At 47.9% G+C, this 72089-nt stretch overlaps 1 protein-coding gene across 2 annotated transcripts; it reads right to left on the bottom strand.

Moving 5' to 3' along the window:
- Positions 1-3879: 3879 nt before the first annotated feature.
- On the bottom strand, positions 3880-28370 carry lmo4 (LIM domain only 4). 2 transcript variants are annotated; one of them, XM_033029008.1, is made up of 5 exons: positions 27734-28370; positions 26368-26661; positions 17334-17430; positions 13083-13238; positions 3880-4132 (listed from the first exon to the last, which is right to left on the bottom strand). In XM_033029008.1, the coding sequence occupies exons 2-5, from the start codon at positions 26604-26606 to the stop codon at positions 4124-4126; spliced, it is 501 nt and encodes a 166-aa protein (XP_032884899.1). In that variant the 5' UTR covers positions 26607-26661; positions 27734-28370; the 3' UTR covers positions 3880-4123. The 2 variants fall into 2 exon arrangements, with proteins under 2 accessions (XP_032884899.1, XP_032884900.1); XM_033029009.1 differs by lacking the exon at positions 27734-28370 and adding an exon at positions 26927-27023.
- Positions 28371-72089: the final 43719 nt, after the last annotated feature.

Here is a 72089-nt window from a genome sequence, read left to right on the forward strand (position 1 = left end):
ACCTCACTGGAGACCCTCGGACTATCAGAAATCGGTCCTTACTGGACTTTATATTGCTCTAAATGTCATTCCCTTTATCCTGTACCTGTACAAGGCTTGATTGTAATCATGTATAGTCTTACCGCCGACTGGTTAGCACGCAACAAAAGCTTTTCACTGTACAGGACTAAATCTTCCACTAAAACGTAATTCCCTTTATCCTGTATCTGTACACCATGGACAGCTCGATTGTAATCATGTGTAGTCTTTCCGCTGACTGGTACAATAGACAATAGGTGCAGGAGTAGGCCATTCGGCCCTTCGAGCCAGCACCGCCATTCAATATGATCATGGCTGATCATCCACAATCACTACCCCGTTCCTGCCTTCTCCCCATAATCCCTTGATTCCGTTAGCCCCAAGAGCTAAATCTAACTCTCTCTTGAAAACTGGTTAGCATGCAACAAAAGATTTTTTCGCTGCGCTTTGGTACACGTGACAACAGACTGAACTAAACTCTGTAAACGGCAAATAATGCATGGAAACACATCAGTGGCTCTGAACACACTTTAAGCACAAGTCCGCCTTCAATTAAAAGTCCCCCCGCACTCCCAAAAGAGAATTTCCTGCTTTCCAGCTTTTATTCATTTTTCCCCAGGGAGCCGATTGTTCAGGCTGGGAGTGTGGGAGTCGAGTCAAAGTAAGGCAATACGCAGTTGAAATTTCTTTTCAATAGGAAACAAACCGCCATATATCCATTGTGTGCTTTTGAAGATTTATCTTCAATAAGATGGGGAGATGCCAATCCAGTTTCATTCATAGTTTTGGGCTTACAGCATGGGAAACAGGCCCTTCGGCCCGTCGAGTCCGCGCCGACCAGAGATCACCCTGTACAGTAGCACTATACTAGTAAATCAGTAAAATGCAATTCTGCAAAGAAATGCAACAAGAAGAAAAGTAGGCGTGATGACGTAATTTCAGTCAATTCCCGTGCTGAAGAACAATCTCGACCCGAAACGCCACCCGTTCCTTCTATCCAGAGATGCCGCCTGTCCCGCTGAATTACTCCAGCATTTTGTGTATCTTCTGTGCTACTTTAGTCGATTTTTAAACCCAGAGTCCGCTCTGCCCTGATTCAGAGAGCGGTGCGCTCCCTGTATCTAAACAAAGAACTGCAGATGTTGGTTTATACCGGAGATGATACGCAAAGTGCTGGAATAACTCTGCGGGTCTGGCAGTATCCCTGGAGTAAAAGGATGGGTGGCACTTTCAGTCTGAAGAAGCACCCCGACCCGAAACCTCACCCGTCTTTTTTTCACCAGAGATGCTGCCTGACCCGCTGAGTTACTCCAGCGCATTATGTGTAACGTTGTGGTCCCCTGCTTGTTGCTGGGGATGATCTCAGGCTAACATTGGGACGCACACGTTATTGTAGGAACGCAGATCCACACGCTGCATTAACGTTGACATGGACTCACACAGCATGGAAACAGGCTCTTCGGCCCAAAGATCCTATAGCGGAGCAAGATAGACCACTCCTTCTAAATGCAATGGGCTGACGTGTAGTACGCAACGGAGCGGAACGTGGGCCTTTTTATCATCCATTTCAGTAACCCGACCCGACCCGACTCGCAGTGTAATCATCATTACGGGGGAACAGTTTGTGTTAATAAATTATAATTCTGAAAATGAGAAGAAGATTTTTATCAAAGAACTTTTATTTTTACGAGGATGTTTCCGTAACCGGCTTCCGTCTCCGCACTAGTTATCTTTGGGATCTTTGGTGTGGAGACGGAAGCCGGTTACGGAAATGGGGCCGATAATTACCCATGAATCTGCCCATGACCGTACTACCTCTTTTTCGTCGCGTGATCTATCTTGCTCGCTGTAGGATCTTTGCTTCGGCCCAACTTGCCCACACCGACCAACATGCCCCATCTACCCCAGTCCCACCTCCCCGCAGTTTGGCCCATATCCCTCTAAACCTGTTCTATCCATGTACCTGTCTACGTGAGTCTTAAACATTGCGATAGTCCCTGCCTCAACTACATCCTCTTGCACGTCATTCCATATACCCACCAGCCCTTTTGTGTTTGTTTAGTTTAGAGATGCAGCGCGGAAACAGGCCCTTCGGCCCAATGAGTCCGCACCGACCAGTGATCCCAGCACACTAACACTATCCTAACACACACACTAGGGTTAATTTAATATTTTATACCAAGCCATTACCCATCAACAAACTTGTACTTCTTTGAAAAATTTACCCTTCAAGTTCCTACCAAATCTTTCTCCCTTCACCATTAACCTATGACCTCTGGTTCTTGATTCCCCAACTCTGAGGTTCTGTATATTTGTTTACCCAATCCATTCCTCTTTTTTTGGCGAGTGCCTGGAGGCAGATACGATTGTGGCATTTAAGAGATTTTTGGATGGGTACACGGATATGCAAGGAATGGAGGGATGCATGTGCAGGCAGATGAGAGTTGGTCTTGGCATCTCGTCCAGCACAAGACATGATGGGCCGAAGGGCCTGCTCCTGTGTTGCACTCGTCTATATTCTCTGTTTTACGCATTTTAGTTCTCCTGCACCCACGAGATGGGACACTTTGTGAAAATTGACACCAAAGTGAACTGGGCAGCACGGTGGCGCAGCAGTAGAGTTGCTGCCTTACAGCGAATGCAGCGCCGGAGACCCGGGTTCCATCCCGACTACGGGTGGGCGCTGTCTGTACGGAGTTTTTGCACATTCTCACCGTGACCTGCGTGGGTTTTCTCCGAGATCTTCCGTTTCCTCCCACACTCCAAAGACGTACAGGTTTGTAGGTTCATTGGCTTAGTATAAATGTAAATTATCCCGAGTGTGTGTGTGTGTGTGTGTAGGATAGTGTTAAGGGCCTGTCCCACTTTCACGACCTAATTCACGACCTCGTGGACATTTTTCATCAGGCTAGAAAAACGTCGCAACCTACTTGATGCCACGAGTACCTGGGACTAGCATCACGGCCCACATACGACCTCGTGACGACCATGCTGCGAGTACTAGTCAAGGGCAAACTCGGCAGAGGTCGTGAATTAGGTCATGAAAGTCTGGGATCGCTGGTCGGTTTGGCCTCAGTGGGCCGAAGGGCCTGTTTCCACGCTGTATCTCTAAACTAAACTAAACTCATTTCTAAGAAACAGCTTCACGCGAGTTTATTGTGCTTATCTAAATCTGTTAAGAAAACGCAAAAAAAACGTATTTCCCCATTTCAAGCTTTTTATTATTTAAATACACCATACTAGAGCAAATGTTTATTTTTGTTTGAAAATATTACAAATAAAATTTCCATTCTTAAAGTCCTACATAAGAGGTGGGAAAGCTAGGATGTTCCCTGATTGGGAGAAGGGGAGAGGCGGGTGGGGGTGGGGGTGGGGGGGGGGGGGAACGGGACGGGACAGGAGGAGAAGCAACATTTGACAAATCACATACATGCATGCATACATGTCCTTGTACAGAGAATCACTACAAGTGTTTATGATAGTGAACTACCACAAAAATCACTGGATTTTTTAAAATGTCTCTCCCATTGCTGCCTCTTTATTAATGATAGCAATAAACACGTCCTCTTTACAACACTTAGAAATACAAAGAGCCAACAACATTTTTTTTTTTTGCAAGGATGTTTTAAAGAAAAATAGAATACAAGAGAGGGAGGGGGGATCCCAAGGCTTGGTGCCCTGCTAATTATTAATGTAGGTACATAGCATGTTTCAAAAACCTCCAATAATGAGTTTTATTTATCGTTTTCCCAAATGTCCTTCGATGGCCATTTGATTGATTTTTTTTTTTTACCTTCCACCCCCCCCTCCCCAACCCCACACCTTCTGAACAGTTATTACCCCCCCCCCCCCCGCCCCCCCCCCCCCCCCCCCCCCCCCAGGAGTTCAGATTCCTTAGTCTGGTGTCCTCAAGTCATTTTGAATGCGAGAAGAGTTGGGTGAGATCGAACTAGCGAGGAGGGATACAAGAGTGCGATGTTGTCGTGTACCTGCCGTTTGAAACCAGCCAAAAAACATGACTGCCTACTGGAACGCAGTGGGGTCCACTTGCCATGAGCCAGATTGAATAGATGAAGGCACGCTTTCTGCTTTGCTTCCAGCCATCTCAGCAAACCTGGAGAGGGAAAAAAAAAAGAAAAACACAAACTCTTTTTAAAGTTTTTTTAAGTTTGGCTTCTTGAGTAGTACGGGTGTCAAGGGGTTATGGGGAGACGGCACAAAGGCCAGTGTGTTGTCACCTGTACCGATTAAGGTGCCGCGGAACTCGAATTACCATACAGCCATACTAAAACAAAAGCAACAAGTCACACAAGAGAAGGCAGGAGAATGGGTTTAGGAAGGAGAGATAGATCAGCCATGATTGAATGGCGGACGGAGTAGGCTCGATGGGACCGAATAATTCTACTCCTCTATCACGTTATGATCTTTAGAGATACAGCGCGGAAACAGGCCCTTCGGCCCGCCGAGTCCGCGCCGACCAACGATCCCCGCACATCAACACACACTTATAACCAAGCCAATAAACCTACAAACCTGTACGTCTTTGGGGTGTGGGAGGAAACCGGAGATCTTGGAAAAAAAACCCATGCAGGTCACGGGGAGAACGTACAAACTCCGTAAAGAAAGCACCCGTGGTCGGGATCGAACCCGGATCTCTGGCGCTGTAAGGCAGCAACTCTACCGCTGCGCCACCGTGCTGCCCAAGTGTGCGGAGATTGCTGGTCGGTGGGCCGAAGGGCCTGCCTCGTAGAAACATAGAAAATGGGTGCAGGAGTAGGCCATTCGGCCCTTCGAGCCAGCACCGTTATTTAATATGATCATGGCTGATCACCCAAAATTCAGTACCCCGTTCCTGCTTTTTCCCCCCGTATCCCTTGATTCCTTTGGCCCCAAGAGCTAAATCTAACTCTCTCTTGAAATCATCTCAGCCACGTATGCCTGAACTCTACTAAACCAAACACGGTGACTGACCCAGCACTAAAGGTTGCAGCAGAGACACTTGTTTCCTCTTTCCTGTTCACCTACAAGTGCCTCTGGCAGTTTCTGTGTGAGTTTAATTTTTTGCCTTTACATTCGTCACAGCTCCCCTGCTCGAGCCAGGGGCAACCAAGATGACCGATTTGACTCCGACAAAGCGCAGCACTACAGAGATGAGCTGCCTATCGAAGTCAGCATCTCCATTACATTAATCCAATACATTCAAATAGATTTCAGGAGTTGTGGCCAGAACTCAGCATTCCGCCCCGTAACATTTATTCAGGGCAGCTGTCAGCTTCTGACTAAGTGGATTTAAATTCCGCATTACTTGAAAATCATTCTGTTTTGAAAATCAGCTGATGTGATCCAAATAAAATGGAAAGCTTTTGATTTCCCCCCCCCCCCCGCTACCCAATGTCAGATCAAGGTACCAACCCAATGATAACCACAAAATGGAGATCTTGATTTGATTTTGCAGGCAAGCAGAAGGGGACTCGGCAGACTGCATTTGAAGCGCTGCACTATCACAGGCTTCAAACACTTAGCGTGCAAAGATGACCCACAAACAAAGGCGGCACGGTGGCGCAGCGGTAGAGCTGCTGCCTCCCAGCGCCAGAGATCCGGGTTCGATCCTGACCGCGGGCGCTGTCTGTACGGTGTTTGTACCTTCTCCCCGTGACCCACGTGGGTTCTCTCCGCGTGCTCCGGTTTCCTCCCACACTCCACAAAGACACGCGGGCTTGCGGGTTAACTGGCTTCAGCAAAAATGGTAAGCTGTCCCTAATGTGTAAATGAATGGTCTCGACCCGAAACCTCACCCATTCCTTCTCTCTTATAGAAACTTACAAAATTCTTAAGGGGTTGGACAGGCTAGATGCAGGAAGATTATTCCCGATGTTGGGGAAGTCCAGAACTAGGGGGGTCACAGTTTAAGGATAAGAGGGAAGTCTTTTAGGACCGAGATGAGAAAATCATTTTTTACACAGAGAGTGGTGAATCTGTGGAATTCTCTACCACAGAAGGTAGTTGAGGCCAGTTCATTGGCTATATTTAAGAGGGAGTTAGATGTGGCCCTTGTGGCTAAAGGGATCAGGGGGTATGGAGAGAAGGCAGGTATGGGATACTGAGTTGGATGATCAGCCATGATCATATTGAATGGCGGTGCAGGCTCGAAGGGCCGAATGGCCTCCTCCTGCACCTATTTTCTATGTCTATGTCTATGCTACCTGTCCCCGCTGAGTTACTCCAGCTTTGTGTCCATCTTCGATTTAAACCAGCCTCTGCAGTTCCTTCCTACACATGACTAATAGGATCGATGGTAGGCGCGCAACTCATTGGGCCGAAGGGATTGTTTCCGCACTGTGTGTCTAAACTCAACTAAAGTCTAATATGGCAAGGAAATTGCGGCATGCTGCGAAATCCTTCTCCCCGTAAAAAACAGGAGCGAAATTCTGTCACGATTAACAAAAACACTGTCCCCCTTAACCCTTACAAAACAATATTGTATATTTGTTATCCAAATCATGTCAAGAGCATTTAATTGTCGTACAGACCGGAAACGGAACCATGACATTCTTACTTATAGCAGCAGAGCACGCCTGTAAACACAGCACTCGTAGATACCGCAATAGACAGAATTCTACCTAACCAGGAGCCACCAAAGAGTTAACTGAACGCCCAATTAATTAAACAAAAATAAAGTCCTACCTAACTTTTAACAGTTTAGTGCAATTCTCTGCTTTCATCAAACCACTAAAAGCCCGAGGTGCATTAGTAATTTGCAACCCCCCACTCTCAGGCTAATTAAACTAGCTGAGGCATTCAGCTTTAATTCCCCAGAGTTTGACCACAATGTGAGAAAGGTAATTTGTCTGTCTTGAACAAAGACATTAGGGAGCAGCCTAGCGCCTATTTAATAAATGAACATCAAATGTCGTCCACTATCGACAGCGACAACACCAATTATGCCGTTTGAACGGAAATGTTTTGCTTATTTTTTTATTAAAAAAACGCAAACTTGTAGCACAGTCCTTGGCAATACTTGCCCCATTTGAACAAACACAGTCCTGTTCGTTTTGCAAAAATAAGTGTGCATGTTATGAGGTCAGTGAATGTATTTTAAACATTGAAACCAGTATCTGTTGGCTTTTTTCCCCATAAAACTCCACATAGCACGAAAGGCTAAAATTTAGGCCGCTGAGGAGGGGGACAAGGGCGTTAAAATCCAAGTCTGCTTTCGCTGCGGAAATGGTGATGGTATTCTCCTTGTTTTAAAGAAAAGCCCCATCTGTTTCACACTTGTTAAAACGCCACACAATTAACCTCCCCAGCCATGTGATGAAATGTACCGGCCGCAATTGCTGGCTGCATGTGTGGCTGCATTTATTACTCCTGTGTACGGTTATGAAAGAAAGCAGGAGTTGGCAGGACATTCGGCCCCTCGTGGCTGTCCTGCCACCCCCAATAAGATCACGGCTACTCTTGTACCCCAGCACCACTTTCCCTGAAGTCTGAAGAAGGGTCTCGACCCCAAACGTCACCCATTCCTCCTCTCCAGAGATGCTGCCTGTCCCGCTGAGTTACTCCAGCTTTTTGTGCCATATCCTCGGTTTAAACCAGCATCCGCTGTTCCTTCCTGCACACTGCTTTCCTGGACTAATTCCACACATCCCTGGATTCACTCTGTTCCCAAAATCTCATCTGTTGTAGATATCAGCGCGGTGTTTGAAATCAGAGAACAAGAGTACATACGGGATCACTGACCAGTCTCCAACAACCCAATCTTATCTACCCAGCCACACAAGGCTGTGGAGGCCAAGTCAATGGATATTTTTAATTCTTGACTAGTACGGGTGTCAGGGGTTATGGGGGGGGGGGGGGGGAGAATGGGGTTCAGAAGGAACGATAGATCAGCCGTGATTGAATGGCGGAGTATTGATGGGCCGAATGGCCTAATTCTGCTCCTATCACTTATGAATTCATGACTACCCCTGATGAAACAACTCCGCACCGACTCTCCTTCTCCCTCCGATTCCCACTAGTGTGGAGTGCGCAATGAGCCAATGATGACTTCCGCGAGGGTGAAATAGTTAACCACCTCCGATGAAACTCATCAACTTGGGGAAAAAAGCCTATCGCTTGCTTTTGATCCTCAGCCGAGTACTAGAACTCTTCCACACCCCGCCTAGTAACGAGGGGAACATTGTGGATGAAGAAGCTGCAATAACCACACCATACCATGGGTGGTGCAGCTGGGAGCTGTTACCTCACAGTGCCTGAGACACAACTTCGATCCTGACCTTGGGTGTCGGCCGTGTGTAGTTTGCACGCTCTCCCTGTGACCACGTGGGTTTCCTACAGGTGCTCAAGTTTCTTCCCAAAGACTTGCAGGTTGGTTTGTAGGTTAATTGGCCCACTGTAAATTGCTGCTTGCGTGTAGGGAGTGGACGATAAAAGTGGGATAACATAGAACTAGTGTGAACGGGTGAATGGTCGGCGTGGACTTGGTCGGTCAAAGGGCCCGTTTCCATGCTGTATCTTTCGACAATATTAAATCCAAAACCAACACAACTCCAATGGCGAAGGCTCGATCCAATGTCTTCCTGTGTCACGTCAGGTTCAATCCAATCAACTTGACCCCATGTGGAGGAATTCGGGTTTGACAGAGGTACACACATCCACCGTTAACGCTGCGCTCGTGAGCTGCCGCCAAGGCCTGACGTGACACGTCGAGACTCTCGTTTGGAAAGAGAATCTGGGAGGTAGGTAGGTGGAGGTTTAGTTTGGTTATGAGATACAGCGCGGAAACAGGCCCTTCGGCCCACCGAGTCCGCGCCCGCCAGCGATCCCCGCACATTAACACCATCCTACACACACTAGGGACAATTGTACACATACACCAAGCCAATTAACTTACACACCTTACATTAACATTGGAGTGTGGGCGGAAACCAAAGATCTCGGAGAAAACCCTCGCAGGTCACGGTGGAGAACGTACAAACTCCGTACAGACATCACCCGTGGTCGGGATCGAACCCGGGTCTCCGTCGCTGCGAGCGCTCCAAGGCAGCAACTCTACCGCTGCGCCACCGGGCTGCCATAAGGTGTGGGACGAGATCTTGTGGTTCTATTTGCCCCACTCCACCGGTACTCCTGATCACTCTCTCTGTCCTTAACCACCTCCCTGGAATGACCAAGTGGACCCTACACCTTGGTCAACATTGCACCAGAGCAGACCAGGCTGATGGAGGTCAGTGGGATTGGGCCAGACACCACTATCATGCCGACAACAAACAGGTGACATGTGTAGCTTACACTACATCCGAGCTAGTTTTTACGGTCTTGATTTACTGCGGGGTTTCAGGTTATGGGGCATTTAGAAGGCATTTGGACAGGTACATGGATAGGAAAAGTTTAAAAGGATATACCAGTACATCCCTCTGAATACCAATACAACTTAAATCAGGAGTGGCACAGATCTTCCAAGAGAGCGCGGTACCTCTCCCAAATTTGGGGCGGCACGGTGCCTTACAGTTGGTGCCTTACAGCGCTTGCAGCGCCAGAGAACCCGGGTTCGATCCTGACTACGGGTGCTGTCTGTACGGAGTTTGTACATTCTCCCCGTGACCTGCCTGGGTTTTCTCCAGGAGCTCTGGTTTCCCTCCGGTTTCCTCCCACACTCCACAGACGTGCAGGCTTGTAGGTTAATCGGCTTCAGTGAACTTCTAAGCTGCCCGCAATGTGTAGGGTAGTGCTAGTGTACGGGATAGTCGCTGGTCAGCATGGACTCGGTGAGCCGGATGGCCTGTTTCCGCGCTGTATCTCTAAGGTCTAAAGTTTAAGTAAAGAGAGCAGATGACTAACTTAGGGGTTAATCATGGACTGCTAGGCATTGGCTATTTGACAGCCTGATACAAGGGGCACTGGGTTACGAGGACAAGATAGTCTGACCCGAACAAATGGCTGCTGTACGACAGTTTATTAAAGAAGCCTTACAGTTCCCTAAAATCATCCCATGATCATCAAGCACAGTTTAACAGCTTAACAGTCTACCCATTCATTTATCGTGGATTGTTGTTGTGACAGGCTGATATTTGCATATGCTCACTAGCAGTGACTGGGGAGGGATTATTTTAGGTATCTCATTTTTCTTTTATTGGTGTTGTCTTGTTATATGTTGGCATATGTTGTTTTTTATTTATTCTTTTCGTACACTCTCTCCGTTACAAATGGACAACTTTGCACTTTGTTATGTCCTGAAAACGAAATAAAAAAGATTTTGATTTTTAAAAAAATCATCCCATGCAGAGAAACTCCCCCTCCATTAATGAAAGAGAGAAAATGTGGAATGGCTGTAGTATCTGATAAGGAAAGGTCATTTTTTTTCCAGTCTGTGTGAGGTGCTAGGCAGATCGCAAAAGCAATGCAAATCAATAAGGAACAGGATGAGGCAGCGCTTTGCGTGACGCTGAGCCTGTAAGGTGCAGCTCCAGCTGCAAGTGTCTTGTCACAGAGCCACACAGCACGGAAACAGGCCCTTTGGCCTCACTTGCCCATACCGACCAAGATGTCCCACCTGCCTGCGTTTGGCCCACATCCCTCTAAACCTTTCCTATCCTGGGGGGGCAGCATGGTGGCGCAGCAGCAGAGTCGATGCCTTACGGTGCCAGAGAACCAGCTTCGATCCTGACTATGGGTGCTGTCTGTACGGAGTTTGCACGTTCTCCCCGTGGATTTTTCTCCGGGAACTCTGGTTTCCTCCCACACTCCAAAGACGTGCAGGTTTGTAGATTAATTGGCTTTGGTAAAAATTGTAAATTGTCCCTAGTGCGTAGGATAGTGTTAAGTGTACGATGACTGCTAGTCCGCGTGGGTGGTGGGCTGAAGGGCCTGTCTCTGTGCCGTATCTCCAAAATAAAACTAAAAAAGATTATCCATGTAGTTGTGCAAATGCCTTTTAAATGTTGTGATAGTACCCGCTTCCTCCGGCAGCTTGATCCATACACCCACTACCCTCTGTGTGAAAAAGCTTGTGTTGGAGTTAACATAGGAGGGACGGAATCCACTGCTAGGAACCATTTGCTACTTAACGTCCTGATCCCACACCACCGTTTCCTCGACTCTTGACTACTTTCAGAGCGTTAATACTTTCCACCAGTGTGATGAAATGTCTCGACCCAAAACCTCACCCATTCCTTCTCTCCAGAGATGCTGCCTGTCCCGCTGAGTTACTCCAGCATTTTGTGTCTATCTCAGTTTAAACCAGCATCTGCAGTTCCTTTCTAAACATTTTGTCTGATCCTCAGTGGAGATTTTAGACAATAAACAATAGACAATAGGTGCAGGAGTATTCCATTCGGCCCTTCGAGCCAGCACCGCCATTCAATGTGTTCATGGCTGATCATCCCCATTTTGAAAGATAACCTGAGCTAGTTGGAAAAATAACAAGCATGGAACTACCAAGTATTAAATGCTTAAAAGCACACATATACAGTATATATAAACTGTGACCGGCTTAAACATGTTAAATCCGCCAACCATCAGGGCAAAAGTGACTTGGGAAAGCCAAAAACAACTTTTATACATTGTTTTGGAAGAAAATAGCATGTTCAGTGCCAGCCTAAAGCCAGTCTTTTCACCAAAACTCCAAACTACAGCATTAAAAAGACTGGCACACAGCAGTATAAGCGAATTCTAGAATACAGTACTAATCCGACATTAAAATAATCTCATTGTACCTCCGTACAGGCGATAATAAAGAACGGTCGAACCATTGAGCCAAGTCGAGTCTATTAACAGAACACGCGTCTCTCTGTGTGGAAAGGAACTGCAGATGCTGGTTTACCCCGAAGATAAGACACAGAAAGTGCTGGAGTAACTCAGCAGGACAGGCAGCGTCTGAGGAGAGGAAGGATGGGCGACGTTTCGGGTCGGGGCCGTTCTTCAGATGAGTGAAGAAGGGCACTGACCCGAATCGCCATCCGTTCTTTCTCTCCAGAGATGCCGCATGCCAGACCCGCTGAGTTACTCCGGCACTTTGTGACGCTGCTGCGCCCTGTGCCATTTCCACAAACCTTGCAGCGACAGTCTGAACTCCATTCACCACCATTTTATCCTCTGCCTCATTTGCTACCACCTTTGAAATGCGATGTCTGTTTCCCCAGTGGCACAGCGAGTAGAGTTGCTGCCTCACAGCGCCAGAGTCCCGGGTTCCACCCTGACCACGTCTGTCGATTCTGTCTGTATGGAGTTTGTGCCGTTCTCCCCGTGACCTGCGTGGATTTTCTCCGGGAGCTCAGGTTTCCTCCCACACTCCGAAGACATACAGGTTTGTCGGCTAATAGGCTTGGTTAAAAATCCCCAGTGTGTAGGAGAGTGCTCACTGGTTTCTTGGTTCTTGGTTTCTTGGTCCTCCAAAATATTCCAAATGGAATTTAAACTGGAGGTGGTGGAGGGAGGGCTTAAGCCAGAAAGGGTTATTGGGAAGAAAGAGCTACTTTAAATTTAGTTGCATCCGGTTGGGTAACTATAGTTGGGTGGAGATTATTCCATACTTTAATTGTGCGGGGGAAGAACGAATTGCTGTATACATCTGTCTTTGTAGCTGGGATCACAAATTGGATCGAATGCCCTCGTCTGCTCCTAATTGGTTTGGGTTTGGTGTAGGTCTTGTAGTCTATGTCGAGCTAGCCATTTAACATTTTGTAAAAAACAGGTCAAACGGTGAGCTTCACGTCTGTCTTGGAGAGGGTTCCACCCCAGAGAATTCAGAAGTTTGGTGACACTCGCTTCTCTCTCATAGGTGTTAGTAACAAATCGAGCTGCCTGTCTTTGGACACGTTCGATGGGAGAAATGTTTTTATTTGTGTATGGGACCCAAGCTGCAACTGCAAATGAAGTCCAAATGGTCATACGATAACTGCACTATAACTCTAAAACCAAAAACTGAAACTCTATTTAACACGGCTGTATGCCCTAGTTGCATTCACAATAGCTACAAACAAAATTCAAAACGGCGGGACCGACGATTTTCCTTTGTGTGGAGAATGGGGAAAAAGGGGGGCAGTCCCAAAAGAAGCCTTGCTCACCTTCTGATCAGATAGTAGAGGATTGCTCTGCAGCGGATTCAAATGTCCATTGATAAGAGACGTTGGTCTGTCATGTTCACAAAACAAACTGCCGTTGATATAATGAAACCTGTCTCCGGGGACGAGACGATTTCGGCAGGTGGCACAGGTAAAGCACTGGAGAGAGAGAGGGAGAGAGAGAGAGAGAGAGAGAGAGAAAGAAGGAGGGGAAAGTTACACCAGTCATTAGGGAGCCCAAAACTACAGGGCAAAAACATCAGACACATGGGCTCATAACACACACAGAACATACAGCAAAACATCACAAGGACGGGCCCTTTTTGGCCCACAATAAGTCCGTAAGTGATAGGAGCAGAATTAGTCCATTTGGCACTAATGCACTTATCAAGAAAGCTCATCAGCGCCTCTACTTCCTGAGAAGATTACGGAGAGTCGGTTTGTCAATGAGGACTCTCTCTAACTTCTACAGGTGCACAGTAGAGAGCATGCTGACCGGTTGCATCGTGGCTTGGTTCGGCAACTTGAGCGCCCTGGAGAGGAAAAGACTGCAAAAAGTAGTAAACACTGCCCAGTCCATCATCGGCTCTGACCTTCCTTCCATCGAGGGGATTTATCGCAGTCGCTGCCTCAAAAAGGCTGGCAGTATCATCAAGGACCCACACCATCCTGGCCACACACTCATCTCCCTGCTACCTTCAGGTAGAAGATATAGGAGCCTAAAGGACTGCAACAACCAGGTTCAGGAATAACTACTTCCCCACAGCCATCAGGCTATTAAACCTGGCTCGGACAAAACTCTTGATTATTAATAACCCATTATCTGTTATTTGCACTTTATCAGTTTATTTATTCATGTGTGTATATATTTATATTATGGTATATGGACACACTGATCTGTTTTGTAGTCAATGCCTACTATGTTCTGTGTGCTGAAGCAAAGCAAGAATTTCATTGTCCTATCAGGGACACATGACAATAAACTCACTTGAACTTGACTTGAGGTACGAATTCTACGCCGCCATTCAATCATGGCTGATCTATCTTTCCCTCTCAACCCCATTCTCCTGCCTTCTCCCCATAACCCCTGACACCCGTAAGCAATCATGAAGTAAGTAACTAAGTAAGTTTATTGGCCAAGTATTCACATACAAGGAATTTGCCTTGGTGCTCCGCCCACAAGTAACAACATGACATACAGTGACAGTTACGAGTGACTCAGAAAACACTAAACATTAATAATAATAAAACATTCATGATAAAACACCATTGATCAAGCATGTGAACCAACAAAATACCAGATCAAAGGGAGGCTACAGATTTTTGGCTGTTGAGTAGAGCAACTACTCGTGGATAAAAACTGTTTTTATGTCTGGCTGTGGCAGCTTTGACAGTCCGGAGTCGCCTTCCAGAGGGAAGTGATTCAAAGAGTTTGTGGCCAGGGTGAGAGGGGTCAGAGATGATCTTGCCCGCTCGCTTCCTGGCCCTTGCAGTGTACAGTTCATCAATGGGGGGAAGGTTGCAGCCAATAACCTTCTCTGCTTGCAATGAATCTATTTACCTCTGCCTTAAAAATAAATGGCCATTGACTTGGCCTCCACAGCCATCTGTGGCAATGAATTCCACACATTCACCACCCTCTTGACTAAAGAAATTCCTCCTCATCTCCTTTCAGGGGTGATGAATTTCACAAATTCACTGCCCTCTGACTAAAGACAATGTCTGTGTCGATCATGATGCCACAACCAGTGCTTATCTGCCTGTGCATAATCCATATCCATCCATTCCCATATCCACGTGCTGATGCAAAAGTCTCTTAAATGTCACAACCATATCTTCCTCATCCAGGCAACACATTCCAAACGCTCACCACCCTCTGTGTAAAAAACTTCTCTTTTAAATCTTGCCCTTCTCACCTTAGAACTATCAATTTAGAGGGCTCTTTAACCAGCGAGTGTAGCTGGAATCTAATAGTTAGTCTAACTAAAATACCAAAGGGAGCATGATTTAATATAAAGGCAAGTACAATTGAAGGAAAAAAGCAATACTTATAACTCCAGTAATGTGGGATGAGGTAGCATTAAGTATGAACCCTTGCAATATAGAAACATAGAAACTAGGTGCAGGAGGAGGTCATTCGGCCCTTCGAGCCAGCACCGCCATTCATTGTGATCATGGCTGATCGTCCCCTATCAATAACCCGTGCCTGCCTCCTCCCCATATCCCTTGACTCCACTAGCCCCTAGAGCTCTATCTAACTCTCTCTTAAATACATCCAGCGACTTGGCCTCCACTGCCCTCTGTGGCAGGGAATTCCATAAATTCACAACTCTCTGGGTGAAAACGTTTTTTCTCACCTCAGTCTTAAATGACCTCCCCTTTGTTCTAAGACTGTGGCCCCTGGTTCTGGACTCGCCCAACTTTGGGAACATTTTTCCTGCATCTCGCTTGTCCAGTCCTTTTATAATTTTATATGTTTCTATAAGATCCCCCCCTCGTCCTTCTAAACTCCAGTGAATACAAGCCTAGTCTTTTCAATCTTTCCTCGTATGACAGCCCCGCCATCCCAGGGATCAATCTCGAGAATCCACGCTGCACTGCCTCAATCACGAGGATGTCCTTCCGCAAATTAGGAGACCAAAACTGTACACAATACTCCAGATGTGGTCTCACCAGAGCCCGATATGAACAACTCTGATAAAACAAGATACAGATGAAGGGTCCCAACCCGAAGCATCATCAGTCCATTCCCTCCACAGATGCCGCTTGACCCACTGAGTTACTCCAACTCTTTTTGTGTTTTACAATCAAATAAATGAGCTGGCCCCAATAGCCTCTCTCCGGCATTAATCAGAGCATTGGTTGGTTTGGTTTTGTGTACTTCTCTAACGACTGGTAAAATCACACTAAGGAGGTAAAGGTTGCAACAGTAGCACCATGCATTGATAAGAGAGGAGAGCTTTGCCTTTCTAATCAAGAGTCACAGTGATACAGTGTGGAAACAGGCCCTTAGGACCAACTTGCCCACACCAGCCAACAAGTCCCAGCTACACTAGTCCCACCTGCCAGCATTTGATCCGTATCCCTCCAAACCTGTCCTATCCATGTACCTGTCTACCTGTTTCTAAAATGTTGGGATAGTCCCTGCCTCAACTACCTCCTCTGGCAGCTTGTTCGGGTCCCTGAAATGTCACCTGTCCATGTTCTCCAGGGATGCTGCTTGGCCCGTTGAGTTACTGCAGCACTTTGTATCCAACTAACATTTGCCAGGCTTTGTCCCGCCCTCATCTCCTTCCCATCTTTCTCCCCCCCACTACAATCAGTCAGAAAAAGGGATGCGGTCTAAAACGTCGCCTGTCCATTCCCTCCAGAGATGCTGCCTGATCTGCTGAGTTACTCGAGCACTTTGTGTTTTATCTCTATAACACATCCATCTTTATGGTGTTCTCAATAGTCAGATTTATACAGCGTGGAAACAGGCCCTTCAGCCCAACTTTCCCACACCAGACAACATGTCCCAGCTACACTAGTTAGTTCCATCTGCCCACATTTGGCTCATATCACTTCAAACCTGCCCTATCCATGTACCTGTCTAAATGTTTCTCAACTACCTCCTCTGTCCTGGGCCTCCTCCATCAGAAGAATGGTCTTGATCCGAAACGTCGCCAATTCCTTCCTTCCTGCCTCATCCGCTAAGTTTTTCCAGCATTTTATTTGCCTACCTCCAGTTTTTTCAGCATCTGCAGTTCTTTCTTAAACAGACCTCCTCTGGCAACTTGTTCCATACACCCACCACCCTTTGTGTGAAAACGTCACCCCAGATTCCTATTAAATCTTTTCCCCTTCACCGTGAACCAATGTCCTCTGGTCCTCGATTCCCCTACTCTGGGCAAGAGACTCTGTGCATCTCTCTTTCTCTCATGACCTTATACACCTCTATAAGCTATGAAATTCCTTAAAGCGGGCAAATGCCATCCCAAGGGAGGAGCCAAGGCTGAAGAGGGCCAGGCTTAGAGAGGGACGACCGGAATGGAGGCAACTGCTGCAATGGGCCTTTAAGGCCGACTGCAGCTCGGACTGTACAATGGTGCCTCCTTCATATGGACTCAGTGGGCAGTTCTGTGAGTACCGCACTGACCAGGGCGCTTGTGCTTGTGCCCAGGGGATAGTCTTGACGATCTGTGTGCACGAGTGTGTATTCCACTGTGTCTGGTACACGCGGCAATGCTGAAACCATAAAAGAAACGTTGGTACCTTGAGATGATAGACGTTGCCTTGTGCTCTCATGACCAACTCGCTGGCTGGGATCGATTGGCCGCACGCACTGCACGCTCCGCTATTCCCAAACAATCTGCAAGGCAAAGGAGTTGCAAGAGTCACGCTTTGTACAGGGGGCTGTCGGAAAACTTTCATGACCACAAGCGAAGGTCCACTGAGAACGGGGGAAGGTGCATCGCTACCAGATGCGATGGGTTCCAATGTTTCGCATTAATTATCACGTGTGCAAATGGCACTACTGAGCATTTTTCAAATAAATTAGGGGCGTTGCTATGTCAACCACACATCGCCCGCATCCTCCCCTTTCATAAGTGATAGGAGCAGAATTAGGCCATTCGGCCCCTCTAGTCTACTTCGATCATTCAATCATGGCTGATCTATCTTTCCCTGTCAAACACATTCTCCTGCCTTCTCCCCTCTGAACACCTCTGACACCCGTACTAATCAAGAAGCTGTCAATCTCCAACTTGAAACTATCCATTGGCTTTGGCCTCCACGTCCTATTATTCTGAGGCTGTGGCCTCTGGTCCTAAGACTCTCTCACTAGTGGAAACATCCTCTCCACATCCACTTTATCCAGGGCTTTAGCCATCCCTCTCACCCACCGCACCCCCAATCCCCCCCCCCCCCCCCCCCCCCTCCCCATCAAAGAAAACCTGATTGTCCCATTCCCAAAATCTAGGCACCTACAATCAAGGTTTAACCATTAACACAACGCTATCAACACTCTGAACTAACTTAGTGAGAAACATAAAGGAGATACAAGAGGTTGCAGATGCGGGAATCTTGAGCAAAACACAAAGTGCCGGAGGAACTCAGCGGACCAGGCAGCATCTGTGAAGGGACTGACGGGTGATTTTTCGGGCCAGGTCCGATCCTCAAAATCTGAAGAAGGGGCGCTGCCCAAAACGTCACCTGTCCATTCCCTTCACAGATGCTGCCTGGCCCGTTGAGATCCCCGAGCACTTTGTGTTTTGTGATGAGAACATAAAATAGTTAAGGAGAGAGTTTCCTCAGACAAAGTCGTATACAGGGGTGCCTGAGATAGGAGCCGCACTAGTTGAGCAAAGGTGTAAATGCTACTGCTAACATTGTCGGGGAAGGGGTGGGGGGGGCACTCCAGAAGACCTGATAAAAGGTCTGCTTTTAACCCAACCACCTCTCTGGGAGTGAATTCAGATAAAGAGGTCAGGTTGGACCCGAATAAAGTCATCAGTCCTACTGAGCACCATAAAAACCAATGCAGACGTCAACAATCCCTCCACTCCAGACCTCTGCCTCCCTGTTCAATCATACGCAGGTTCAGCCATATCTGAGCAATCCCGCCCCGTAGACCAACGAGTGAAGCGGCACTTCTCCAACACAGTTGGAGGGTGACACAGCGGTATAGTTGCTGCCTTACAGCGCTTCAATCCTTCAATCCCGACCACTGGTGCTGTCTGTACTGAGTTTGTACGTACTCCCCGTGACCTGCGTGAGTTTTCTCTGAGATTCCTCCGTTTCCTCCCACACTCCAAAGACGTACAGGTGTGCAGGTTAATTGGCTTGGTGCATGTGTAAATTGTCCCTAGTGCGTGTGGGATAGTGTTAATGTGCGGGGATCGCTGGTCGGCACGTACTCGGTGGGCCGAAGGGCCTGTTTCCGCGCTGTATCTCTAACTAAACTAAACCTGAACCTAAGATTGACACCAAAAGCTGGAGCAACTCAGCGGGACAGGGAGCATCTCTGAGAGAAGGAAAAAGGGTCTCGACCTGAAACATCACCCATTCCCTCTCTCCAGAGGTGCTGCCTGTCCCACTGAGTTACTCCAGCTTTTTGTGACTATCTTCGGTTTAAACCAGCAGCTGCTGTTCCTTCCTTATGCCCCTGTCCCACTTAGGAAACCTGAACGGAAACCTCTGGAGACTTTGCGCCCCAACCAAGGTTTCCGTGCGGTTCCTGGAGGATGCAGGTAGTGGAAGCGGGTAGGGAGACTGACAAAAACCTCCGGGAACTGCACGGAAACCTTGGGTGGGGTGCAAATCCTCCAGAGGTTTCCGTTCAGGTTTCCTAAGTGGGACAGGGGCATAAGCCTGAACCTAACCAGACTGGAACGGGCTTCCCATCCTACACTTGGCTTGTGCCATAGATTAGGTGGGATAGCTTGTCATGATACCTAACCATAGCATGCAATCACCCAGCGTGATAACAGGCCCTTCGGCCCAACATGACCCATCTACACCAGTCCCATCTGCCAACGTTTGGCCCATATCCCTCTAAACCTAACCTATCGTGTACCTGTCCACATATTGTTTTTACCTGCCTCAATTACCTCCTCTAGCAGCTCATTCCATATACCCACCTCCCTTCGTGGAAATACGTTGCCCTTCAGTCTGAGGTAGGGCCTCGAACCGAAACATCACCCATCCTTTCTCTCCAGAGATGCTGCCTGTCCCGCTGAGTTACTCCAGCATTTTGCGTCTATCATCAGTGTAAACCAGCATCTGCAGTTCCTTCCTACACAGACAGCTTGCTATTATATCTCTCCCCCCCTCCCCCACCTTAAACCTATCTCCTCTGGTTCTCGACTTAGGGGTTATGGGAATGGAAGGCAGGAGAATGGGGGTTGAGAGGGAAAGATAGGTCAGCCGTGATTGAATGATGGGGTAGCCTCGATGGGCCGAAAGGCCTACTTCTGTTCCTAGGACTTAAGAACTGTCTTACCCAGGCTAAACGACCCTGTGCATTTACCCTGTCTATTCCGCTCATGATCTTAGAGGCATGAGGGAGGGGAAACTGGCAGAGGTCACAAGAAGAAAATATCGTCTCCCCAACAACATGTACCTTCTCCCCCCACCCCACCCCCACATCCTGCCAGATGCACTTGTGAAAGTGCGCCCTTCACGGCTCAATAATGGCCAGCGCTGGCCATGTCAAACACACCACTGTGCTGTCGCCACCTTATTGCAAACAGCCTCTTAAGTTGTTATTAAAAGTATCGACGGGGTGACACGCCGCAGTAAAGCTGCCCGCTTAAGATAGCTTTTAATAAAGAGGCCGAGAAACAAATTTTACACCAGCATCGATTGCCAGGGTTCAATCAAAACTCCATCTCAAAACTAATTAGTTTACATACACGGCCCATCGACACGTTGGCCGCGGAATTATAATGGGCTTCGCGAAGGAGGCACTGGAGCCAGGAACGCTGTAACAGCTTGAAGCAAAAGGGTGATGAAGGGTCCCGACCCGAATCGTCACCTACTCCCTTTCTCCAAAGATGCTGCCCGACCCGTTGGCTTATCTAGTTTGGCAAGACCACGGGGATAAATCGCGGTCTGTGGCTACACACGCCGTTTGCAAATGAAATGTCACCTCCTCAGGTCGCTAGCGTCCATTCAGTAGCGGAGCTGGATCCCAAGCCTAGATTCGTTTTTAAATTGAGATACAGTGCGGAAAGAGGCCCTTCGGCCCACCGACCAGCGATCGCCCCGCACACTAACACTATCCTACACACACACACACTCCAGGGACAATTAGCAATGGTTTTTTTTCAACCGGCGCCGATGAACCTACAAACCTGGTTCGGTTGTAAGGAGGAAACCGGAGCTCCCGGGGAAAAGCCACGCGGGTCACGGAGAGAAGGTACAAACTCCGTGCAGACAAGGACAGTCGGGATTGAAGGTAGGCAAAAATGCTGGAGAAACTCAGCGGGTGAGGCAGCATCAATGGAGCGAAGGAAATAGGAATCGTTTCGGGCCGAAACCCTTCTTCAGACTTCAGTCAGGATTGAACCCGGGTCTCTGGGGTTGTAAGGCAGCAACTCTACCGCTGCCGCCCCCCCCTCTCTCTGTCTCTCTCCTCCGTGTTCAGCCCGGGGTGCAGCGAGCGACAGGAGTCTCGTTGCTATCGGGCGTTGAAAGAGCGGACCCAGTGGCCGAATCTTCCAACCTTCATCCTACCCAGGCCGTGTTTCCCCTTCCCAGCAAGGAACACTAATTGAGGCAAATCGCATTTAAACCCCGCACGCGGATTTTGGGAACATTGGATGTCGGCAACCGGTCCCAAACAGCCACGTATTTAAAATGTAAATGGCGAGTAGATCGAATCGCAAACATCAGGGGTCGATGTTTGGTCCAAAAACTCCGTGCTGGGTTTGGGAGAACGGCTTGTTTTGAGGTAGTTAGGACTAAACGTGGTTCATTCTTGGTGGATGCAAACGCGATGGGGGCGGCGATGGCGGGGGAGTGATTACAGTGGAGTTGCTGCCTTACAGCGGTTCGATCCTGACTCCGGGTGCTGTCTGTACGGAGTTTGTACCTTCTCCCCGGGTCCTGCGTGTGTTTTCTCCGAGATCTTTGCCCCCCCCCCCCTCACACTCCAAAGACGTACAGGTTCACAAAAATGCTGGAGAAACTCAGCGGGTGCAGCAGCATCTATGGAGCGAAGGAAATAGGCAACGTTTCGGGACGAAACGTTGCCTATTTCCTTCGCTCCATAGATGCTGCTGCACCCGCTGAGTTTCTCCAGCATTTTTGTGTACCTTCGATTTTCCAGCATCTGCAGTTCCTTCTTAAAACAGGTTTGTGGGTTACTCGGCTAGGTATACATGTAAAATTGTCCCATGGTGTGTGTGTGTGTGTGTGTGTGTGTGTGACCGTGTGTAGCGGGCATCGCTGGGCGGCGGGGCACTCTGTTTCCGCGCTGTTTCTCTCAACTAAAGTTCGCAGTTCGCCGTGCAGAGACAGTTCAGGGTCAAATGTGTAACATCTGGTATGGGGAGAGAGAGAGATAGAGGGAGGGAGAGAGAGAGACCGAGAGATAGAGGTTGTGAGAGAAAGGGAGAGAGAGGAGGTTGTGAGGGAGTATGGAGAGAAGGCAGGTACAGGATACTGAGTTGGATGATCAGCCATGATCATATTGAATGGCGGTGGGGTCGAACGGCCTACTCCTGCACCTATTTTCGATGTTTGCGGGACAGGCAGCATCTCAAGTCTGAAGAAGGGTCCTCTCTCCGGAGATCCTGCCCTGTCCCGCTGAGTTACTCCAGCATTTTGTGTCTGTTTTCGGTTTCTATCAACTCGTCTTGCGACTGAGTCGCTTCTGCCCACAGCTCCGAGCGAGGGGGGGGGAACACTATCCTTAGTGCCGGCTAATTAATACAGGGGGAAGGGGGGGGGGGGGCGTTTTATCTTCCCCTTAGACTGTGACGATCGAAAATTGGTTTCAATTTTCTCTCTCGGGCTCCTGGTCCGAGAGGTCGTTAATATTTCAACAAGCCGGCAACCCGATCAATCACTACATCAAGCCAGGGACCCAAATGAGATGGAACTCTTCAAGCGTTGAAATAGCAGAGGGAGGGATTGAGAGTGAACCGGCGCTTCCTTTGCGAGAGGTGCGGCGTCGGTGGAGAGGGGAGGGGAGAGGGGAGAGGGGGGGGTAGACTATAGGTGCAGGAGTAGGCCATTCGGCCATTTGAGAGAACATGCCGGGACAAAAAAGGTAGCGAAGATATATGTAGAGTGAGAGGGAGGTAGAGAGAAGGGGGGGGGGGGGTAGAGAAATATATAGAGAGGGGTGGGTAGAGAGAGAAGGGGGGGGGGTAGAGAGAGAACGGGTAGGGAGAGAGGAGGGGGTGAGAGAGAGGAGGGGTAGAGAGGAAAGGGGGGAGATAGAGGAGGGGGTGAGAGAGGGGGGTAGAGAGTGAGAGGAGGGTCGAGAGAGAGGGGGGGTAGAGGGTGGGGGGTACATAGTGAGGGGGGTAGAGAGGGGGGGTACAGAGGGTGGGGGGGTACAGAGAGGGGGGGGGGTACAGAGAGAGGGGGGCGTGGGGGGGCGGCTGGGGGGTAGAGCGGGGAGAGCAGTCTGTTTGCCAAATGCGCGTGTTTAATGCAGATCTTTTTCTCCCCGAGTGAATTGGAGACTTTGAATTAATTGTTGTGACAAATGAAGATAAACGTCCCCGCAAATTACACGCGGTTTAATTAATTCGAAACTACTGGGGTCTTTTGTGCCAACCCCTCTCGCAACTCGTTCGGAGTCTCCCGCTGTCGTGGAGTGGGTAGACTACGGAAGTGTCACTAAGTGACAGAGGGAGGGAGAGGGAGACCGAGAGAGAGAGGTTGTCTGTGAGAGAGGGAGGTTGTGAGAGAAAGGGAGAGAGAGAGGGGTTGTAATGGAAAGGGAGTTCAGGGGGGAGAGACCGAGAAAGAGAGGGGGAGAGGGAGGGAGAGAGAGAGAGGGGGGGGGGAGGGGGAGACAGAGAGGAGGCTTTCATTTAATTTTGTGCCTGAGAAGTAAAACAGAGAGGGCGAGCGCCAGGCAAGTTGGTAATAATCCTACTCTCAAAAGCCAATTTTCCTAATTAAATTGTGTTTTTTTATATCCCTGGTCGTTGGCTCTTAAACGACGGCAATATTCATTTTTGGACAAGTCGGTCTCGTCCGCCGTCCAGACTACAAACCCCGACTCTCTTCGTATCTCATTACGTATTTAAAATTAATAAAAAGGTGGTGGGTTTTGCGTGCGAGTAGAGGGGGGTCTATCGCTAATTAACCGTTTTGAAATGGTGCCGACTTACATACAGTCCGCTGGCCATGAAAGATCTGAAGCCCTCGGGTCGAACTGGGCCGCCTCTCCCACGGACCCGCCGCTTATTAAGAATACACCCCCCAAACCTACCCTCCCCCCCTCGCTAGGGAACACCCAAAATAAAACGAGCGGACCCAGGCTGAGTTTAATTCACCCGGGGGAAGCACCACTCCCCGCCCGCCCCGAAGCCTGATACCGCCACTGGGAAAAGTGTGCAATTATAATTGGTTTCCTTATCGTGGCGAAATCGAGCATCTCTCCTACTTGCCCCCTCCTCTCCTGTTTTCCCTGGCGCTCTCATTCGGGCCTCTCGATGATGTGTTTGACATGCTTACTGCCACTGATACCCACAGCGGCAAACTTTAACGCGAACTCTCCAGGGCTCCTGCACGCTTGTAAAGCGGGTCACTTCAAAACATTTGGATAGTAACTCATTTGGATAGTAACCGCTCTGTCTTCTCGCAACCCCCCCCCCCCCCCCCCCCCCCCCCACCCCCCACCCGCTTCACCACGTTAAAAAAAACAACACCTCCAGGGATTAAAAAAATATCTGAAAGTTTTGACATATGATGAATAAAGGGAGAATCGCGTGGGGTTGGTTGGACGATCTCTGAACTTTCAATCCAAAACACTCTCTCTCTGCCTTCTAGTTATCTTATAGTTCTCTTTACAGTTCTCTCCCCCCTCTCCCCAGTTCCCCCGAGCAATGAATCAGTGAGTCACCGTTGTCTGGAATTGATCCCACCTCCTCACACCGATACTTATGATTCTTTTTTGAAAACATTACACAATTCTCAACCTCCCTCAGATATGCCTTCTAGAACACCAGGGCAACAAAAATGTGCTCTATCATATTAACGCAGTTCGCATTCGCAACACCGCCATATCAAGATTAGTCGTGTGTATGTAGGAAGGGACTGCAGATGCTGGTTTTCACCGAAGACACAAGATACCGGAGTAACTCAGCGGGGACAGGCAACATCTCCGGAGAGAAGGAACGGGTGACGTTTCGGGTCTGAAGAAGGGTTTCAGCCCGAAACGTTGCCTATTTCCTTCGCTCCATAGATGCTGCTGCACCCGCTGAGTTTCTCCAGCACTTTTGTCTACCTGAGTGGTGATCTTATCGTGTACAAAATAGATTGGGTAGATGCACAGAGCCTCTTGCCCAGAGTAGGGGAATTGAGAACCAGAGGACATAGGGTTAAGGCGAGGGGGAAAAAACCTTCGATTTTCCAGCATCTGCAGTTCCTTCTTAAACACCCAATCCTTCTCTCCAGAAATGTTGCCTGTCCCGCTGAGTTACTCCAGCATTTTTTGAGACTGTCCAAAATCAGTGACCCTATTCTATTGAAAAGCTAGGAAACTAGTCAGGATCATTTATAAGATTGAAAAACGACAGCGGGATTGAAACGAGACGCGTTCAGCCCCGGTAGCGCGAGTGTTTATCTTTTCTCTGTCTGTTTCGAATCAATTACTATTCCAGCGATTGGGGGCGGGGAAACACAAGATTGATCGACATATTTTAATAACATTCCACATAGACCTCGGTGGAATTAATTTTTCGTTGCTACGAAGCCAAAAAGCAGCCGAGGCAGATTAGTTGGGTTTTTTAAGAGATACAGCACGGAAACAAGTCTTTCAGCCCACCAAGACCATCCGACTCGGCATCGATCAACTTTTCTTCACGCTAGTTCTATTTTATCCCACCTTTCTCATCGATAACTTACAGAGAGGTCAATTAACCTACAAATTGTGCAAGGAAACCGGAGCACAGGGAGCAAACCCCGAGCGGCCACAGGGAGAAACCTGCAAACTCCACACAGACAGCAGCCGCGTCTCTGGCGCTGTGAGGCGGCAACTCTACCAGTTTCCTAGCGGTGTCACTCCAGATTACAGGGGGTTTAGGGGGGCGGGGGGGGGGGGGGGGGAGGGAAGAGAGCCCTTTGCGTGGAACTTTCAATATAAAAAACACCCTACTGAGAGTTGGGGGAGAGTTAGGGTAGATCGCCCAATAATTCAACAAGGTCATTTCTGTTTGTGTTTAACCCCCGCCCCCGCCCGCGACAGGCGAACTGTCCCCAGGAGTTTTTAAGTCTAGTTTAGAGATACAGCGCGGAAAAAACAAACAGGCCCTCCGATCCACACACACTAACATTACCCTACACACGCTGGGAACCTACAAAACCGCACGTCTCTGGAGTGTGGGAGGAAACCGGGAGCTCCCGGAGAAAACCCTCGCAGGTCCCATCGCGGGGAGAAGGTACAAACTCCAATACAGATAAGCGCCGGGAGTCAGGGTCGAACTCGGGTCTCTGGCGCGGTGAGGCAGCAACTCTACCGCTGCGCCACCGTGAAGCCCTTTTTGATTCGTCTCGGTATAAAGTTGAGAGTTAATTAATCGTGGGGTGGGGTGGGGAGAGGAGAGCGAGTTTTGAGTATTACCTGATGTAATCGTTCCGGCACAGGATCATCCCACTCTTGGTGTAACAAGAAGTGCCGATTTCCCCGAGTTGAGCGTGACAACAGGAGCACTTGAGGCAGCGACTGTGCCAGTAGGTGTCCATTGTGTAGAGGAGAAAGCGGTCGGCGATCTTACCCCCGCAGCCAGCGCACGTCTTCCAGGCCAAACCCGCGCGGTTCACGCCGGCTGAGGGCGTCTGCGAGTTCCCGTTGTTCACCATGATATCTTCGTATGCTTGCTTTTTCTTTTTTTATTTATTGCAAAACCCTTCGAATCTGCATTGAAGTGGAGAGAGAGGGAGGAGGGGGAAGGGGAGGGGTTGGGAGAAAAGGAGCCCGTAGGTTAGAAAACACGGGATATTTCATGCGAGCTCACAGTATTATTAATTTTCTTAACTGTCGGTCGCTTGGAGGTGGCAAAAGAGATCTGAAATCAGGCCCAGGGCGGCAGTGGCGTGACAAATATCCCCCCCTCTCTCTCCCCCTCCCCTCCCCTCCCCTCCCTCCTCTCTCCCTAACCCCGATTAAGTGGCATGTTAACCTGTTACGCGAGGCTTGTGTTTAGGGTCGGTCTACTCTGCCCGCGATCGGTAATCCAGCAATCGGCACTGCTGCACGGTAGATGAACGCGCCGCCCTCTACATGAAGACAGAGAGAGGGGAGGGGAGAGGGGAGGGAGGAGAGAGGGGGAGCTGTTAGCTGCCCTGCACATGTGCCTGATGTTGGAGGCTTCCCTCGCCGTATTTTGTGCAAAACACATAAAACAGGCCGACGCCAGTCTTGATGCGGGGCCGCGGCGATTGTAAAGAGAGACAGAGAGATTGGAGGGGAAGTCAGACGAATCTGGAGACGGATTATCTCCGGGATCTCCCCCCCCCCCCCCCCCCCATTAGACCTCCTCTCCGAACTCGGGATGATTAAATCTTCAAAATAAACCGAATGAGTTCGGGAATATTCTGCTCTCCCAGAAACACAAAACCCCCACAGGATCCCATGGACAGGGCGACACCAACTTTTCCTCCAAAGTGGGAAATAGGGAGGAGAGAGAGACAGAGAGAGAGTTGGGGGGGGGGGGGGGGGGGGTGGATAAAACATTTTTTTTTTGTGGGGAGGGGAAAAAAAGCTTGAAACTTAACAGCGAATGCAGGTCTCGGAGCGCTGCCGAGAGAGAGAGGGGGAGAAGCCGCGGGCCAACTACTGTACATTTTTTTTTTAAAGCAATGGTACGAGGAAGGGTGTAAATGGGCAAAGCGGCGGGGAATACGAGACCGAGCCGCAGAGAATCTAAACGTCTCGCTTCTCCTCCTCCTCCTCCTCCCCTCCCTTGGCTTCCGCAAGCAAGCCTTACCTTCTCCCCGCTCGGCAGAGTAGCGAGAGTGGATGAGCTTGCGTGTGTGTGGAGTGGAGAGAGGGTTTTTTTGTCCTCCCCCCTTCAAACACGATCGCTTATCAGATGTGTTGCGATGATCTTGAAAGACGAGCCTAGAATTTGATTGCAAACGATGAGGTTCCAGCGGCAGAGAGAGTCCTCTCCAGCCTCGCACGGCGCACTCCTCTCTCACTCACACACACACACACCGGCCTTGTGGTATTTCAATCGGTCGCTGTCTGGAAATAGCACGAAAGCTCTCGTTCTCTCTCCCTCTCTCTGGGATTCGCAGCCGACGGTGCAAGGTGAATCGAAGTTGCTGATAAAATGTCCGGCTGTTAACTTCTGTGCCAGCGGAAGGTCGGTGTTTACTCGCTGTTCTGGTCTGGAGAAAAACACCAGGCGAGGACGACGGAGAGGGTTTCTTCCCTTTTGTAGAGGGAGGGAGTAGACGCTCTCTCTGTCTCTCTGCCTCTCTCTCTCTCTCACACACACACACACACAGAGACAGCGCGGCTGACTTGCTCCTCCGCTGCAGCCCCTCGCATGTGCTGGTGACAGCGGCGACACGAACACACACACACACCCGCCCGGAGCAGCGCGTCAGCCCACAACCACCAACCAACAACGCACGATTCAGGCGGAATTAGAGAACCATCCAATCGTCAGTTCCCAAGGACAGGCAGGGCTGGATCCCACCGCTTGTGCGACTGGAAACCGCCGCACAAGCCGCTTCTGGGAAACGCACAGAGCGTGAACGCACACGCACACACACACACACACACAGACAGATAGACAGACACACACGCATACACACACTCACCCAGACAAACACACTCACCCACACAGACACACTCAAACAGACACACACACACAGGCACAGACACACAGTCACCCACACACTCACACAGACACACACACACACAGGCACAGACACACTCACACACACGCATACACATATACACACACACTCGCAAACACATATATACACCCACACACAGACACACGTCTATACGCGCACGCATACATACAAACACGCACATATACACATACACACACACACACATAAACATACAACACATACACGCACATACATACTTATATACACTCACAGACACATACACACATATATATATAAGGGCATGCATACATACATACAAACACGCACAGACACATATGCACAGACAGACAGACACACGCACACACACAATACATATACACAAAATATGCATTAATACACACACGCACGCACATACGCACGCACATTACACACAGACGCACATACATACATACACACATGTATACACATGCACACACATGTATGTGTTCTCTACATCACGCTTCAAGGGGATAAAACAGGTCTGTTTCCCTCATGCTATATTTGGAGATTGAATTAACGTCACCCATTGCACTTCCCCAGAGATGCTGCCTGCCCCGCTGAGTTACTCCAGCATTCTGTGTCTATCTTCGGTGTAAACCAGCATCTGCAGTTCCTTCCTACACATCTCTGAAGAACTTGGGTGGACGACGTTTCGAGTCGGTTTTGCTACCCTTCAAATATATCCCTTCATCCGACTCAAGGCAGTTTGGGTTCAAGGAAGGGAGAGGGGGAAGGGAGGGTGTGAGAGAGGGGGGGGGGAGGTAGAGAGGGAGGGAGAGATGGAGAGAAATAGAGAGAGGGGGAGAGAGAGAGAGAGAGAGTCGGGATTGACTATGTGAGTGTATTGAGCGAACGTGAAAGCGCATCTGTTTAGAACATTTCAAAGACGTGTGGGTTTGCAGGTTAATTGGCCTCTATAAATTGTCCCTAGTGTGCCAGTTGTAGACTACTACACTGAAGCCAGAGTGAACGAGTGATCGATCAGATGATGATCAGTGTAAACTCAGCTGGGCTGAAGGGCCTGTTCCCATGCAGTCTCTAAACTAAACCTGAATCTTTAAATCTGCACGTTTAAAACATCCAGGTCGTTTCAGAGAGTGTTTAAGAAGGAACTGCAGATGCTGGAAAATCGAAGGTACACAAAAAATGCTGGAGAAACTCAGCGGGTGCAGCAGCATCTCGGGACGAAACATTGCCTATTTCCTTCGCTCCATAGATGCTGCTGCACCCGCTGAGTTTCTCCAGCATTTTTGTGTACCTTCCGTTTCAGAGAGTAACGGGTCACAAGGTAACAACAAGCCGGCATGTTCAACGTGACCACCAAACGTTACTTATCTGAAGAAGGGTCTCGACCCGAAACATCACCCATCCCTTCTCCCCAGAGACGCTGCCCGTCCCGCTGAGTTACTCCAGCATGTTTGTGTCTAACTTTGGTTAGTTTATTGTCACGTGTACCGAGGCACAGTGAAAAGCTTTTTGTTGCATTCTGTCAGGTTAGTGGAAAGACAAAACATGATTACAATCGAGGCATTCACAGTGTACAGACTACACGGTAAAAAGGGAATAACGTTCAGTGCAAGGTAAAGCCAGCAAAGTCCGATCAAGGATAGTCCGAGGGTCACCAATGAGGTAGATAGTAGTTCACTTCTGCTCGACAGTTGTGGTTGGATGATTCGGTTGCCTGATAACAACGTAACCAGGTTTTTTCAAAAAAATCAACACAGCTACACTTGAGTACCAAATAAAAATTTAAAGTGGATATCATTGCCTACTTGGCGAATCGTTTACATATGAATAGTTGATTGTTGGAGCGGTTTGGTGATTCTGGAGTGCGCCATAAAAACAAGCAAACATATAGTCTATCGGGCTTTTGAAGAATACAGGCTAGATTTTGTTTGACCTTTTTGTAATACGGCGTTGCTTTAAACAAAAATCATTCTCTGCTATCCCAGCGGATATGACTCCCTGAGTCAGATGGATTTTAGGTACGATCGCACTCTCGAGGTTTGGGTAGATGTTTTTTAACCAAAAATAAATGTAATCAATTATTTATAGTAATATGTACAATACAAACAAACCCACTTCCATAACACAAGTAAAGCAAATATTCTTAGATAACTATTTCTCCATCCCACAGTATGTATGCAAGAGAGAGTTAGAATGTATTCAAGAGTTAGATGTAGAGACTTAGAGCAAATGGAATCAAGGCATATGGGGAGAAAGCAGGAACAGGGTACTGATTCTGGATGATCAGCCATGATCATATAACCATATCACCATATAACAATTACAGCACGGGAAACAGGCCATCTGGGCCCTTCAAGTCCGTGCCGAACACTTACTTTCCCCTTGTCCCATCTACCTGCACTCAGACCATAACCCTCCATTCCTTTCCCGTCCATATACCTATCCAATTTATTTTTAAATGATAAAATCGAACCTGCCTCCACCACTTCCACTGGAAGCTCATTCCACACCGCTACCACTCTCTGAGTAAAGAAGTTCCCCCTCATGTTACCCTTAAACTTCTGTCCCTTAATTCTCAAGTCATGTCCTCTTGTTTGAATCATATTGTTTGAATCATATTCGGCTCGAAGGGCCGAATGGCCTACTCCTGCACCTGCTTTCTATGTTTCTTATTTAGGATGCATCCCCCCCCCCGGTACCTAGCGGTGGTGCAGCGCACACTCCCTCTCTAAAGCCACACGGGCACGGACGTAACCCCGGAAAAGGGGCAGGCAGCCGGCTCGGGCAGAGCCCTCTTCCGCCTAGCGCCATGACTCGCAGTCGGCCAGCTTGGCCAGGCCCAGGAGCAACTCAACCAAGACATCTTCAGCTCTTCCCTATGCACAGGGTGTCCAAAGATGAGTCGATATTTCAGTGTCGTATTGAGGGAGATACTGCTCAGTCAGAGGCAAAGCCTTAAACCGTGTCCTCGTCATGAGTTCATAAGTGATGGGAGTCGCTCCAGTTTTCTTGTGCCTATCTTTGGTGCAGGTAACATTGGTTTTTCTTGGTGTTGTGTTAGTGCTGAGAGTCACATCTGTTTTATAGATTCAGATATTTGGGGTATGACGTCATGATGCAAACCAGCTACCCGCAGGAGAAAGGGGACAACTCATTAATGTTGGCATCGATGTGCTGTCACGACCTTTGTGCTTTGCCAGTCAGGAATGAGCATCTTTCAAATGAAGCATAGAAAGCATAGGAACAGGCTCTTTGGCCCACAATGTCAGTGTCGAACATGATACCAAAAACTAATCTCCTCTGCCTGCCCGTGATCCATATCCCTCACTTCACTGTGTTGCCCCATTCCTATCTAAAAGCCCCTTTAAAGGCCACTATCGTATCTGCTTCCACCACCACGCCTGGCAGTGTGTTCCAGGCACTGTCCATGCACAAGCGATCTTACCCCGCACATCTCCTTTAAACCTTGCCCCTCTCACCTTCAAACTATGCCCTCGGCTCTTGCCTTTCACGTTTCCATCTCGGGAAAATATGCGTCATTGGGAGATTAAATGAGGAGCAGAATAAAACCTAGAGCAAAAGCATGCAGAACACTGTTTAGACAAGTACAATTATATCTGGTTTAGTTTTGCCTGCACTATTCCACCCCTTGTCTGAAGCAATCTTGTATCCATTTCCCTATGGCTTGCTGGTTACAAGCACCACCTGGTGGGCGGCCAAGCAATGTACAAGATCAGTCGATCTATTTTTTGACTTTTCGACCTTACATTTCCACCTACAATATTAATAGCAGACTGTGCTAAATAACTGCACAGAGCACAAAAGGCATGTCTGTTTTTTTCAGGAATCATCAAGTGCAGATTAGGGGCTTTACGTGTAATGAGATGTACACAGAGTGCTGGAGTAACTCAGCCGGTCAAGCAGCATCTACGGAGAACATGGATAGGTGGCGTTTTGGGTTGGGACCCTTCTTCATGCTTCCATTAAGTTCAATATCATGGATGAACTGAAGCAATTCGACACAGCGGCTGACGGGAACAAAGACCGAAGATTGACACAAAATGCTGGAGTAACTCAGTGGGACCGGCAGCTTCTCTGGAGACAATGGTGAATCTCTGGAATTCTCTGCCACAGAATGTAGTTGAGGCCAGTTCATTGGCTATATTTAAGAGGGAGTTAGATGTGGTCCTTGTGGCTAAAGGAATCAGGGGGTATGGAGAGAAGGCAGGTACAGGATACTGAATTGGATGATCAGCCATGATCATATTGAATGGCTGAACGGTGCAGGCTCGAAGGACCGAATGGCCTACTCCTGCACCTATTTTCTATGTTTCTATTTTCTAATAGACAATAAGTGCAGGAGTAGGCCATTCGGCCCTTCGAGCCAGCACCGCCATTCAATGTGACCATGGCTGATCATTCCCAATCAGTACCCCGTTCCTGCCTTCTCCCCATATCCCCTGACTCCCCTGACTCCGCTATTTTTAAGAGCCCTATCTAGCTCTCTCTTGAAAGCATCCAGAGAACCTGCCTCCACCACCCTCTGAGGCAGAGAATTCCACAGACTCCCCACTCTCTGTGAGAAAAAGTGTTTCCTCGTCTCCGTTCCAAATGGCTTACTCCTTATTCTTAAACTGTGACCCCTGGTTCTCACTGTATGGAGAGAAGGAATTGGGTGATGTTTCGTGTCAAGACCCTTCTTCAGAATCAGTGGGTGACGTTTCGGGTCGAGACCCTTCTTCAGAATCAATGGGTGATGTTTCGGGTCGAGACCCTTCTTCAGACCCACTGGCCACCAAGTACGTAGACACGGAGTGCCGCCCTTTGCCACGTGTGGTGGCAGGTCTGGTTCACCACTGCGGAGATGGACCTGGCGGGCCGCTGCCTATGTGGGGAAACCCCAAAGACTGGAGGGTCAAGGAGGGAGCTGCTGGCGGCAATGGACGGTTAGAGGGGGAGCGGTGTCAAGTCAAGTCAAGTTTAATCGTCACATACACATACGAGATGTGCAGTGAAATGAAAAGTGGCAATGCTCGCGGACTTTGTGCAAAAAGACAAACAAACAAACAACCCAACAAACTACAAACAGAATGGAACAGAATCACATATACTTTTACATATTAAATATTGTGGGCGGAAGGAAAAAGGGAAAAAAAAGAGCAATTTAAAAAAAAGCAGTAGAGTGGTTCAGTAAAGTTAGTCCCTGGTGGGATAGGAGTTTACTGTCCTAATGGCCACTGGGAAGAAATTCCATCTCAACCTCTCCATTCTCACAGCATGGCAACGGAGGCGTTTGCCTGACCGTAGCAGCTGGAACAGTCCGTTGCTGGGGTGGAAGGGGTCTCCCATGAATTTATTGGCTCTGGAGTTGCACCTCCTGATGTTTAGTTCCTGCAGGGAGGCGAGTGAAGTTCCCATAGTGCGTTCGGCCGAACGCACTACTCTCTGCAGAGCCTTCTTGTCCTGGGCAGAGCAATTCCCAAACCAGATTGTTACATTTTCCGGACACGATAAGGTAATGTCTCCAGCACCTTCAAGGTTGGATGTAGAAGGCGCCCCTGGGTCACAGAGGTGGTCGGGCGAGGGGAGGGAATGTTGGGTCGCTAGCCTGCAGCAGCCTGGGGTTTACCTGAACTTACCTGGATTGGGGATCATCCAGCACTTCCAGCATGTGGACCAGACATTGGACCTTGGGTTGCTTCTTCTTTGTAAATGGGTGCCAAAATATGGTGTCGGTATACGTGTCGGTATAGAACAGAAGGCTGTGAAGGCCAAATCAGTAGACATTTTTAAGGCAGAGATAGATAGATAGATTCTTGATTAGTACAGGTGTCAGAGGTTATGGGGGGAAGGCAGGAGAATGGGGTAAGGTGGTAGAGATATGGCAGCCATGATTGAATGGCGGAGTAGACTTGATGGGCCAAATGGCATAATTCTACTCCTATCACCTTATGACCTTATGAGAACCATTGAACCATTGAAATTCACTCCGTATGCCTAGAGGTCATCAAGAGTCAAACTTCAACGGGTAACTTCAATCACAGTCACCCTAGACATGTGAAAGTAGTGGTATACATGATCATCTGGTCCAGTTAATGCTGCAGGTGTGATCAGCAGAGGTAGACCAGGTGCCGAGAAGGAACCGATGGGAGAGCTACTATGTTCTTGACTGCACCCTAGATGATAGGATAATGGAGGTACATGCGAAAAAACAGAATCTGGTGCCAGAACAAACTGCGAATAGACTTGAATACTGAATAGTTGCAAGAAGTGCCAAGAGTTATTAAATCACAAAGCAGATATAATATTCTTAGGGAGATGGGAAAGTGTTATTGAAACTGTGTGAATTTTGGACTGGGCACTGGGAACTAATTTAGTTAGACCAGTGAATGAAGCAATACTATTTCAGTTCTGTTATTCCATCCTTAATTTCTTGAAGGACTTGTCCATAATACTTCATAACTTCATTAGTTCTAGGAGCAGAATAAGGCCATTCATCCCATCAAATCTACTCCGCCTTTCTATCTATTATTCCCTCTCAACCACATTCTCGGGGTGGGTGGAACTTTAGGCTGTGCACGCCATACGCAAGAGGAAGAAGGGAACCCCATTCTCCTGTCTTCTCCCCATAACCCCTGACACCCATTCTAATCAAGAATCTGTCAATATCTGCCTTAAAAATATCCATTGACTTGGCCTCCACAGCCGTCTGTGGCAATGAATTCCACAGATTCACCACCCTCTGACTGAAGAAATTCCTCGTCATCTCCTTTCAGGGGGGTGTCGGGGGTTATGGGGAGAAGGCAGGAGAATGGGGTCGAGAGGGAAAGATAAATCAGCCATCTATTCCTCGAACGTATGGACTTTCTAATATTTCCTGGTTCCACATTTCTAACACCACATTTTAGTAAACTCTGAAATATAACAGTAACAATGCCACCAACGTTCTGAACGCCCCACAACTGTTGTCGAGATCCCTTGCTACACAGTTTGTGTTTAGCTCAGAGATACAGGCCTTTTGGCAGACCAGTCCATGCTGTCTGAAGTAGGGTCTCGAGCCGAAACGCCACCCCTTCCTTCTCTCCAGAGATGCCGCCTGTCCCGCTGAGTTACTCCAGCATTTTATTTCTATCTTCTGGCCATTCATCTCCCGTTCACACTGGGCACTTTCTTTCAGCTGGGTCTTCCTATTTCTCAATGTTAAATATTTCCAGTGATTCCACATGGAGGCAGTTATGATCGTGGCATTTAAGAGACTTTTGATTTGGCGTATTGATATGCAGGGAATGGTGGGTTAGGGATTATGTGCAGGTAGATAAGAGATTGGCTTGGCACAACAGACATTGCGGGCCTAAGGGCCATTTTCTGTGCCGTGCGGTTCAACGTTCTATACAGATGTGTATACATGTGAGACACACAATTAGTATTAATCTTATATAAAGATGTTGTATTTAGTGGCATCTTTTACAGGACAGGATAGTGCTATATTTCAAAATGCCAAACATTGTCGCTTGTGTTAAATAGTATAGTATAGTGTAATAACATAGTGTTGTATGGTATAGTATAGTACAGTACAGTATATAATAGTAGAGTACAGTATGTGAAAAAGATACATCTTCTAGATGCGCTGAGAAGCATCCTCAGTGATGTGACCTGGGGTCATCGGGTGTTTCGGGACTCGCAACATCACACACCCTCGCCCAGGCGACCCAGCCGGGGTTGATCAGGCCCTGACTTGCATCCCAGCAGCAACCGCCCACGGATCAGCCATCTTAGTAACTACTCTGCAGAAATTGGGAGACTCTAGTGCGTGGAGGGACTGGGCTCTGTGGGGGTGAGTCCTGGCCAGGCTCCTCTTGCGTCTCACCAGGTTCAAGGCCTGTGCGCTGCACCTCTTTCTCCTTCTCCGAGCATTTCATTCTCGCCTGATGGATTTTTAGGCCACAGTGGTTCATTAAGCCTTTCCCTAGCTTTGTTGGGTATCTTTCTCATGAAAGACCCAGATTTGTGCGCTAACCCAGCCTGTCCCGGGTGCCATCTTTCCGTGCCGTCACCTGTCTCTCCAGTACAGTATAGTTTAGTATAGTACAGTATAGTGTAGTATAGTGAATTGGAATGTATTTTCATCACGAGCATCCAATACTATGTTAAAAGCCCCACAAAGAGATAGGAATCCACTGCTCCTGCTAGCTATTAGTGCCCAAATACATTGACCTAGTTTGACAAATTGGCTCCAACAGGCTTAGAGATAATTATCATGGGAAAGTCAACACAAAAGTGCTTTAGGAGCTTTTCTTCTGTGGTTAGGGTTAACTCAGACCTGACTCATTTGGTGACCCTCTCAACTCTGAGTCAACTTTATAGGTCTTTTGGTTAGGCCGCATTTGGTGTACCGTGTGCAGTTCTGGTTGCCCCTCCCTATTCATTACAGGAGGATGTGGAGGCTTTGGGGAGGGTGCAGAAACGGTTTACCAGAATGATGTGGAGGAAGGAACTGCAGGTGCTGTCTTACACTGAAGATAGACACAAAAATGCTGGAGTAACTCAGCGGGGCAGGCAGCATCCCTGCAGAGAACCCACTCCTTCTATACAGAGATGCTGCCTGTCTCGCTGAGTTACTCCAGCATTTTGTGTTTATCTTCACCAGAATGATGCCTAGATTAGAGGGAGGTACACAAAATTGCTGGAGGAACTCAGCGGGTGCAGCAGCATCTATGGAGCGAAGGAAATAGCTAGAAAACCCCTAGATTAGAGGGGTTTAGCTACAGGGAGAGGCTGGACAGACTTGGATTGCGTTCTCAGGATTGACGGACGCTGAGGGGCGAGCTGATGGAAGAAAATAGAATTACCAGAGCCATAGATATTTTAGACAGTCCCAGGTTAGAAATGTCAAAGACCAGAGAGCATAGCATTGTGAGAGGGGTAACGTTCAAAGAAGATGTGCAGGGCAGGTTTTTTTACACAGAGGGTGGGGGGCGCATGGAACCCGCTGCCAGGAATGGTGGTGGAGGCAGATACGATAGTGGTATTTAAGAGGCTTTTGGATATGCATATGGATTTACGGAGAATGGAAAGGTATGGATCACGAGAGATTAGTCTGTCTTCCTGCTGAGTTTCGCAGTTTGCATCACTCATTATCACCTTCCCCACAGCCAACAATGGACCATTGTGGGCTCCACCTTTCGTTGATCATCGTTGCTGGCTTTGATCTGTCTTTTTGCGTGCCTTTCATTATTTGTTCTATGTGCCTTTTCACATCTCTCGGTTCTCTCTCCACTGACTCTCAGTCTGAAGAAGGGTCTCGACCCGAAACGTCACCTATTCCTTCTCTCCAGAGATGCTGCCTGACCCGCTGAGTTACTCCAGCTTTCTGTGTCAATCATCAGTGTAAACCGGCATCTGCAGTTCCTTCCTACACATATTGTCTTAGAATCCTGTTGAGCACAGACATTGTGGGCCGAAGGGCCTGTTCCTGTGCCATGCTGACCTATGTTCTGTGTTCTGAAGTTGTGGATTCACGCCCCATTCTAGAGTATGGAACCCCACATGACTACCTTATTGTGCTGGACAGTCAGTTGATGCAGTACAGCAGTGTTATGGAGTAATAGAGTCATGGAGTCAGCGTGAAAACAAGCCATGAAGCCCAATTTTCCCATGCCGACTAACATGCCCCATCTACACTAGTCCCACCTGCCCGTAGTTGGCCCATATCCCTCTAAACATATCCCATCCCATTATTCCCTTTATCCTATATCTGTACACTGTGGATGGCTTAATTGTAACCATGTACATAGTCTTTCCACTGACTGGATAGCACACACCAACAAGCTTTTCACTGTAACTCAGTACATGTGCCAATAAACTAAACTAAACTAAACTACCTGTCCAAAAGTCTTGGAAACATTATAGAAACATAGAAAATAGGTGCAGGAGGAGGCCATTCAGCCCTTCGACCCTGCACCGCCATTCAATATGATCATGGCTGATCATCCAACTCAGTATCCTGTACCTGCCTTCTCTCCATACCCCCTGATACCTTTAGCCATAAGGGCCACATCTAACTCCCTCTTAAATATAACCAATGAACCGGCCTCAACTACCTTCTGTGGCAGAGAATTCCAGAGATTCACCATTGTCTCCAGAGATGCTGCCGGTCCCACTGAGTTACTCCAGCATTTTGTGTCTATCTTCGGTCTTTGTTCCCGTCGGCCGCTGTGTCGAATTGCTTCAGTGCATCCATGATATAGAACTTAATGGAAGCATGAAGAAAGATTCACCACTCTCTGTGTGAAAAATGTTTTTCTCATCTCGGTCCTAAAAGATTTCCTGATAGTACCTGACTCAACTACCTCCTCTGGCAGCTCGTTCCATGCACCCTTTGTGTAAAAAGGTTACACCTCAGGTAGCCTTTAAATCTTGACACCTCCCCCATCCCACCTCCACCCCCCCCACCACCTCCCACCTTAAACCTATGTCCTCTGGTTCCCAATTCCCCTATGAGCAAAAGACTGTGCATTTACCTTATCTATTCATCTCATGATCTTGTATGCTGTTGGCAGTGTCTTTGGATGCACTTTGCTACATGAAGTCCTGTGTGCCCATCAGGTGGTTATACAGAAGCCCATGCATCTTTTCGGCTGAAGAGTGGGACCTGCAGAGGTCAACAGCACTGAAATAAGTGATCTTACAAAATTCATAAGATTTAGGAGCAGAATTAGGCCATTCGGCCCATCGAGTCTACTCCACCATTCAATCGTGGCTGATCTATCTTTCCCTCTCAAACCCATTCTCCTGCCTTCTCCCCATAACCCCTGACACCCTTACTAATCAAGAATCTGTCAACACCGCCTTAAAAATATCCATTGACTTGGCCATCACAGCCGTCTGTGGCAATGAATTCCACAGATTCAGCATCCACTGACTGAAGAAATTCCTCCTCCGCCTTTCTAAAATAAGTTAGTTGTTGCATTTCCTGCAACAATAATAGGTCAAAAATACCAAAACACCTTGGATCAACCTGAAGCTTTGAAAACTACTTTTTTTCACCCCTAATATTCTTATTCAGAGTTTTTTTAAATGAATACAAAACCAAAAAACTGTGCAAATATTCCTCAGGCATTCTCAGTAACTATACATTCATTAGTGTCATCGTTAGTCGTGTTCGCAGCTACGTTTAAACAATACAAAACACCTTTGCCACTCACCGAGACCACACCTGGAGTATTGTGTGCAGTTTTGGTCACTCAATTTCAGGAAGGACATTCTTGCTATTGAGGGAGTGCAGCGTAGGTTTGCAAGGTTAATTCCTGGGATGGCGGGACTGTCATATGTTGATCGAATGGAGCGGCTGGGCTTGTATACTCTGGAATTTAGAAGCATGAGAATGGATCTTATTGAAACATATAAGATTATTCAGGGCTTGGACACGCTAGAGGCATGAAACATGTTCCCGATGTTGAGGGAGCCCAAAATCAGGGGCCACAGTTTAAGAATAAGGGGTAAGCCATTTAGAACAGAGATGAGGAAAATTTTTTTCACACAGAGAGTTGTGAGTCTGTGGAATTCTCTGCCTCAGAGGGCGGTGGAGGCTGGTTCTCTGGATGCTTCCAAGAGAGAGCTAGATAGGGCTCTTAAAGATAACGGAGTCAGGGGATATGGGGAGAAGGCAGGAACGGGGTACTGATTGTGGATGATCAGCTATGATCGGATTGAATGGTGGTGCTGGCTCGAGGGGCTGAATGGCCTACTCCTGTACCTATTGTCTATGGCTGGAATAACACAGCGGGTCAGGCAGCATCTCTGGAGAAAAGGCATAGGTGACATTTCAGGTCGAGACCCATCTTCAGGCCATTCTTGAGTCTGATGAAGGGTCTCAACCCGAAACGTCACCCCTTCCTTCTCTCCAGAGATGCTGCCTGACCCACAGAGTTACTCCAGCTTTTTGTATCTACCTTTGATGTAGATATAAACCAGCATCTGCAGTTACTACCTATACCTTTGCCACATATATATGGCCCCCTGGCATTATACCCCTTCCCTTGTTCGAGGGGTGTCCCCATCGACTGTGACCCCCCCTCCCAATGTCCAGCAGCGCAAAGTCCCGAGATGATGGCCCTCCCACAGTGGAAAGGACTGAAGAACAGCCAGTATTTATTTCACATTAGAAAATGGCGCACCTTCCAATACGTGGGAGTGTATGAGACTGGCAATGGGAGCATGAACAGGGAGGTGTTCCATTTCTCAGCATTCCTCACCTGGATAAGTGCATTGCTCCCGCAGTCTGTCAGAGAAACAATGCTGCCCTGGCTGTTCTTTGGCCTTCGGCCAGAAATGTACAAGCAGGTGGTAAACACTTGCAAACAGAGCGAGGAATGTGGCCCTTAGATCCGCGACTTCGGGGGTGAAACTAAATATCTGAGTGGGCTGGACCAAAGATCCTATAGCTATAGGATCTTTGGGCTGGACCCCAGCTCAATCTCCACACCGGTCTCCTGGGATCCAGCCTGTCCAACACATTGCAATCTTTAGAACTGTATCCTGCAAAAATAAGACCACCTCTCTCTTCACCACTGCCCCATGACTCGTTACACACATACACACCCGCAAAAACATGCACACATACCCACACGCGCACATGCACACACACACAAACTCATGCACAAACACATGCCTACACACAATTGCCCACACATAACACACACAAACATATGCACAAACACATACACACAGACAAATGCACACACATGCACATGTCCACACACAAACACACACCCTCATACACACACACGTCCACACACACACTCCCACCCCCCACACACAAACACACACACACATCCACACACAAACACACACCCACACATATAACCACATACACACACACCTAAACACACACATACCCCCCCCCCACACACACACACACACACACACAAACATACCCAAACACACACCCACACCATAAATATAAACACACACACACTTATTTGTATGTTGTAAATGGTGAGGTTTTGGTGTTACCGAGGATTGCAGTGAAAGTTTTTTTTACTTGTTATATTGGGCCCCAACTGTGCAACCTCTTTGAACCTGTAAGATGAACCAGTATGAATGCAACTAAGTAAGATTACACCGGAGCAACTCATCTGGACGGTTTAACAATCCCCAGCTTCCTTTAATGATCTGACAACGCACTACACAATCTGACATCAACACGAGGAAGGGAAACAATACGGGACTTTGCAACCGATGGCAGCTCCCAGCACCGTTTGTCAACGCACGGCCCTTATTTCACTCGGAGAGCTGGGGCAGGAGATCAGAGTGCCGCTGGGTGCCTTGAAACAGTCAGAAACCCCGGCTGTCTTGACCATTGCCATTCAACTCCACCTGAACCCTTCCAACCTCATCTACTGTATCCGCTGTTCCAGGTGTGGACTTCTCCTGTATATATCGACGCCACCTGGGGTGGGAGATTGCAACCTTCACGTGGTCCGCCCTGTTTCAACTAATGCAATCAACCCGGCGTGCACAATCAAATAAGATCAAATAGAACAAGTTGTGTGACAACTTTAGGCTGTGCAAGCCATACGTAAGAAGAAGAAGAAGAAGAAGGCGCCACCAAGAACAGGCTCGGCGATCATTTCGCTGAACACCTCCGCTCATTCCGCCAAGTCCTACCTAATCTGTCGGCTGCTAAACACTTCAACTTCCCCTCCCATTCCCACATTGACCTTTCTGCCCTGGGCCTCCTCCACTGTCAAAGCGAGGCCCAGTGCAAGTTGGAGGAACAGCACCTCATATTTTGCTTGGGCAACTTACAACCCAATGGTATGAACATTGAGTTTAAGAAGGAACTGCAGGTGCTGGAAAATCGAAGGTACACAAAAAAGCTGGAGAAACTCAGCGGGTGCAGCAGCATCTATGGAGCGAAGGAAATAGACATTGACTTCTGTCTGAACATTGACTTCTCTAACTTCAAATAACCCTTGCTTTCCCTCTCTCTCCATCCCTCCCCCTTCCTAGTTCTCCAACCAGTCTGGCTGCCCCTCTGATTAAATGTATCCCTGTCTGCTTCGTTGTCACCTTCCCCTAGCTAACAATGATCTATTTGATGTCTCATTTTCACACCTTACCCTTCCTTATCTCTGTGTCTCCCTCTCCCCCTGACGCTCAGTCTGAAGGAGGGTCTCCACCCGAAACGTCACCCATTCCTTCTCTCCAGAGATGCTGCCTGGCCCGCTGAGTTTAACACCAGCATTTTTTGTGTCTATCTTCGCCTTGAACCTAATGTTACTCTCAGAAACAGGGGAGGCAGTCACACCTGCAATTTGCCATCCGCCGAAGCCCTCTGTAAACTTGGCTTTTAACCAAAGAAGCAAAGAAATATACATATAGCTATATTATATTACATCGCCGAGCCCAATGAATATTTTGCTTTGATGTTGTTCACTTTTGACAAAGGGGTTACATTAACTTTCCTGAGTGAAATCTTGATAATGTCGTCTCTTTTGTAATCTGTGATGAATGTTTGATTCAGTGTTGCGTTTGACTGAATATTACCTGCTACCTAACCGTTCCACGTTGAGCTGCAACATAGGGATGAAATATGACAGGTTTTTTTTCTCCCCCCTTAAAGAAACGGCAAAGCTAAATAATTCACAATTAATCAATCAGTTGGGAATTAACCAGAGTCTCGCTGAAGCGCACAACAAACACATTTTATTTCAAACGTGCAACGTGTAAGCAAACTCTTGTTTACGGAGATTGCCGGCGAAAATAGAGAGACATGCTTCTGTTAAAGTCTGATGGATGTGAATGTGATGCGGGCTTTAAATGGGTTTCTGTCTTCAGGTAACATCAAAGGGGTTAGCGTGTTCCCAAGAGAGCGGGTGATGCATTCTCGCCCTAATGGCATCTGTACCTGCCATTGTTTTTAATCTAATTTATCATTTCTTCAGACACACGCTGTCAAACGCGCCTCCATGTTCATTAGATTACAGGGCGCGGATAAAGGACCCTCTGATTGAGATCTGACTGTATAACACGTCTGATGTACACGCCGTTTAATTTAGTCTTCGAGCGACTGCTGTGAAGTCAAGTTAATCACAGTGTTAAGGGAAAAGCTATTTGCAATACAAATAACCAACACATGACGTTATTTGCCAAGGTAGGCTCGGTTGTTATTGGATCCGCAGATTTAGGACCGTTTAGCAGGACATTCTAATACTTAGAGAAGATTGTACTCGCTAGAATTTAGAAGATTGAGGGGGGATCTTATAGAAACTTACAAAATTCATGAGGGGTTGGACAGGCTAGATGCAGGAAGATTGTTCCCGATGTTGGGGAAGTCCAGAACAAGGGGTCCCAGTTTAAGGATAAGGGGGAAGTCTTTTAGGACCGAGATGAGAAAAACATTTTTCACACAGAGAGTGGTGAATCTGTGGAATTCTCTGCCACAGAAGGTAGTTGAGGCCAGTTCATTGGCTATATTTAAGAGGGAGTTAGATGTGGCCCTTGTGGCTAAAGGGATCAGGGGGTATGGAGAGAAGGCAGGTACAGGATACTGAGTTGGATGATCAGCCATGATTATATTGAATGGCTCGAAGGGCCAAATGGCCTACTCCTGCACCTATTTTCTATGTTTCTATAAGACACAAAATGCTGGAGTAACTCAGCGAGCGGGTCAACTAGCATCTCTGGAGAAAAGGGTATAGGTGACGTTCCGGGTCGAGACCCTTCTTCAGACTGAGAGTCAGGGGAAAGGGAAAAGAGAGATATAGGTGGTGATGCAGGGATATAGAACTAATGAATGTAGACTAAAATGCTGGAGAAACTCAGCAGGTCAGGCAGCATCTATGGAGTGAAGGAATAGGTGACGTTTCAGGTCGAGACCCTTCTTCAGACATTTCAGGTCTCGACCCGAAACTTCACACATTCCTTCGCTCCATAGATGCTGCCTCATCCGCTGAGTTTCTCCAGCATTTTTGTCTACCTTCGATTTTTCCAGCATCCAGTTCCTTCTTAAAAATTCTTAGAACTCATGAACGAAAGGTATGCAAAAAAAGTAATGATGATCAAGGAAACAGGCTGTTAGGTGAGAACGAGTACATACAATGAGACTCAACAAGACGGCTTTGAAGCTTGTACGACTTGGGTGGGGGAGGGATGGAGAGAGAGGGAATGCAGGGTTTACTTGAAATTAGAGATATCAATATATTCATACCATTGGGTTTGTAAGCTGCCCAAACAAAATAAGAAATACTGGAGACATAGAGATATGGAGGTCTGAAGAAGGGTTTCGGCCCGAAACGTTGCCTATTTCCTTCGCTCCATAGATGCTGCTGCACCCGCTGAGTTTCTCCAGCATTTTTGTGTACCTTTGAGATATGGAGGATAAGGTGTAAAAACACAGGTCAAAGGGGGGGACGGGGGGACGGGGGGACAGGGAACATTTTCACACCTTACACTTCCATATCTCTATGTCTCCTTCTACCTCTGCCCTGACTCTCAAAGATGCTGCCTATCCTGCTGAGTTACTCCAGCATTTTGTGTCTACCTTCGGTGTAAACCAGCATCTGCAGTTCCTTCCTACACTCATTTTATGTACTAGTTTTATCTAATTCCTACTAAATGTTATCCTTTGGTGTCACCTTCTAGCTAACAATGATCTATTCTACATCTTCGTGATCTGCATCTCCTTTGATGTCTCGTTTTCACACCTTACCGTTCTTTATCTATGTGCCTCCCTCTCCCCTGACTTTCAGTCTGAAGAAGGAATAGGTGACGTTTCGGGTCGAGACCCTTCTTCGGACAGAGTCAGGGGAGAGGGAAACAAAAGAGTATTTCTATGGTGTATTCGTAGAAATTGGATAAAGTCATTGGAGGTAGGCCAAATATCCCGAAGAAGAACCTTGACCCCGAAACGTCAGCTACACCTTTTCTCCAGAGACGTTGCCTGACCCGCTGTTACTCCAGCTTTTTGTGTCTATCTTTGATTTTATTTAATTAAAGGACGTTTCTTTAGGAAGGAGATGAGAAGGTATTTCTTTAGTCAGAATGTAGTAAATCTGTGGAATTCTTTGCCACAGAAGGCAGTGGAGGCCAAGTCAATGGATATTGTTAAAGCAGAAATAGATAGATTCTTGATTAGTACGGGTGACAGGGGGTTATGGGGAGAAGGCAGGAGAATGGGGTTAGCAGGGAGAGATAGATCAGCCATGACTGAATGGCAGAGTAGACTTGATGGGCCGAATGGCCTAATTCTGCTTCTATCACTTCTGACCTAAATGGTCTGGCATCCATCCGGTGATGTCCCATTGTAAGACTTAAAACAAAGAGGACAAAAACGAAACCAGTCAAAGACAGGGCCACGCAAAACAACATTCTGGCCATTAGATTGGACGCATCGTTTGGTTTAGCTTTAGTTTAGAAATACAGCATGGAAAAAGGCCCTTCGGCCCACCGAGTCCAAGTCGACCAACGATCACCCGTACACTAATTCTATCTTGCTGTATTCTGTTGCTGAGAGAATGGAGTATGCACTAATTCTATGCTGAGAGAATGGAGCGGCTGGGCTTGTACACTCTGGAGTTTAGAAGGATGAGAGGGCATCTCATTGAAACATATAAGATTGTTAAGGGTTTGGACACACTAGAGGCAGGAAACATGTTCCCGATGTTGGGTGAGTCCAGAACCAGGGGCTAGAGTTTAAGAATAAGGGGTAAGCCATTTAGAACGGAGACGAGGAAACACCTTTTCTCACAGAGAGTTGTGAGTCTGGAATTCTCTGCCTCAGAGGGCGGTGGAGGCAGATTCTCTGGGTGCTTTCAAGAGAGAGCTAGACAGGGCTCTTAAAAATAGCGGAATCAGGGGATATGGGGAGAAGGCGGGAACGGGGTACTGATTGGGGATGATCTGCCATGGTCACATTGAATGGCGGCGCTGGCTCGAAGGGCCGAATGGCCTACTCTTGCACCTATTGTCTATTGTCTATTGTCTTACACACTAGCGACAATTTACAGAAGACAATTAACCTACAAACCTACGGAAGACACAAAAAGCTGGAGTAACTCAGCGGGTCAGGCAGCATCTCTGGAGAAAATGGAAGGGCGACGTTTTGGGTCGAGAAACCCCTTCAGACTGAGAGTCAAGGGAACGGGAAATCTACAAACCTATGTGTTCAAGAAGGAACTGCAGATGCTGGAAAATCGAAGGTACACAAAATGCTGGAGAAACTCAGCGGGTGCAGCAGCATCTATGGAGCGAAGGAAATAGACAACGTTTCGGGCCGAAACGCTTCTTCAGGGAGGGAACCGGAGCACCCGGAGAACACCCTCGCGGTCACAGGGACAACTTACAAACTCATGTACAGACAGCACCCGTAGTCAGGATCGAACCCGGGTCTCTGGCGCTGTGTAAGGCAGTAACTCTCCCGCTTCGCCGCCTGTGTTATTTATATTTTTGCACTCGACTTGTCGAGCAAATCCTCTTATCGTCGATGCGGCATATTCGGGAGAAGTTGCATCGCTCTCCAATTCAGGGGTCTGTGCCAGGTCTGGGCTAATTAATTAACTGGGGTAGGAGTGAGACAACACTCACTCGATCACCGGTAGATACTGCGGCATGTCGGTTGCGCCTTCTTAATGAACTTTCCCCCGCACAGTCAGACTGCGAGAAAAAAAAAAACCCTCGCGAATTTGGAAGCGACCCAAAAAAGGAATAATTTATATAAAACAGATGCTCCGGAGTGCGTTAATAGGCTCTAGCGCAATCTGGGTGAGCAATTGATATCTTTCTTGTGGTTCCTTCAGTTGTGCTACAATACACAGGCATCTGTTTTTGTGCAACTGAACGGAGTCAAAAACCCGCTCACGGCCCATTCTGTGCAGAGACCCCACCAAATGCTGGAGTAACTCAGCGGGACAGGCAGCGTCTCTGGTTGAAATGGAATGGGTGACGTTTCGGGTCGAGCCCCTTCTTCGAAACACAGAAACATCGAAAAGAGGTGCAGGAGTAGGCCATTCGGCCCTTCGAGCCAGCACCGCCATTCAATGTGATCATGGCTGATCATCCAACATCAGTACCCCAGTTCCTGCCTTCTCCCCCATATCCCTTGATTCCGTTGGCCTTCCAGTCTGAAGAAGGGGTTCGGCCCGAAACGTTGCCTATTTCCTTCGCTCCATAGATGCTGCTGCACCCGCTGAGTTTCTCCAGCATTTTTGTGTACCTTCGATTTTCCAGCATCTGCAGTTCCTTCTTAAACACTTCAGCCCTTCCAGCTATATCTAACGCTCTTCAGAGGGGGAGTTGAGAGAGGGAGACACAGTGATGTGGTGTGAAAAGGAGAGATCAAAGAAGGAAGTGGGATCATTTCCAATTGATCTTCCTTTTCCTTGAGCTGTGGCCCCTTTGATGTCTCGTTTTCACACCATACCCTTCCCTATCTCTGGTTTCCCTCTCCCCTGACTCTCAGTCGTTTATGATATAGATAATAAGATTTAATAGGAATCTGAGGGGTAATTTTTTCACACAAAGGGTGGTGGTTTTATGGGACAAGCTGCCGGAGGAGGTAGTTGAGGCTGGGACTATTCCATCGTTTAAGAAGTAGTTAGACAGGTACATGGATTAGATTTGGAGGGATATGGACCAGGTGGGACTAGTGTAGATGGGACATGTTGGCCGATGTGGGTAAAGGTGGGCCGAAGGGCCTGTTTCCACACGGTATCACTCTATGACTCCAAGGGTCTTGACCCGAAACATCACCCATCTCCTTCTCTCCGGAGATGCTGCCTGTCTCGCTGAGTTACTCCAGCATTTTGAGTCTATCCGGTGTAAACCAGCAACTGCAGTGCCGCATTCCTAGAAGGAATGGGTGATGTTTCGGGCCGAGACCCTTCGTCAGACTGAGAGTCAGGGGAGAGGGAAAGGAGAGATATGGAAGGGTAAGGTGTGAAATCGAGAAATCAAAGGGGAAATGTAGAACAGATCAATGTTAGATGGGAAAGCTGACAACGAGGCACACACAGTAAAATTTAATCAGGAGGGCAGGCAAACATCCGGGTGCATGGGGCATGTATTTGAAGGGCAATAAGTCACCAGATCCCCAGATTCCCCCCATTGTTTTTAATTAATTTATAATCAAGAGTGTTTAAATGCCATATGGGTCGACAAATTCTTACTGGCAGCAGCTTAACAATCCTGTAAGTAAGAATTTAAGGGTGGTATGGTGGCGCAGCTGGTAGAGCTACTACCTCACAATGCAAGAGACCCTGCAGGGTTCCATCCTGACCTCGGGGTGCTGTCTGTGTGGAGTTTGCATGTTCTCCCTGTGACTGTGTGGGTTTCCTCCGGGTGCTCCGGTTTCAATCTACATCCAAAAGACGTGCGGGCCTGTAGGTTAATATCCTTACAGGGAAGTTTGCAAAGGTTTTAAACTGACTGATTTGGTGGGAGGGAGGAGTGGGTGGCCAGAATGATAGCGGTATAGCAGGTGGGAAGATAAAATGTGGAGATGTTTAGGGCAGAGCAGACAGGGCCGTTAACAGGCTTGGGAGAGCTGGCGAGCTTTATTGCAAGGATAGACGCAAAATACTGGAGCTACTCAGCGGGACAGGCAGCATCCCTGGAGAGAAGGAATGGGTGACGTTTCGGGTCAAGACCCTTCTTCAGATTGAGAGTCAGGGGAGAGGGAGTCTAGAGATATGGAGGGGTAAGATGTGAAAACAACAGATCAAAGCAGACAAGTGTCACGTAGGACAGATGATCTTGGAGCACCCAGGTCGATCTACCCTATCTATGCCTAGAAAAAGTTCTGACTGTCTACCCTATCTATGCCTGAAGAGATTCTGACTGTCTTCTCTATCCATGTCTAAAAAAGGTTCTGACTATCTGCCAGATCTATTTAATATGGAGACTGGAATGAGAAACTATGCGTAAAAGCAGTCAATATGAAGGTCAGGACGGTTTGGACCCGAAATGTCACCCATTCCTTCTCTGCATAGATGCTGCCTGTCCCTGTGAGTTACTCCAGCACTTTGTGTCTATCTGAAGGTAGACAAAAATGCTGGAGAAACTCAGCGGGTGAGGCAGATTCTATGGAGCGAAGGAATAGGTGACGTTTCGGGTCGAGACCCTTCTTCAGACTTGCATCTGCAGTTCTTTCTTAAACATTGTGTCTATCTGAAGGTCACTTCTGTTGTGCACACAGACACACATAGTCACACAGTCTCTCTCACACACATATACAACGCTGTCTCACACACACAATTGTCACACTCTCTCTCGCACACACACACACACACACAGCTGATGAACAGGCACAGCTGTCACATACTCGAGCACGCAGTATCACACACACACACACACACACACACACACACACACACACACACACACACAGAGCCACACAGTAGGAGAGCAGCTATAATGAGGGTTTAGTAGCTTTCGTGGTATTTCTAATTTTCGATAGTCCTAAGTACCACTTGAGCCAAATAACACAACTAAATCTAAGCAAAGCACGGAGTATTTCTTTCCTTGTAAAAATATCCAGAATTTCTGCCTCACTCAAAGTGACTACTGTCATCTAAATGAGCATTGCCAAGCTCCAAGTGCGTTCAGCAGCCCGACCTGACCACGTACTCTACTGATTTTTAAATCATCCTCCCCTGATTTACCAAAAAATGCCTCCCCAGCCTGTCTGAATGACTACCGTCCGGTGGCCCTTACCTCGGTAGTCATGAAATGTTTTGAGAGGCTGGTGAAGAAACACATCTGCGCCTTCCTCCCTCGGAACATGGACCCGTTGCAGTTCGCATACTGTCCGAACAGATCCACGGACGATGCGGTCTCCCAGGTCTTGCACACCGCTCTCTCCCATCTGGACAGCCAGAAGGGGGGCTACATGAGGATGCTGTTCATAGACTACAGTTCAGCCTTCAACACGATAGTCCCCACCAGACTGGCCGGGAAGCTAATGGAATTGGGGCTCAACACCTCCCTGTGTGCCTGGGTCCTGGACTTTCTCACCGCCAGGCCCCAGGTAGTCAAGATGGGAGGGAATACATCGAAGTCCCTCATCCTGAGCACAGGATCGCCCCAGGGTTGCGTCCTCAGCCCCCTATTGTACTCCCTGTACACACATGACTGTGTGGCTAGGTTCAGCTCCAACTCAATAATTAAGTTTGCTGATGACACTGTGGTGGTGGGCCTGATCTCAGACAACGACGAGAAGGCCTACCGGGAGGAGGTGGCTGGTCTAGCACTCTGGTGCCAGGATAACAGCCTCCTCTTGAACATCAAAAAAACGAAGGAGCTGATCATGGACTTTAGGAGGGCACATCATCCGAGGACGTACACTCCATTGAGGATAAATGGGGATCCTGTGGATAGGGTGAACTGTTTTAAATATCTGGGAGTCCACATCTCTGAGGATATGACATGGGCATCACACGCCTCAGCACTCGTGAGTAAGGCAAGGCAGCGCCTTTACCACCTCAGGCAATTGAGCACATTCAGAGTGTCTCCGAGGATCCTCCAGTGCTTCTACGCAGCGGAAAGCATGTTGTCCGGGAACATTACCATCTGGTTTGGGAATTGCTCTGCCAAGGACAAGAAGGCTCTGCAGAGAGTAGTGCGTTCGGCCGAACGCACTATGGGAAATTCACTTGCCCCCCTGCAGGAACTATACATCAGGAGGTGCAACTCCAGAGCCAACAATATCATGAGAGACCCCTTCCACCCCTGCAACGGACTGTTCCAGCTGCTACGGTCAGGCAAACGCCTCCGTTGCCATGCGGTGAGAACGGAGATGTTGAGAAGGAGTTTCTTCCCAGAGGCCATTCGGACTGTAAACGCCTATCTCACCAGGGACTAACTCTACTGAACGTTTTTCCTTCCATTATTTATTATGTAAAAGAATATGTGTGTTATGATTGTGTTTATAGTTTGTTTGGTTGTTTGTCTTTTGCACAAAAGTCCGCGAGCATTGCCACTTTCATTTCACTGCACATCTCGTATGTGTATGTGACAAATAAACTTGACTTGACTTGACTTGGGTATTGGTATCGGTAACTCTGGTGCTAAATCAGTACGACAGGGCAAAACACACAGGGCTGGAGGAACTTTAAGTCTGAAGAAGGTTCCTGGCCAAAACATAATAGAGTCATAGAGTCTTACGTAGAGTGGAACCAGGCCCAACTTGCCCACACCGGCCAACAGTCCCACCTGCCTGCATTTGGCCCATTCCCCTCTAAACCTGTCCTATCTATGTACCTGTAGTTTTGCTAGCCCTTGCTGTCTCCTCCCCTTCCTTAACCCTCTAGCTGTCTCCTCCCACCCTCCCATCCGCCCGCCCTCGGGCTCCCCCTCCTCCTCCCCTTTTCCTTCTTTCTCCCCCCCCCACCCCCCCATCAGTCTGAAGAAGGGTTTCGGCCCGAAACGTCGCCTATTTCCTTCGCTCCATAGATGCTGCTGCACCCGCTGAGTTTCCCCAGCAATTTTTGTACCCTATCTATGTACCTGTTCAAATGTACCTGTTAAACGTCGCGATAGTACCTGCGCAAGTAAGCAAGCATAAAACAACGGTTCATTTGACTGGTTACAGAATGGGGCAAGAGAGTATCGACAGGGTGAGTATTTCCTACGATTTGTAAAAATGAATGGTGAATGAAGAAAAACATTTTTTCACCCAGAGAGTTGTGAATCTATGGAATTCTCTGCCACAGAAGACAGTGGAGGCCAATTCACTGGATGTTTTCAAGAGAGAGTAAAGGGCCTGTCCCACGAGCATGTGACCTGCATGCGGCAAGCGCGACCAAACCGGAAGCGGGAGCCGCGCGGAGGTCGAGTGAGTGACGTGAAGTTGGAGCGATGTCCGCGGGAAGTTCGCGCGTGACGTACGGCATCAAGATGCTGCGCACGCCCGTCGAGGCGGTGCGCACGGCGTCGAGGTGGCTGCGGGCCGGCAGGCCATTACCGCGCGGAATTTTTGAACACGGTCAGTTTTTCGGAGCCCCGCGCGATGTCAGGACCAGCTCCGCACAACTCCATATGGCTCCGGCGATCGAAGTGGGACCGGCCCCGCGAGGCCGTACGGCTCAAGCGACCACATTAGGTCGCGTTTGCTGCATGGAGTCGCATGCTCTTTAGATTTAGCTCTTAGGGCTAATGGAATCAAGGTGATTCAATATGGGGAAAAGCAGGAATGGGGTACTGATTTTGGATGGTCAGCCATGATCATATTGAATGTGAAGGGCCGATTGGCCTACCCCTGCACCTATTTTCTTTGTTTCTATGATCTGATTCACCAATCTAATAACCCTGGTGCTCTTGACAAGACAGATGATGGACAAACATCCTCCCCACCCAAACAAAACAATGCGTCATCATCTCAGGATTATGTGTTAATCATCCAAGATGAAAACAAGGACAAACATTCTTCACTCAAATAGGTGTGAATCTTTCAAATTCTCCAGAGAGTAATCACCACTCAGTCCTTGAGTCTAATCAAGATGGATGGCAATAGAATTTGGGCGTTAACTTCATTAGGGGAAGTGGGGATACTGCAGTTAAGGTTGAGTAACATAGAAACATAGAAAGTAGGTGCAGGAGTAGGCCATTCGGCCCTTCGAGCCAGCACCGCCATTCAATATGATCATGGCTGATCATCTAGAATCAGTACCCCGTTCCTGCTTTTCCCCCGTATCCCTTGATTCCGTTAGCTCTACGAGCTATATCTAACTCTCTCTTGAATACCTCTACGTCTTGAGTAGATGTAGATATCAGTCATGAAGCCTGAAGAAGGATTTCGTCCCGAAACGTTGCCTATTTCCTTCGCTCCATAGATGCTGCTGCCCCCGCTGAGTTTCTCCAGCACTTTTGTCTACCTTCGATTTTCCAGCATCTGCAGTTCCTTCTTAAACACCAGATATCAGTCATGATGCGTGGAGGGAGGAACTGCAGACACTGGTTTACACTGAAGATAGACGCAAAATACTGGAGTAACTTGGCCTTACAGGCAGCATCTTTGGATGAAAGGAATGGGTGACGTTTCGGGTTGAGACCCTTCTTCATGATGTTATGGAATGGTAGGGTGAGGCCAATGGATCCAACACCTCCCCCTGCTACTGTTTGTTACACTCTTACATTGAAATTCATCAACTACCATCTTCCATGTGCAATGCCTGCGAGCATGAACTAATCGCCTACACTGTTCATTTTCTATTGTTACTTGAGTCATTGTCAGTTTTTACTGTGCAATGCTTAATTGGTAACCACTTATGATTTAATCTTTACAGTGAAAAATATAGGGAATGAATAGATTTCTTCTGCATGAATATTCATAACCATGTTGAAAATTATTCTGCTTTTTGATATCATTTTAGTAAAATGTTTACCTAAAGTATTAGGGGAGGCACGGTGGTGCATTTGTTCTGGCCTTTTCTTACCTCCGGTTCCCTTCCCTCTACTTTCAGTCTGAAGAACCAAAATGTCACCCATCCTTTCTTTCTCCAGAGATGCTGCCTGACTCATTGAGTTTCTCCAGCACTTTGTGCCTATCTTCGGTACAAACCAGCATGTGCAGTTCATAAGTTGCAGGAGCGGAATTAGGCCATTTGGTCCATCAAGTCTGCTCTGCCATTCAATCATGGCGGATCTACCTTTTCCTCTCAACCCCATACTGTCAACCCCAGTCCTGCCTTCTCCCCATAACCTTGACACCCTTATGTCCCATTTAGGAAACCTGAACGGAAACCTCTGGAGACTTTGCGCCCCACCCAAGGTTTCTGTGCGGTTCCCGGAGGTTTTTGTCAGTCTCCCTACCTGCTTCCACTACCTGCAACCTCCGGAAACCACCTGCAACCTCCGGGAACCGCACGGAAACCTTGGGTGGGGCGCAAAGTCTCCAGAGGTTTCCGTTCAGGTTTCCTAAGTGGGACAGGGGCATAACTAATCAAGAGTCTATCACCTTAAAAAAATCCATTGACTTGGCCTTCCGGGGCAAAGAATTCCACAGATTCACCACCCTCTGGCGAAAGAAATTCCTCCTCATCTCCTTTGAGGCTCGAAGGGCCAAATGGCCTACTCCTGCACCTATTTTCTATGTTTCTATGTTTCTAAAGGTATGGTTTTATTCTGTGAAAGGTCCTTTCGACATATTTTCCAGTGGGATTGGAAGCATCGCGTTACAGTTAATTAGGTTGGCTGTTACATATCTGGTTACTACTGCTTGGGGGTGGGGGGGAGAAATAGGTAGTCTTTCAGTCAATCACGTAGACTCATAGAGTCTTACATCGTGAAAACAGGCCCTTCGACCCAATTTGCCAACATATCCCATCTAAACTAGTCCAACCTTCCTACATTTGGCCCATGTCCCTCTAAACCTGTCCTATCTACGTACCTGCCTAAATGTTTCTTAAATGTTGCGATAGTACCTGCCTCAACTACCTCCTCTGGAACTCGTTCCATACACCCACCGTCCTTTACGTGAAAAAGTTGCCCCTCAGATTCTTATTAAGTTTTTCCCCCCTCACCTTAACCCTATGTCCTCTGGTTCTCGATTCCCCTACTCTGGGCAAGAGGCTCTGTGCATCTACCCAATCTATTTTGTACACGATAAGATCACCACTCAGGTAGACAAAAGTGCTGGAGAAACTCAGCGGGTGTAGCAGCATCTATGGAGCGAAGGAAATAGGCAGCGTTTCGTGCCGAAACACGGGTCTGAAGAAGGGTCTCGGCCCGAAACGTTGCCTATTTCCTTCGCTCCATAGATGCTGCTGCACCCGCTGAATTTCTCCAGCACTTTTGTCTACCTTCGATTTTCCAGCATCTGCAGTTCCTTCTTAAACACTTCAGCCCTTCCAGCTATATCACCCCTCATCCTCCTGCGCTCCAAGGAATAGAGTCGTAGCCTGCTCAACCTCTACCTTTAGCTCACACCCTCGTGTCCTGTTCAGTTCAGTTTTGTTTATTGGTGAAAAGTTACTCAACCTCTCCCTGTAGCTCAGGTCCTCGAGTCCTGGCAGCATCCCGGTAAATCTCCTCGACACCCTTTCCAGCTTGACAACATCTTTCCTATAACACGGTGCCCAGAACTGAACACAATAATCTAAAAATGGACACAAAAAGCTGGAGTAACTCAGCGGGACAGGCAGCATGTTTAAGAAGGAACTGCAGATGCTGGAAAATTGAAGGTAGACAAACGTGCTGGAGAAATTCAACGGGTGAGGCAGCATCGATGGAGCGAAGGAAATATGCAATGTTTCGGGCCGAAACCCTTCATCAGACTGATATGAGGGTGGGGAGGGGGGTGGGGGGTTGGAAGAAGAAAGGAAGAGGTGGAGCCAATGGGCTGATGGAGAGCTGTGAAGGGGAGGAGAAAGTAAGGACTACCTGAAATTAGAGAAGTCAATGTTCATACCACTGGGGTGCAAACTGCCCAAGCGAAATATGAGGTGCTGCTCCTCCAATTTACGGTGGTCCTCACTCTGGCCATGGAGGAGGCCCAGGACAGAAAGGTCGGATTCGGAATGGGAGGGGGAGTTGAAGTGCTGAGCCACCAGGAGATCAGGTTGGTTATTGCGAACTGAGCGGAGGAGTTCGGCGAAGCGAATGCCAAGCCTACGCGATGTAGAGCAGTTGACACCTAGAACAGTAGATGCAATAGATGAGGTTGGAGGAGGTGCTGGTGAACCTCTGCCGCACCTGGAAAGACTGCTTGGGCCCTTGAATTGAGTCAAGGGGGGGGGGAGGCAAAGCGACAAGTGTAGCATTTCTTGCGATTTCAAGGGAAACTGCCCGGAGAGGAGGTGGTTCGGGTGGGAAGGGACGAATTGACCAGGGCAGCATCTCTGGAGAGAAGTTTCGGATCGAGACACTTCTTCAGACTGGTTAGGGATAAGGGAAACGAGAGATATAGACGATGATGTAGAGAGAGAAAGGAGGAATGAATAAAAGATATGCAAAAAAAGTATCAATGATAAAGGAAACAGGCCATTGTTAGCTGTTTGTTAGGTAAAGAAGAGAAGCCAGTGCGACTGCGGTTCCTTCCTACACAACAATCTAAATGCGGCCTCACCAACGTCTTATGAAAGTGCATCACGGACTAGGAGTTTGCTGTAGAGCAGGCGGCAGCTCTCAGCTTGCGATACACCCCGAGTGAGTTATTGGCCATAATTCATGAAAAGGTAAATATAACTGGAATGGCACGGTGGGAAACTCCACGTGGAGGCCTGGAGATTTATGAGGGAAACGCTGTAATCGCTCACAGCCCGGTCATTATCCCATCACCGCCGTTCATGCATCGTTGAGGCTGATTGGCATCAGAGGATGCTACCGATTTGCAAAGAGATTTACAAGGAGGCAGCGGGGATGGATGGATGGCTCGTTGTACAACAGAGTGGGCCTCGTTGCAAAAAAGCCACACTGCCTATATAAAAAAAATCCTACTGCACCCGCGAACTGGACTTGGAGATTGGCAGGGTTAACGAGGGTGCTAATGAGTGACAACGTGTGGTAATGATCCAAGGCTTCTGGCGTGCTTTAACGGCTTGGTTCGGGGTATCGCTTCCCAAACTGGACGCGGTGGGTTCCCCGAGAAAGAGCGCCGGGAACCGACCAAAGGGGGCGGGCGGACGGACGAGGGATCAGCGTTAATGCCCCCTCGAATCTAAAATCACCACCCTGCATTATTGCCAGCCGGGCTGTAAAAGAGTCAGTGTGCAGGAAGGAACTGCAAGATGCTGGTTTAAACCGAAGATAAAGGCAAGCAAACGTGCTGGAGTAACTCAGCGGGAGAGGCGGCGTCTCTGGAGAGAAGGAATGGGTGACACGTTTCGGGTGGAGACCCTTCTTCACACTGAAAGCCACGAGAAAAGGAAACTGGAGATACAGACAGAGTATCGTGTAGAGAGATGCAGAACAGCGAATGAAACACATGCAACAACAAAAAAAACTAACCTAAAGGAAACAGGTCATTATAGAGCAACTCCGCCAAGGCTAAAGTTCTAATGCTCTAAGAGACAAACTCTTGATTAGAGCGGGTGTCAAGGGCTATGGGGAGAAGGCAGGAGAATGGGATTAGGGGGCAGATTGAATGGCGGAGTAGACTCGATGGGCCGAACGGCCTAATTCTACCCCTATCATTTGCGAACAGGTGAAGGCCGGTGCGTGTGTGGCGTGGTGCTAAGTGGGGACTTCCAGAATCTCTCTCCCTCTCTTCCAAAATCTCAGGTGTTCGATCCAAGCTCGCCTTTATTTGGAAAAACCTCTTCGGGAAGCTCCTCGCTATCAATGGACTATTGTCTCACCTCTTCCCCGCTGACTCGCAGCAGACTGTTGCATTTTTTTTCCTAATTTCTTCTCATATTCCACCCAGAGCAAGCCCATTCACCGAAAAATGAATGATGTGAATAATACAAATTTTTTTTCTTCCACAATGGAGTAATTAATTTGTTCCAACTATTAAAACAAGGGAGAATTATGGAAAAGAGTTTCACTGGAAACCTCGGAGGAGTCCCCGATTGTTTATTCTTTAATGAGCTTTTGGTAAATGGCTGGGAAATATTGCATTTTATTCTCTCTCTCTCTCTCTCTCTGTGTAATATGATGGAGGAACAGTCCTCGGAATCCTCCAGCGAAAAGCGAGAACAGTTTCCAGGGACTTCTGGACATCATTTGTACAAGCGCTTTGAACGTTTTCTCCAAGAGTGAAGTAGATTAAGATTGGAGCAACATGCAAATGCTACACAAGGCCGTGATGTGGATGAAGCAGGCAGAATCTAATGAGCAACCGTGTGATAAATTTCATAATTATTCTACCCCACTGCTTAGAGAAAATTCATCAGTCAACGCAAATTAGTTCAGATTCATTAGTATAAGAAATCCAGCGAGCGCATATACTTTATTAGTTTCTTACACCAATAGGTTTAATTGGCTACATATTTCACACTACACAGTTCCTTCAACTTGGTCTTAAGAAAGTGACTGCCTGGCGTCGCTTATTTACGGTTACAGGCGAGCAGAGGCCGAGTTAACCGCGTCATTAATTCTGAAAACAAAGATAGGCTCTTATTAACCAGAGTTCCCATCAGATCTTCCCTCTCTGCCTCGGAGTTGGACAAATGTTGTCTTCAGTATTTCTCTCTCTCCCTCTTTATCCTTCTTAATTCGGCTGGGCCTCAAGCCAACCAGTGTCATGTATTGTTACAAGCGCCCCAAACAACGTTGATCCAGAACAGGCGCACATACACTCTCACACACACTCACTCACACACACACACACACACACACTCACTCACACACACACACTCACTCACTCACACACACACACACACTCACTCACACACACACACACACTCACTCACTCACTCACACACACACACACACACACACACACTCACGCTCGCACACCACACTCTCACACCACACACACACTCACACGCACCCACACGCCATACACATACACACACTCACCCACACACCACCCACACACTTGCACACACACACACACACTCACACACACATACACCCACACCACCCACACACACACCTCTCACACACGCACTCACACACACACACTCGTACACACACCACACACACACACCCACACACACACCCACGCACCCACACTCACACACACCCACACCACACACTCGCACACACCACACTCACCCACACACCATACATACACACTCACACACCATCCACACACACTCGCACACACACATGCACTCACACTCACACACCACCCACACCTCTCACACACACTAGCACACACACACATGCACTCACACACACACACACACCACACACACACTCGTACACACACCACACACTCAACCACACACAAAGTCAGTTTTTCGGCTGGCAGGTTAGCACGCAACAAAAGCTTTTCACTGTACCTCGGTACACATGACAATAAAATAAACTCAAACACACACAAGATTCGATAACATAGTGCCCCAATGTTGCCTTCAGATTCTGATAGCACAGCGGTAGAGCTTACAGTGCCAGGGACCTGGGTTCGATCCTGACTATGGGTGCTGTCGGTGTTGAGTTTTAAGTTCTCTCCGTGACCTGCATGTTTTTTCTCCGGGTGCTCTGGTTTCCTCCCATACTCCAAAATCATACAGGTTTATAGGTTAATTGGCTTGGTATAAATGTAAATTGTCCCTAATGTGTGTAGGATAGTGTTAGTGTGCGGGGATCGCTGGTCGGCGCGGACTCGGTGGGCCGAAGGGCCTGTTTCTGCTCTGTATCTCTAAAACGAAACTAAATTCTGCAGGTGGACACAAAATGCTGGAGTAACTCAGTGGGTCGGGCAGTATCTCTGGAGAAAGGGATAAGTGACGTTTCGGGTCGAGATCCTTCTTCAGACTGTGAGTCGGGGGAGAGGGACACTAGAGATATGAAGAGGTATAAAGGAAAATGAATGAAAGGTGTGTAAAAGAACAAATCACAGCCAGTAACCATGATCAAAGCAGGGTGTCGACCCGACACGTCGCCAATTTCTTTCCTCCAGAGATGCTGCCTGACCCGCTGAATTACTCCAGCATTTTGTGTCTGTCTTCGGTGTAAACCAGCATCTGCAGTTCCTTCCTACACATTCAGATTCTGCAATTGCATCTGCCCTTATGGAAATCATTAAGACTCACAATCACGATGAGCTGTAAATATGTAACAGATCTTGAGGCTGTTTCAAAGTCATTTCCTAAATTATCATATTTAGTGTTCTTGCTTCTTGCCAAACCACATTTTTTTAATATGAGCGAGGTTAATTTTTTTCAAAGAATCCACTTACTTGTCATTACAAGTCGTGTTCCATCAAACTTGTTGGACTTCTTCAATGGCAATTGTCATTGCCTCTATCACTCACAGAGAAATGCCAGGGTCGCCTACCAACAAGTGCCGGAACTTCCAACACAGGCCGACAGGGTTACTAACACTTAACACACCAAATAGCAGTGCTGAGCAACTATCTACATCGTTGGTGACCCTCGGACTATTCATGATCGGACGTTGCTGGCTTTACCTCGCAATAAATGTTATTCCCTTTTCATGTACCTATACGCTGTAAATGACTCGATTGTAATAAGGTCAACGGGGTACTGATTGGGGATGATCAACCACGATCACATTGAATGGCAGTGCTGGCTCGAAGGGCTGAATGGCCTACTCCTGCACCTATTGCCTATTGCCTATTGTCAATTCCCCCACTCTGGGCAAGAGACTGTGCGTCCACCCGATCTATTCCTCTTGTGATTTCAAAAACCCTTCATCCTCCTGCGCTCCAGGGAATAGATTCCCAACCTGCTCAACCTCTCCCTATAGCTCAGACCCTCGAATCCTGGCAACATCCATGTAAATCTTCTCTGTACCCATTCCGACTCAACACCATCTTTCCTATATCATTGTGCCCAGAACTGAGTACTGAATGCGGCCTCATCAACATCTTTATAAATGACCTCCCAACTTCTATACTCAATGTTCTGACTGACGAAGGCCAAGGTGCCTTGTTCTTCTTGTGTATGGCGTGCACAAGCCTAAAGTTGGGGGTCAACTTGTACTACTCAATCTATTTGTTTGTGCACGTCGGGTTGATTGCATTCGTCGAGACAGGGTGGACCACGTGAAGGTTGCAATCTCCCACCCCGCCAAGGTGCCAATAGCCTTGTTGGTCACCCCATCTACCTGTGACGCCACCTTCAAGGAAACTATGTAGGCTGCGACTTCATTTATTTGGAGATCAGGAGGCTGCGAGGTGACCTTATTGTGGTCGGCAAGGTCATGAACACTCACAGTCTTTTTCCCAAGGTAGAGGATTCTAAAACTAGAGGGCACAGCCTTAAAGTGAGAGGGGAGAGATTTAAGAGGGACCTCAGTGGTAACTGTCTTTCACTCAGAAGATTGGAGGAGTAGGCCATTCGGCCCTTCGAGCCAGCACCGCCATTTACTGTCATGATGGCTAATCATCTACAATCAGTACCCCGTTCCTGCCTTCTCCCCATATCCCTTGACTCCGCTATCTTTAAGAGCTCTATCTAACTCTCTCTTGAAAATATCAAGAGAATTGGCCTCCACTGCCTTCAGAGGCAGAGAATTCCACAGATTTACAACCCTCTGTGTGAAAAAGTGTTTCCTCATCTCCGCTCTAAATGGCTTACCCCTTATTCTTAACCTGTGGCCCTTGGTTCTAGACATCCCCAACGTCGGCAAACGGTTTCCTGCCTCTAGCGTGTCCAAACCCTTAATAATCTTATATGTTTCAATAAGATTCCCTCTCATCCTTCTAAATTCCAGCGTATACAAGCCCAGCCGCTCCATTCTATCAAAATATGACAGTCCCGCCATCCCGGGAATTAACCTTGTGAACCTACACTGCACTCCCTCAATAGCAAGAATGTCCTTCATCAAATTTGGCGACCAAAACTACAACTCATAGAGTCATAGAGTGATACAGTGTGGAAACAGGCCCAACCTGCCCACACTGGCCAACATGTCCCAGCAAACACCCAATGGGCTCCTGGAATTACTTGGGGAATTGCCCGCAGGGGAAGGATGCAGAAGTGGGAGTGATTGATGGTCAGCATGGACTCGGTGGGCCGAAGGGCCTGTTACACGCTGTGCTTTCCAATCAAATACCTCCCATTGGCTTCAGAAGACCCCCAGTGCAGACGGAACTGAAGCAAATGACGTTGAATCTGAAGAGATTATGCAAGGGTAGTCAATGGTGACTATGCCTCAATAGAATGCTGGTTGCTGTGCACTTCAGGATGTGATTCTGAAATTGCGTTCTAAAAATAATAATTTGACCTTAATTAAATAAATGCTAATGAAACATTTGAGCAATTGTAAGCAGATGTTCGGTGACATTATGTCAAAGACAGCTGGTAAGCGTTTGGTTTCACTGAGGAGATCTCCTCCAGAAATCAGAGGTTAGAAGCAAAGCACCCCTGCCGCAGAGTCGTGGAACCGGGGAGCACGGAAACAGGCCCTTTGGCTCAACTTGTGCATGCCAACATGGATGGCCAATCCGTGCTGGTCCCACCAGCCTGCGTTTGGCCCATATCCTACCAAATCTTTCCTATCCATCTTGGACAAAGACACAGAGAAAGCCTCCTAGAAACAATGGGAAATATCAACGATAATGTTTTCTGCACGGTGGCGCAGTGGTAGAGTTGCTGCCTTACTGCGCCACAGACCTCCCCCCCCTCCCTCCCCTGGGTTCGATCCTGACTACTGCTGCCTGTACAGAGTTTGGACGTTCTCCCTGTGACCTGCGTGGGTTTTCACTGGGATCTCCAGTTTCCTCCCACACTCCAAAGACGTACGTATAGGTTTGTGGGCTAATTGGCTTGGTATAAATTGTCCCTAGCGTGTGTAGGATAGCGTTAGTGTGCGGAGATCGCTAGTCGGTGCGGACTCGGTGAGTCGAAAGGCCTGTTCCCGCACTGTTTCTCTGCTAAAGTCACTTTGAGAGTGGAGGAGGGGGGAGGGGGGGGGGGGCACAAAGAAATTGATGCCCGGGAGAGTTCTCACCCCCCACCCCACCCCCTCTCCCGCGCATATCTTATTATGCTTGCACTTTTATCTTTCATCAGGTTACATCCGTTAAAAATATCATGCATTTTGTGATGTTTTGAAATGAGTTACAGAGAGAGGAGGGACCTTGTTGATACTTACCGATTAGTGAAAGGCTAGGATCGAGTGGATGTGGAGAGGATGTTTCCACTCGTGTCAGTGTCTAGGACCAGAGGCCACAGATGTGCCTTTAAAAAGGAGATGAGGAGGAATTTCTTTAGTCAGAGGGTGGTGAATCTGTGGAATTCATTGCCACAGATGGCTCTGGAGGCCAAGTCAATGGATATTTTTAAGGCGGAGATTGACAGATTCTTGATCAGTACGGGTGTCAGGGGTTACGGGGAGAAGGCAGGAGAATGGAGTTGAGTGGGAAAGGTAGATCAGCCATAATTGAATGGCGGAGTAGCTCCAGGGGAGATGGTAAGTCCATGCCGCACCCGCGGTAGAAGACGGCCGCGGGCCGGCGGTGGAAGCTTCTTCTTCCCCCCGGGTCCTCCACGAGGGATCCCGGGCTGTAGACGCCGCACCAGCTGGAGTTCTGCAGACTGCGGCTTCAGGCTGCCGGGCCAGCGTAACGGAGCGCTCCCCTCCAGCGAGGTCTCACCCGCTCCGCGCCGAGAGTCCACGCTGTGCCCGCCGCTGAAGCTCCGGGCGCGTCTCCGGGAAAGTCCGCGCCGATCCTTGCTGTTAGGCCACGGGGGAGGCGACCTGAAAAAATCGCCTCTCCATGGAAGAGGCGGCCGAAACGGTTTCCCCCTTACCCCCCCACACCACCCCCCACACAAAACACACAAAGAAACATTAAAAACAGACTTTTAAACAAACTAAATTTTTTTTTAAAAAGTTGAAAAAAAACGGACACGCTGCCGACAGGCTGCTGCCAGTGCAGCGCCCCCTACCCCTAATGGGCCGAATGGCCTAATTCTGCTCCTAGAAGTTATGAACATGAGTTCAGGACCAATCAAGAACCACAATCCACAATACAAATACAAATTCATTAGGGAACGGGGTTCCAGTCACCCCTCATAGATGAGGCCCTCACTCGAGTCTCCATGGCACCCTGCACTCTTGCTCCCCCTCCCCCTAGTCGCAACAGTGAGACTGAGTCCCCCTAGTCCTTACCTTCCACCAGGCACGGAAATCGCTATCAAAATATTAAGGAGGCTGGGGGACAGGGAGGACACAATTTCTTGCGCACACTCACACACACACGCGAGGCTTCGGAGGCTCAATCCAGCGCTAAATGCAGCTCAACTCTGCCTGTCTCGCCCGGTTAACCTACAGCCCTGCCTGGACTGACGGGACATTAGCGCTGCTTCTCCGCGCTGGCTGTAAACCTGGGCCATATTTCCCGCAAGTCCAGGCAGGGCTGTAGGTTAACCTGGCGGGACAGGCAGAGTTGAGCTGGATTTAGCGTTGCTTCTGCGCTGGCTGTGGGCCTGGGGGCACCGCGCCCGTCTGACTTCCGACGTCTCTGTCCCCAACCTCTCAAAACAGGGGGGGACGTGTCCCACCTGTCCCCCCCCCCCCCCCCAGCCCTGGATTTCCGCCCCTGCCTCCCACCCCATCAGCCGTTGCATACAACTCATAATCCCCTTCCCACCCAAACCACCCCCTTCCCCAGGTTCCTTCCCCTGCAACCGCAGAAGATGCGACACCTGTCGCTATACCTCCTCCCTCGATTCTGTCCAGGGACCCCAAGGTTAATTTCAGGTTAGGCCGAGGTTCACTTGCACCACCTCCAACCTCATCTACTGTATCCGTTGTTCAAGATGTGGACTCTTATACATCGGCGAGACCAAACGCAGACTGCGCGATCGTTTTGCGGAACACCTTCGCTCAGCCCGCCTGAAGCAACCTGATCTCCCAGTCTGAAGAAGGGTCTCGACCTGAAACGTAGCATCACCCATTCCTTCTCTCCAGAGATGCTGCCAGTCCCGCTGAGTTACTCCAGCTTTTTGTTGTCTATCTTCTGATCTCCCAGTTGCTAAACACTTTAATTCTCCTTCCCATTCCTACACAGACCTTTCTGTCCTCGGTCTCCTCCATTGTTAGAGTGAGGCTAAACGCAAATTGGAGGAACAGCATCTCATATTTCGCTTGGGCAGCTTACAGCCCAGTGAGTGAATATTGATTTCTCTCACTTCAGGTAGCCCCAGCAATCCCTCTCTCTCTATCCCTCCCCCACCCAAGTCGCACCAGCTTCTCATTTTCACCCAACAAACAACTAACAATGGCCTGTTTCGTTTATCATCGTTACTTTTTTGCATATCTTTCATTCATTGTCCTTTATCCATCCACATCATCGTCTATATCTCTTGTTTCCCTTATCCCCAACCAGTCTGAAGAAGGGTGCAACAGCATCTATTGAGCAAAGGAAATAGGCAACGTTTCGGGCCGAAACCCTTCTTCAGACTGAACTGAAGATGCTGCTGCACCCGCTGAGTATCTCCAGCTTTTTTTTGTGTACCTTCGATTTTCCAGCATCTGCAGTTCCTTCTTAAACACAACAGTCTGAAGAAGGGTCTCGACCCGAAACATCACCCATTCCTTCTCTCCAGAGGTGCTGCCTGTCCCGCTGAGTTACTCCAGCTTCTTGCCTCTATCTTCGGCTCAAACCAGCATCTGCAGTTCTTTCTTATACAAATACAAGTCGTCCTTTCTCATGTGAGATTCAATCAAAGAAAGACTTCTTCATGTAAAGGCTTCTGTTTCACCTGATGGAACACTTGTCTGCCATCCAGGAGTATTAATTAAACCTGGAATAGGAGGCATCATAAATCTTTTCATTTAGGACTGAATCAGGTAAACATGGTAATCAACCACCTGAGGTTATTTTCATCTGATTTCTGCCAGTGTGGCGTTTTCAATTTTGGAAAAATAAAAGTGCATTTCACACAAAGATTATTTGTCTGAATTTGGAAGAGGTCTTGAATTGATTTTGTGCAGATATTATCATTTCACGCACACATGCACCGCGCTCCGACATTTCAGTTGCTTTTTTATGTAACCCACCCAGCTGTCTGCCTGACTATTAATGTGGCTTACAGGCATAATTAAAAACCGTTCCATCCCCGGGTCCCTTCACAAACAATTAACAGACGTTCTGAAGGAAGGGGGGTGTGAGCATGTGCTCCAAGTTACTGGTACCTTCGATGCTGTGTGCGGTTTCTGACTGACTGCTGTGCGTAAGTTCTGCAGCATATTTCAACGGCTTGGATGTTGATGCATACAAGAAACGACAGAGTATCTTTTCGCATGAGAATTCCGTTTTAAATCAGACTAAAAGATATGGCGCGGAAACAGGCCCTTCGGCCCACGCCGTCCATCGGTCACATGTTCTCGCTCGTCCTGTGTATTCCCACTTTCTCATCTATTCCCAACACATCAGGGCGCCAACTCAGCGGGTGAGGCAGCATCTATGGAGCGAATTAAAAAGGCAACGTTTCGGGCCGAAACCCTTCTTCAGAAACCCTCCTGAAGAAGGGTTTCGGCCCGAAATGTTGCCTATTTCCTTCGCTCCATAGATGCTGCCTCACCCGCTGAGTTTCTGCAGCATTTTTGTCTACCTTCGATTTTCCAGCATCTGCAGTTCCTTCTTTAACATTAGGGTGCCATCTTTTTTTTACAGAGGGCAGAAGCGGTAGAGTTACTACCTTATAGCGCCAGAGGCCCGGGTTCGATCCTGACCACGGGTGCTGTCCGTACAGAATTTGCACGTTCTCCCTGGGACTGTGTGGGTTTTTCTGGGTGCTCTGTTTCCCTACCACATTCTAAAGATGTGCAGGTTTGTAGGTTAATTGGCTTTTATAGAATGGCTCTAAGAATCTCTGCAATCTGGATGGAACTAGTGTACGGGCACTGGTCCGCGTGGACATGGTGTACCTGTTTCCATGTTGTTTCTCATAAACTAAAACTAAAACTAAAAAGAGGTCAATTAACCTACAAACCCACATGTCTTGTGTGGGAAGGAACTGCAGATGCTGGTCTACACCGAAGATTGACACAAAATGCTGGAGTAACTCAGCGAGTCAGGCAGCATGTCTGGAAAAAAAGGAATGGGTAACGTTTCGGGTCGAGACCCTTCTTCAGATTGCGAGTCCCAGCCCGCAACGTCACCTATGTGGCCCTTGTGGCTAAAGGGATCAGGGGGTATGGAGAGAAGGCAGGTACAGGATACTGAGTTGGATGATCAGCCATGATCATATTGAATGGCGGTGCAGGCTCGAAGGGCCGAATGGCCTACTCCTGCACCTATTTTCTATGTTTCTTTGTTTCTACGTTTCTATTCCTTTTCTCCAGAGATGCTGCCCGACCCGCTGAGTTACTCCAGCGTTTTGTCTCTACCTGCATGTCTTGTTTCCTTTGCACTTTGAACTTGCCCTGCATCCATTAAAAAATATATATTTTTAAAAAAAATATCGATCTCTCGAACCATACTCATCACGAGATACAGTACACACACACACACACACACACACACACACACACACACACACACACACACACACACACACACACACGACGAAGGGCCGCTGCCTTCCTCAGCATTTTTCACGTGACCAACCCGATTGGAAATCAAGATTATAAAGGGAATCCTTGTTCTGCCCCAAATTAGGTTGGGAGTCCATTGAGTGAGTGATGAGTTCCCGAGGCTGGGTGATGGCAGCAGTCTGAAGACAACAGAGAGATGTTTTTAACATGGTCATTACAGCCAGAGGGGGTTTCAAACCTGCTTCTGTTTGACAACTCGGAGACAGTGGTGACGGCCTGTATTCTTCTGCGAGAGACATACTGTCTGGCATCAGAAAAGGAAACTTTCTTCTTCTCCCCACTGATAGAGTTTTATTGTCATAATTGGCAAAAGGAAATCTCAAAGTCATCCACCTAATGTTTTTGAAGAACGGGTGAACAAAGAGTTCATTGTTGCAGTTCTCTGGGTCACTTTACTGTATAAGGGGAAATGAATTGGATTTGTAACGTCTGCAATGGGATGAATTGACTCAACAGTCCCGTCTCCATAATCTTTTCCTTCACAAATGTCGGAAGATCTTTATTTTACTAAATTTTACTTGTGCGGTTAAATAGTTCTAGTTCAGTTTAGAGATACAGCTTGAAAATAGGCCTTTCGGCCTGCCGAGTACATGCTGACCAGCGATCCCTGTACACTAGCACTAGCACTATCCTGCACACAGTTTTCAGTTTTTACTGAAGTCAATTAACCCAGTGATTCCCAACCTGGGGCCATAACATGGCAAATTTCAGGGGGGCCATAGAAATTTTTTGGGATTTAGGGGGCCACATGTTCAATGAAGGGGACCACAGAGCTACCACCCTGTTGCCTCCTAAATTTCAGTTCTAATAAATTTAAATCTATGTATTTGAAATAAATGTTTAATGTATGATTATAAATGGTTGTTTTATTGAACCCACAAAATATTTCTGATGTTTGTGGAATAGAATAAAAGAGAATATATGTGTAATTAATAGACACTGATATTTTTATGGAAGCTATTATAATATTGAAGTACTTTTTTTCCGCTAATAATGTCAGGGGGGGCCACAGAAAAATTAAAAGAGCCCAAGGGGGCCATGAGCTAAAAAAGGTTGGGAATGGAGTATGGAGAGAAGGCAGGTACAGGATACTGAGTTGGATGATTAGCCATGATCATATTGAATGGTGGTGCAGGCTTGAAGGGCCGAATGGCCTACTCCTGCACCTATTTTCTATGTTTCTATGAACCACTGAATTAACCTACAAACCTATGTAAGAAAGAAATGCAGATGCTGGTTAAAATCGAAGGTAGACACAAAATGCTGGAGTAAGTCAGCGGGTGAGGCGGTTGTTAGCAAATTCACCTAGTGGTCCCAAACATACCCAAGAATGTCAATTGTAGTGAAATCTTAGGGATTGTAACATCCAGTCCTACTAATCAATATGGAGAGAAGGAAGGGGTGACGTTTCAGGTCGAGAGTCCCGACCCGACCAGAAACATCACCTATTCCTTTTCTCCAGAGATGCTGCCTCACCCGCTGAGTTACTCCAGCATTTTGAACCTACAAACATGTATGTCTTTGGAGTGTGGGAGGAAAGCACAGCACCCAGAGGAAAGCCAGGTAGGCCACGGGGAGAAGGTACAAAAATTCTGTACAGACAGCACCCATAGACATGATCGTACCCAGGTCTGTGATGCTGGAAGGGAGAAACTCTACCGCTGCACAGTATAAGACAGGAAAAAACCTCTAACAAAAAACCATCTAAGAAAATGACAGTGAATAAAATGATAGATATATTCTTGATTGGTGAGAGTGTCAGGATTTATAGGGAGAAGGCAGGAGAATGGGGGAAGATGGGCCGAATGGCCTAATTCTGTTCCTATCGCTTATTAACATTAACTTATTGAGGGGGAAGAAAATCCGAGAGTACACATGATGGCAATGTATTTTGAAGTTCCACAGACCTAAGGGCGAACAGCAATACATTCAGCATCAAAACTCTGCAGATTTGTCACAGAGATAGTTGTTATAGAGTCACACAGCTCAGAAATGGGCCCTTCGACCCGCCAAGTCCATACTGACTATCAAGCAGCCATTTATAATCTCTCCACTATTGACCCCCAAGATTCCCATCAACCGAAAGCAGGGGAATCAAGAACCTGAGGGCAAAGGTTTAAGATGGGAGGAGAAACAATGTAAGACTAGAAGATACAGGAGCCTGAAAACTACAACGACCAGGTTCAGGAATAGCTACTTCCCCACAGCCATCAGACTATTAAACTCGGCTCAGACAAAACTCTGAACATTAATAGCCCATTTACTGTTTATTTGCACTTTATCAGTTTATTTATTCATGTGTGTATATATTTATATAATGGTATATGGACACACTGATCTGTTTTGTAGTCATGCCTACTATGTTCTGTTGTGCTGAAGCAAAGCAAGAATTTCATTGTCCTATCAGGGCCACATGACAATAAACACTGTTGAATCTTGACTAACCTGACATTATTCACTCAGAGACAATAGACAATAGGTGCAGGAGTAGGCCATTCGGCCCTTCGAGCCAGCACTGCAGGGTGGTGGGTGTTTGGAGGAATTGCCTGAGGAGGTAGTTGAGGCAGGTAGAGCTGCTGCCTTTACTGCCAGCACCAGAGTCCTGGGTTCGATCCTGACCACAGGTGCCGCCTGTACGGAGTTTGTACGTTTTCCCCGTGATCTGCGTGGGTTTTCACCGGGATCTCCGGTTTCCTCCCACGCTCCAAAGACGTGCAGATTTGTAAAAAGAATTTCGCTGTTGCGCTCACGTGACAATAAATCACCATTGAACCATTGAAACCCACGCAGATACAGGGAGAGCGTAGCAAACTCCACACAGACAGCACCCGCGGTCACGATCGACCCTGGGCTTCTGGCACTGCAAGGCAGCAGGTCTACCCGCTGCCCCACTGAACTTCCCCTTGCTCATTTTTACACATAGTTAGCCACATGATTGAACATAAGTTCCTAAATTCATAAGTGATAGGAGCAGAATCAAAGTCAAAGTCAATTTTATTCGTCACATACACCCGAAGGTGCAGTGAAATGAATTTGCCAGCATCGATACACTTAAAAAGAACACACAATACGCAATAGAATTTAACACCAACATCCACCGCAGCATTCTTCACTGTGGTGGAAGGCAACAAGTTTCAGCCAGTCCTCCTCTTTTATAAGGTCATTCGGTGCATCAAGTCCACTCTGCCATTCAATCATGGCCGATCTACCTTTCCCTCTCAATCCCATTCTCCTGCCTTCTCCCCATAACCCCTGACCCCCGTACCAATCAAGGGGAACATGGAGAAATAAGTTAAATATTGGAGTTAACAAATATATTTTTATGTCTGTTTGAATCATAGTAAAGGGGGTGTGTAAAAGGGCTTTGTAATTAACTTAAAGCTGTCGTGAGCAGCATCATTGCTTTGGATCAATAGCTAATCTTCTCTGAAGAAGGGTTTCGGCCCGAAACGTTGCCTATTTCCTTCGCTCCATAGATGCTGCTGCACCCGCTGAGTTTCTCCAGCTTTTTTGTGTACCTTCGATTTTCCAGCATCTGCAGTTCCTTCTTAAACAGCTACTCTTCTCTGTTGAGGAAGGAACCACAGATGCTGGTTTACACCAAAGATAGACATGAAATGCTGGAGTAACTCAGCGGGACCGGCAGCATCTCTGGAGAGAAGAATTGGGTGACGTTTCGGGTTGAGACCCTTCTTCAGACTGAGAGTCAGGGGAGAGGGAAACGAGTGATACGGAAGGGTAAGGTGTGAAAACGAGAAATCAAAGGGAATGAGGTTCAAGGAAAATGTAGAACAGATCTTTGTTAGCTAGGGGAAGGTGACAACGATGCATACAATGTAAAATTGTGTCTTGTATAAGAAGAAACTGCAGGTGCTGGTTTAAATGGAAGGTAGACACAAAATGCTGGAGTAACTCAGCGGGACGGGCAGCATCTCTGGAGAGAAGGAATGGGATCACGTTTCGGGTCGAGACCCTTCATCAGACTGGTTTTAGGAGGGAAACGAAAGGTAGAAGAAAGCTAGAATCTGTCTGAAGAAGAGTCTGGAAATATAGAAACAAGGAGTTTCCGACCTGCAGGTTAATACACAAATGGACACAAAGTGCTGGAGTAACTCAGCAGGTCAGGCACCATCGCTGGAGAGAGAACATGGATAGATGATGTTTTGGGTCAGGATTCTTCAGACTGATTGTAGTACACTTTTAGGTACACAAAAATGCTGGAGAAACTCAGCGGGTGAGGCAGCATCTATGGAGCGAAGGAAATAGGCGACGTTTCGGATCGAGACCCATCTTCAGACGTTTAGCTGTGTTATCCCCTCTTAAAATCAGTCAGAAGAAGGGTCCCGACCAGAAACGTCACCCATCCAT

Source organism: Amblyraja radiata, chromosome 10 (assembly GCF_010909765.2).
Source record: "Amblyraja radiata isolate CabotCenter1 chromosome 10, sAmbRad1.1.pri, whole genome shotgun sequence".
Lineage (NCBI taxonomy): Eukaryota > Metazoa > Chordata > Chondrichthyes > Rajiformes > Rajidae > Amblyraja > Amblyraja radiata.

Excerpts from the sequence above, each read along its gene's own strand:
- lmo4 (XM_033029008.1), bottom strand. The coding sequence starts at position 26,606 with ATGGTGAACAACGGGAACTCGCAGACGCCCTCAGCCGGCGTGAACCGC. Across the intron at positions 17,431-26,367 it reads TGCCGGAACGATTACATCAG|ATTGTTTGGGAATAGCGGAG; the intron begins GTAATACTCAAA and ends TTTGCCTTGCAG. Across the intron at positions 13,239-17,333 it reads GCAACGTCTATCATCTCAAG|TGCTTTACCTGTGCCACCTG; the intron begins GTACCAACGTTT and ends CTCTCTCTCCAG.